The sequence below is a fragment of the Pseudochaenichthys georgianus genome, unplaced genomic scaffold (genome assembly GCF_902827115.2).
Source record: "Pseudochaenichthys georgianus unplaced genomic scaffold, fPseGeo1.2 scaffold_618_arrow_ctg1, whole genome shotgun sequence".
NCBI classification, from domain to species: domain Eukaryota; kingdom Metazoa; phylum Chordata; class Actinopteri; order Perciformes; family Channichthyidae; genus Pseudochaenichthys; species Pseudochaenichthys georgianus.
In genome coordinates this window covers 21,366-88,003 of record NW_027263176.1, presented here as the reverse complement: position 1 = coordinate 88,003, position 66,638 = coordinate 21,366, and the positions used below count along the sequence as shown (strand labels likewise).

Genomic DNA, 66,638 nt, shown 5'->3' with positions numbered 1-66,638 from the left:
ACTCCCCTCTGTTTCAGCCCTGTTTCCAAAGTGCTGATTCTCTGTCTGTTACTTTAGATGAAAATAAGGAGCCCCTCCCCACGCCCCTCTGAGAGATATTTGGTTAAAAAGAACTCATTGGTGCTCTCGAAGGAGATTCAGGTGATAAGGTGGGGGGGGGGGGGTTACCTTGGTTGGTTATTGGCTAATGGCAGGGTTACCAACATTGGGTAGGCCTACCTGGCTGGAGTGTGATTTTGATATCATGAATATTATGGATATTGATATTACACGTATGCGCACTAAAAGACTGCTATTGTGTCAGTAGCGAGACCTTAGCATATATATATAGGATATTTATACAAATACACAATATTGGACATATATAAAGGGCACAAAGTTTCATTCACGAATGAAAGTCAAACACATGCTTGTTTCCATTGTTTTATTGTGTGCATATGTAGCAAGAACACACATAACCAATACATCGTCTGTCGCGATAAGCAATTCATTGACTTATCGTACGATAAATAAAAATGAACTCGATAACTTTTCTGACCTGAATAAATTGCCGTTTGTTTACATAAGGATGTGACTAGCAGTTTGAAAGGATGTACTTGAATTACTAATTCGTGGGAATGCTAATACAACATTCCAACTATCTGTTATGCTACGCACAAAATTCTTTATTATTCCGCTGGGTTATTTTGCGCCTCTTCTTCTCCCACATTGAACATCGCAGAAACTCCCTTCAAACATCAAAATGTTCAGCTCGGTCGGGGATCGATCGCTATTACTTTTATCATTCATAACTTTCATGATTCCAGAGATACATCCCATAATTCATCATATTTTTAACATGGAAGTCAATGGAGAAACTCTTCAGACTTCAACAATCTTCATGCAACTTCAACTGCTAACTGCTCCTTCTTCAACTGCTAACTGCTCCTTCATACCTTCACTCAGAAACCTCATTCCAACTTTAAAATGTTACACATCTTTCTGACATTATGCGTGTAACAAAACTTTTAAATCTGATTATTACTTTTAGAGATATTAAACATTGTTCAGACCTTGGTATATAGGCCTTCTTCAGATTTTAGAGTGTGTGATGTCACAGCTAGGACAGATTTAATTTTGCCTTCATATTTTCTTTTAAACCTGCCATAATTTCCAAACCCTACATTCCTGAGACATCATTTCATTCATTTTCATGACAAATGTAGGAAAACGTCTCGTAGCTTGAAAGATAATAAAAAATAACTAAGCAAAATAATTAAACAAAATGCCTCTTGAGGGCATGAAATGACAAAAACTTTCAACATGTCTCCATTAAACCCCATTGTAAGTTCAACCTCACATTTCCCCACCACAGCAGCCGCACACCTTTAGTTAATCTGCCAAAAAGCCCACATTATGAACCCGAAAATACACAAAAAGTACACTTCAGATACTCAAGTTCCTTGACATGCTTCACGCTTTGAAATTTCACCGATATCTGTTACGGTTCTTCAACAAAACGTTCACATGTAACAGGTTTATCTCTCATTCAGAACAATGAAAATGCTCTCCTCTCACTAATCACCATGGAAACCTTTGATATCTGGACACGTTGTTAGCTCAAATAGAAACACCTGTGTCATGGAACACGATGATGTCATAACTCCAATTGACATAATTAGAGCAGCAGACTAATGACATGGTCACTGGACTTTAACAGACTCAGCCTATTCTTTCCCGTCTGATGGAGACTTCATACTGACTTCAACATGTTCCACATATTTTAGATATTATTGGTGACGTATGCTTTTAGTTCTAAAGTTTTCAGTTAAAATATTCTGCTGCTTTTTCAGGCATTTAGACTTTAATTTTCTTGTTCTTATTTCACATTCAAGTCCCCTCTATTCATGAACCCTTTAAAGTACTCAGCCACACCACTTATATACCAGGTGCGACTGTTGCTATGTGAGTTAATCTTTCAAATACAAGGTTGCTTGTTTGTCAAGCTCTTGTAGTCAATATGTCAAGGTATTTATCCCTAACATTTTATCAGCTAACTAATAACACACACTCAGAGCAGGGTACACTCAATCAATCAATCAATCAATCAATCAATCAATCAATCAATCAATCAATCAATCAATCAATCAATCAATGTTTATTTATATAGCGCAATATCACAAATGATACATTTGTCTCAGTGGTCTTCACAGTTTGTACAGAATATCAGTATGACAATACGACACCCTCTGTCCTAAGACCCTCACATCGTACAAGGAAAAACTTCCGGAGAAAACCCACAGTTTGAAGGGAACATGGGAGAAACCTCAGGGAGAGCAACAGAGGAGGGATCCCTCTCCCAGGACGGACAGACGTGCAATAGATGCCGTGTGTAAATTGAAAAGATAATACATTTGCAACATAGGTAGTCCAAATGTTTGGAAATGCATGTGTGTATATAACAGGAAGATGAATCCACGAGGATATCCATCCAGGACCGATGATCCAGGACCACAGCCACGACTCGCGATCCAGGGCTCGCGATCCAGGACACAGGACCGCAGGATCATCCATGACTCCGGATCCCGGCGTATATAGACACCAAAAAGAAAGACATTTGGGGAAGCTGGGTTAATCGGAACATGAGAGTACACAGGTATAGACAGAGAGAAGGAAGAAGTAAGATGTCCCCCGACAAACTAAGCCTATATCAGCAAAACTAGGGGCTGAATCTAATCAGCCCTAACTATAAGCTTTATCAAAAAGGAAGGTCTTAAGCGCACTCTTAAAAACGGATAGGGTGTCTGCCGCCTGAACACAAACTGGAAGCTGATTCCACAAATGTGGAGCTTGATAAGAAAAGGCTCTGGCTCCCATTGTACTTTTAGAGACTCTAGGAACAACCAACAACCCTGCATTCTTGGAACGCAATGCCCTAGTAGGACAGTAGGGTATAATGAGTTCTTTAAGGTAAGATGGTGCCTTCCCATTAAGGGCTTTGTAGGCGAGAAGAAGAATTTTAAATTCTATCCTGTGTTCTATAGGGAGCCAGTGTAAGGCAGCCAGAACAGGAGTAATGTGGTCCCTTTTCCTAACTCTGGTTAGTACACGAGCCGCAGCATTTTGAATCAGCTGAAGCGACTTGATTGACTTCTTAGTACTCCCTGATAATAAGGAGTTACAATAATCCAGCCTAGAAGTAACAAATGCATGGACTAGTTTCTCTGCATCGTTTTGAGGCAAGATATGCCTGATTTTTGCAATGTTGCGTAGATGGAAGTAGGCGGTCCTTGAAATTGATTTTATGTGGGCGTTAAAGGATAAATCCTGATCAAATATAACACCAAGATTCCTTACAGTCTCACTGGAGGCCAAATTAATGCCATCCATAGTTAGTATATCTTTAGATAATTTGTTTCGTAGATTCTTCGGGCCAAGTACAATAACTTCAGTTTTGGTCGTGTTTAACATCAAAAGGTTTAAGGTCATCCACGTTTTTAAGTCCTTAAGGCAGTCTTGAATTTTATTATTTCATCAGGCTTGATTGATAAATATAGTTGAGTATCATCCGCATAACAATGAAAGTTTACGAATTTATGATTGTGGAACATAGCCTGATAATAAAGACATATTCATAATATTTAATAAAGAAGTGCTAATGGAATTGGGTCTAACATGCACGTTGATGGTTTAGAAGAGAGAATAATTGAATGTAATTGTTCAAGGTTAATGGCTGAAAAGCATTCTAGTTTACTATCTAGTGTAATATTAGAACTTACGTTTCCGGGAGCTGTTGATAACACTATACTGGTCAAAGGCAAGAGGTCATTAATTTTGTTCCTAAGAGTAACAATTTTATCGTTAAAAAAGCACATACAATCATTACTACTGAGTGCTATGGGAATATAAGGCTCAATGGAGCTGTGGCTCTCTGTCAGCCTGGCTACTGTGCTGAAAAGAAATCTTGCATTATTCTTATTCTCATCTATTAATGAAGAGTAGTAGGCTGCTCTCGCTTTACGCAGTGCTTTCTTATATTCATTGAGAGTAATATGCCAAATTAAACGAGATTCTTCAAGTTTAGTGGAACGCCATATCCTTTCAAGTTGTCTAGACTTTTGCTTTATTTTGCGGGTTTCGGCATTATGCCATGGAGCTAATCTATGTTGTTTTATTTTCTTCTTTTTCAAAAGGAGCAACAGAGTCTAATTGTATTCGCAGCGCATCTGTAGCACTATCAACAACATGATCAATTTGGGGTGGTGTACATTTTGTTTCCTCCCCTGCAGACATGCTATCGAGTTAAGTATTGGTGGAATCTCTTCCTTAAATGTGGCTATAGCACTAACAGATAGGTTTCTGCTGCAAGAGCTTTTGACTAATGCTTTGTAGTCTCGTAACAGTACTTCAAAAGTTACTAAGAAATTGTCGGATAAAGCAGGATTATGCGGTTCGACTAATAGTTGCTCAATTTCAATACCATGAGTCAGAACAAGGTCGAGAGTGTGATTATAGCAGTGGGTTGGTTTATTTACACTTTGACGGAAACCAATAGAATCTATTATATAGTTAAATGCAACAGTGAGGCTATTTTTATCATCGTCAACATGAATATTAAAGTCACCTAGACACCTACGATAATTACTTTGTCTGTTTTAAGAACCAAAGTTGATAAAAACTCAGAGAATTCTGATAAGAATTCTGAATAAGGACCTGGTGCACGGTACACTGTAACAAATAAGATTGGCTGCAGAGTTTTCCAGATCGGATGCGTAAGACTAAAAACGAGGCTTTCAAAGGAGGTATAATTTAATTTTGGTTCAGTATTGATAGTAAACTTGAGTCACAGATTGCTGCAACTCCACCTCCTCGGCCCGTGCCTCGGGCAATATGAGTATTGATATGGCTGGGTGGAGTGGCCTCATTTATGCTGACATATTCTTCATGTCTCAACCAATGTATACCCCCCCCCCCCCCCCGAGACTTTTGGGATTCTCGTTAGGTGGTTTTTAAGTCCTGTGGGGGTCACACATTGGATAATATATTGATTTCAAACCATGTCAGTGGGCTGCAGCATCAATTATGTTTGAATCAGTTGATTGTTACTATTAAGGATCACAAAACATTGTCAACATTCACTTTCCATGTCTCTCTCCTTTCCATAACCTGCAGCCTCTCTTCCATCTTCTTTAGTCTCTCTGTGTTCTTCCTGTTCATTACTCTCTCTGTCCTCTTCTCTTTCTCTTTGTTCAATCTCTCCCTCCTTGTTCACTTGTTGCTCCTCCTCACTTGTCGCTCCTGCCAGTGAATTAAAAGCTATTCAGCAATTTAGTTCATTGCACTTGTTTGTTTGCATTCTTTTTATTTATTTAAATCTGTTTTGTTTGATTCTTAAAAGAAAACAAAAATGTAAGAAAAATGTGTTTTATCCAATTGTATGTTATTATGACATCATAACTGCAATATATGTATGTTGTTTTAAAAGTATGCCTATTGTCTATATTGTAAATGAAGACTATTGTTATAGATAAATAGATAGATATATAGATAGATGGATAGAGAGAGAGATGGATGGATAGAGAGATAGATGGATGGATAGATGGGGTTATTAAGCCTACATTCTTTTGTGTGACTGTACCTGCAGTTCCTCCCTGACTTCCATCTCTCTCTCTCTCTCTCTCTCTCTCTCTCTCTCTCTCTCTCGCATTACAACGTTTGTTAAAAGGTAATCCTTCTGCCATTGGATGAATGTAATTAACTGTAGCTCTCTAGCTAGTTTATTCACGGAATGTAAACCAAAGTATAGCCTATAGCTGCAATATAAGTTAGTGTGCATGTTCTTGGGCGTCCACTGACTAACGTAGAGCGTTCACACAGGATCTGCTGGTCCTATGATGTCCTGTGAGGAACAGAAACACAAGCAGCCCGCTGGACTCAGATCTCCAGATTACATCACTCCTCCGCTGCTCCGATACAAATCCGGGCTGCGGTGGTTTGTATGTCGTCGTCTTCTTCTGTTTGCTTTAATCGAGGCTACGTAGTTATGCAGCGCCCCCATCGGCAGTAAATGGAAGTTCTACAAAATACCCCGTTTAGTGCAATTATTACAATTATTAAAATAACTATATTACAAATTACAGAGGTCCAGACCTCGGTGACCTCAATGGTGGATACGGCCCTGAGAGTCTCAGAGGATCTTTATACACGTTTTAAGTATTGCACATCTTTAAACATGACTCTTATAAATCACTTTTAAAACCAGTGATGCACGACTACAGTGTCAGTTTTTCTAAAATAGAAATGTCAATGTTCACATCTTTCTAAATGATTCTACTTTTCAATGACCTACAAATGATCCTAATAATAATAATCCCATTTTCAATCTTCCAACTGTTCATATTTTTTGGTCAATTAACAAACCTGTTACAAATGTGTTGTTCAACAAATTTGAGCCTTTGCCACATTTATTTGATCACCATGGAAACCTTTGATCTCTGCACTCCTCGTTAGCTCAAATATAAACACCTGTGTCATGGAACACGATGATGTCATCACTCCAACTGACATGCTCAGAGCAGCAGACTTCAGATAATGCTTAATGGTCCTGCCCTCAACAGCATACGTCAATGATGGGGTGTCATCATATTCCGTTTCCATGGAAACGCTTAATGGGTCGGGCCGTCTCTGGTGTTTCATGTATAGGCCTGTCACAATAATTAATTTTGTTAGATACATTTTCCCGGAAATTATTGCGATAAATGAAAATATTGTCGGCACCGTTGTATGACCATTTTAGATCACTGACATAATGATAATATATAACTAGAGAATGCAATTCCTGAAGAAATTGCTAGTGGGAATGCTTTATGCTGAAAAGCTGACGCTAAACAGCTATGCTGAAATGTAATGTAGAAGAAAGTGAAGAATTTAGATTGAAATGATACATGAACATTGGGGGCTTGAATGTGTGATGAGAGAAGAAAAGAAAGTAAAAAGGCTTGGAAAAGCAGCAGAATATTTGAACCCGCAAACTTTTGAACTAACTTGATGGTGAATGATCTGTCGCCATGCCAACAGCATTTGATGACATCCCATAATACGCTGAGATGCATTGATGGCTGCATCGTTACCAAACCTGTGAAGTTTTGGGCCATTTGGAGCATTTTCACTGAAGTTATGAGAAAATCGTGTTTCATGGGGAGCATTGTGTTGCCATGGCAACGGCATTTGAAGAAATCTCAAAACTGTCCCGTAGATGTCTTCACGGCTGGATTGTTAGCACACATGTGAAGTTTGAGCACTTTTTGAACATTTTCATAGGAGTTACAGCGACATCGTCTTTTATGGCAACTCAACATTGTAAATAACCAACGAAAAACGATCGCCGGATCATCTTGTTTTTGGCGTGAGAATAGTTTGGGCAGCGTGAGAGCGTGAGATTGAGAGTGAAAGCATGTCTCACACGCCAGATGTGTGAGAGTTGGCAACCCTGCTAATGACAAGCCAAAAAATAAAAATGTTATGACAAAGTGGCCAAAATCTGATCAGCTCATTTTCAGACAGGTTATTATATAAAAGGATTGTTTGGGAATAATTTCCCCTGCATGCCCAGCCGTTATCTCCCATAAGGAGGGGCTTAACCATATTTTCTAAATTACAAAAAAAATCAGTTTCTACTAAAAAATAAGCAAAACAGGATGGACATGTTATGCTTTACCACAACAGTCAAGCTCTTTAAACATTAAAAACACTTTGAATTAAGAACTTCTTGTAAGCGATGTTCTCGCTCAAAGTGAATTATTCTTAAATAGTAGGATAGTAAAGTGGCCTGGCCAGGGGGATTTAAATCAGAGTAGCAGGGTGGACATTCAAACCTGGGACACACACTTTAAATAAAACGAACACTTTTGTTATTAATTCGTTTTTACATTTGATGTTATTTTTGTTTGCTTCTTTGAACTTCTACTCCACTACATGTATTTAATACCTTTAGTTACTTCACAGATGTGGATGAATGATGTGAAATATAATCAAGTGTTAAATCAGACTTTAGTTCCACCTGGAGTAAATCCACCAGCTACCCTGCAGTCTACAAAGTCATTCAAACTAGCTGCACCTTCACCAGCTTTGAGAACACTTTGATGATCAATCATTATAAAACATATCATATATATTATTCTGAAATGGACCAATCTGCACGACGACTACTTTTACTGTCACTACTTTCACTATATTTTGATGAGAATACTTTTCTACTTTTACTTGAGAAACATTTTGAATGCAGGACTTTTACTAACAGAGTATTCCTACACTCTGGTACTTCTACTTTTACTCAAGAACAATATCTGAGTACTTCTCCTACCTCTGGATATAGACAGTATGCAGAATATATTGTTGCACGATGTTTCCTGCCACTGGTTACAGTTACAGACCCTGAGGCGCTGGCCTGGATTCCAGACTGTGGCCCACTTCATGATTAGAACAGAGAAACACAGGGGAACCCCACTGGCATAGACCTTCTTCTTCTTTTTATCGATTTACCACAATTATTTGATTCGGTTTTGTTCAAATGTTTCAGGAATAAACGGCATGAATAAATAAAACTTTATTTTTAGTAAAGAACTACTCACAATATTGCATTCCACTCTGTTTAAAAGTAATATAATAAATCAAACAAACAGATAAAATGTGTATTAACAGAGACTAACAATACTGTCCTGTACATGAGTTGGACATGTAAACATTTTAACAACCATCAAACATTTCAATCACTCCCCCTCATACATACAAATAAGATCATAAGTATCACATTCAGTCTTCTGATAAAAGACCCAACCTATGAGTCGCAGCTCGGTCTCCTGATGCGTGATGCTTCCAGGAGTTTCCAGTGAGCGTCCATAACTTCAGGGACTAAAACTGTCACTTCACTCAGTAACACCTGAGCGTACTCGCTCGCACTGGAGCCTGAAGGTGGCTCAGTCTGAAGGCAGTTGTTCCTCACTGTACTGAGAGAGACATAGAAGTAGATGCGAGATGAACTGATGAACTAAAATACCATGTTGGCAATGTATCACATCTGCAAAGGCAGAAAGGATAGCGAGCTCCGGGCTGCACTGAGGACAAAGTGATAGGACCAGACCCCGCCCAGATCTGGTGATGGAGTGGATTCATACAAATCAGAAACAGTCCATCTGATAATGACTTTATTTCTATTGGCCGTTCACATCAATGTATCTTGTCCATTGTGCTGAGGAAGAATCCTTTTCGTCCACTTCAATATCCAGGATGTGCAGACAGTGGTTGGATTCACAACGTTCCCCCCACAGGGCCTTGTAACGACCCCCCATCTGTTCAGTGCTGTTGTTGGTAACAGTGTGAAGAGTCATTGTGATGACAGTCGGAGGGATCAAGGCTCCATCTTCTCCTGCTTCTTAAAAAGCTTCATGAGCTGGTTGAATCTGTTGGCAATCTGATAACAGGAAAACAGTTATTGTTTGCTCAATCATCACTTCCTGCAGTCGTGTCACAGGACACAAAACAACAGACGAACTCACCTGCGCTGACGGCTTATTGAGCTTCTCAGACAACACGGAGAAAGTGTCTCGTGAAGCTCCTCTCGTCTTCAGCGCGATGAGGATCGCTCGATCTTCGTCTCTGGAAGAAGCAGGACACAGGGGGTGAGTATCTTTCTCAGAGGCACTGCCACTTTGATGAAGTGTGTTATGCCATAACGGAATATGTTCATTGAAAGCAATAATATAAAGTTGAACCTAATATTATTTATTATGACATTATCATGATGTTGACATAATACATTTGACTAAAGTAAACGTTTTTTCAGTGCATAATGTGACAATCAAACTGTGTTGCTGATAGTATTCAAGTAATGCTTGATGAAGTAGTATCAAAATATACTTCAAAAGATCAACAGTAAATGGATTTAATATGGGGATGACGTTTTTTCGTAGCGTGACCTCGCATTTCGCATTGCAAGATTTTGCGTAATAATGTAGAAAATAATCTCTGTCAACAAACGTTTATGATGCTTACACGTTTTGTTCAGCAGGGTACACTCCAACACAGTACATACATACATGTACATCTTTACTTCATATAGCTATTCCTCTGTATTGACGTTTTGTGATAAGCATGATTTTGAAATGTTTCTGAAATATTGCCAGGATTGGTCAAAATGGCAAGGCAGAAATAATGAGGACATGAAATGATATTGAATCTCTAACTCTTGGGAGAGGGGAGTGACCCAATCCAGAAGCAGCTACTGACCTGGTCCATGCCACCACCACCTCGCCCCTCTTCCTGATCACGTTCTTGGCATAGAGGCTGTTGGGGGACAGCGCTGCGGGGGAGGCTCTGGATTCTCCGTCGTCAGTCTTGCCGAGAGACTCCATCTCCTCGGAGCTTCCCTCGTCCTGCTTCCTGAGCCGCTTGGCTATTGATTTCTCCTGGTGCTTCTTCCGTTTGCTACCCCTGTTGAGATCTCTACGGCCTTTCTCTGGAGCTTCCTCTGCAATGGTGACACTTGTCTCCGACTCCTCTGTTGCGTCTGTCGCGGAGTCGGACACATGTGATGCAGACTCTTGGCTTCCTTGGTTTGTTTCAGAGCTTCGAGCAGGGGAGCTGTGATCCGACCGCACGGTTTCAGAGCATCTCGTCTTATTCTGAGACTTGGAAGAAAGAGCTTTCGAGGGACTTTGTTGCGTTGTCATGGATTTTTCTCCGCGGTGGGTTTGATTTGATTCATCATCATCAGCAGTGAGTGAGACCTCCTCTCTGCCGGTTGCCTGGTCGATGTGTCTAAAGAAGTGCTCAGAGCTTTGAGCACCTTTCGGAAAGCTGTCTGAAGGAGTGGCTTCAGTCCGATTCTTCTCTGACAGTTTCCGTGAATCCTCTAATGGATTTTGTGGAGGCAAGTCTTTTTTGTGGTATGAATCTTTTGTTAGTGTTAAGCTCTGCTCTTGAGAGGGATGGATATCTGCTTCGGCGTTGGCCTGACAGATCCCAGATGGACTGTTTTCAGACGAGGCATTTGAAGGAGGATGATTCCAGGATTTGTCTGACAAAATTGCCATTCCTTGACCGTCTTTAGTTTTCACATCCTCTTGCTGCTGGTCTTCTTCTATTAGGGTGTGACTGAAGCTGTCTTCGGTGATTGTGGTATCGGCGCCCGATGTCGCAGGACGGATCTTCACGATGAAATGATCGTTGGATTTCTCCATCACCAGCGCTTGCATGGGTAGGTCTGGCTTGAAGAGGAAAGGGGTGGCGAGCACGTCGCTGCAGCTGGAATCGCAGCTGGAGTTGTCGGTGTCCAGTGCGAGATGAATGTCCTGCTCCGACGCGTCCTCCTCCTCCAGCAGAGCGTCCTCGCTGATGTGAGCGCTTATGACGCTCTCCGGAGTGGACATGAGGCGCATGCTGGATGGCTGCAGGAAGCTGAGGTGGCTGTCGGACTTGAGAGGCGATGGAATGGTGAGGGACACCGCCAGGTCTTCAGCCAGAATGGAATAGGACCTATGTGAAGATCGACTGTCTGACGGCACCTCTAACATGCAACTCTCGTCGAACAGAGCTGGATTCAGGTGGATCCGACCTTTGGAGTGTGGAGAGGACATCTTGCGAGGTGAAAGGCTGGACCACGTTGCGAAAAGTTTCGAGGGAGTTCCAAATTTGTTCGGGGAGTGCAGCTTAGATGGAGAGTCATATTTAGTTGGAGTAGTGATGCTGAGGAGTCTCTCTCCGTCCTTTCTCGGTGTGCTGAGGGACCACACTGTGTTGTCTCCGGTGACGCCGCTGCTTTCCAGTAAGTCGGATCCCTGCAAGAGACACTTGAAGATCTCTCCCATCTGAGAGTCCCTCACTAGGTTGAATGTTAAACTGGAGGCTTGCTGTTCTGTGAGAAGCTCAAAGTCAGTTTTGTCCAGCAAAGAACCGTTGGGAGGGACTAACAAAGAAGAAATGCCACTTTTCTCTGGAGTTGAAGGAATCTTTTTGGGAGGACAGTAGATGGAGACCGTTTGTGTATGTGTCGGATGTGGGTGAACACTGCCGTCTTTTCCCTCCTGTGTGATTCTGATATCTTTGCCTCTGCTTCCAAGGCCCGTTCGGTAAGGCACCACGGGAGAGGGCATGATTCGATTCAAGCTGGTGGGAGACGACTGTGCGTCCAGTTGGTGACGTTGCTTTTTAACAGGGGGCTGTTCGGGTCCTTTCTTATTTCCAGCGGGCTTCTTGTCCTCAGCCTGAGCTCTTTGGTTGCACAGGCTTTTCAGTGTTGTGTGAATGTCCTTGAACAAGAAGTCAACTTGGACATTTACAAAGTCCCACAGCCTCTGCTTCAGATCCACTGCCTGCTGTTCAAAGATGCGTTTCACAATACCATTATTCAACAGTTTGCTAAACACAGATGTAATTAATGTCTTCATGTTGGATTTCAGCTCCACTGGCTGACTGCATATCTGACCCAGATGAGCACCCTCTACGAATTCTAAAAAAGACTCCTGGAAGTTCTCCATCACTCCATAGAAGCTCTTCTTGGGAAAGGTTTTGTGGAGTTTCATGTACTTCTTTCGGATCTCAGCACGGACCACCTTGAACGTCTCCATCACTTCCTCTACAGTGGAAAAAGAAGCTTTGGTCGCTGCGGGACAAACAGTTTTAAAGCGACTCTTCGGACTTCGTGTTGATACATCTACTGTTTCTATGACTTTTTTGGATACAACACAGCTTTCGCCAGCTTTCCTCTTTAACAAAGACTGAGGACTTGCATTGTTTCTGACTGGTCTCATGGACTTTGCCGACTTCTTGTTTGCAGGCGCAGGAGAATCTGTAGCCGCCTCTTCACTCTCGCTTAATATCTCCCCTTCCTCCAGGTCGGTGTCAGAGACACTTGAAGGCGGGTCGGACACCTTGTCCACAGAGCTCTGCGTGTCATGGTTTGCAGGAGAACCCGGATATTTGTTTTCTTTGTTTACGTCCAACTTCTTTGAGGATTCAGCGACAGCTGTGCTGGAGAAGTCTGCACGGAGAGAGAAAGCAAATAGTTAATATTATAGCAACTCAGAAATATTGATTGTGTAACAAGGTAAAGTAAAGGATATTTATCTTGTATTCATGAGGTGCGGTACTATTAACTGAGAAGTAAGCGGTATGAGAAGTCTATTTTATAGCAGTCAACTGCTGTTCAGTCATATCAATCCACAGAAAGAAGTCTGGTCAATTTAACATCAGCTATGGCCAGAAAAACAAAATGTTTTCATCAATCAGTTGCGATATTTGATTGTTACATTTTATATTTGTGGAAAGCACAACACTTTGGATTCATGCCGGTTAAACTGTCTCCAGAAAAGGAAACAAAACAAAGAAGAAACAAGAGTAGGAAAGAGGTTAGACTAGAGATCTAAAGGGAACACGGTATGTGCTCTGGCAGACTGGTAATGACCACTTGGACGAGTAAGAAAACCTCGATCAGTGCTGACGTTATTTTAAGTGCCAGTTCCAGCCTTTGGTACACAGTAGAAAATACTATTTTAACGTAGTGGAAGAAATCAAATAATCCTGTTGAAATGTTGTGTCAAACTACAGATGTATTTAGCAACAGGCTTTTCAAAAGGGGAAATCAACACTTACTCGATAATCATGACACTGACATCTGTGGTAAGATTTAGAATTTGACAACACGAATAGAAATCATGTATACAGATCGAGTAAGACCAGTGTTTCCCCGATATACAAATAGCGGGTTGCTTTCAAATCAGTACAATTAAAAAGTCCATCCTAAAACAAACGTAGATCATGTAATATTCCAGTTGGGGAAAAAACACAGAATTTTGGACTCACATTGCTGTCATTATCAACTTATATCAAGTAAAAATATGCTATTGATGCATTATATTAATGCAAAAAGATAGCTAGTTAATGTTAGCCTTCTTATTAAGCTATCGGCTAACAGCTAACAGAATCATTGACCTACAGTATGAGGTGTTCAAGCTCTGTTCACAAATGAGTAACAATGATTTTAGAGGTAAATTATAACTCTATATGATGTGTTCAAATTTAGTTTTTGGATTATAACTTGAACAAATATTTTTTTTAAACTGATGTTTTGACAGAAATATTAAATATTTTTTGGAGAGGGTATTATGATCTGTTCAACTTCCTAAAAATAGCTCCTAGACGCTGATATTTTTTTAATGCAAATAACAAAACAAATTGAATTTTGATGGTTTACATAAGCCGTTTTCACACCAAGTACTTTGCCGTACTTAGTTCCCAGCACTTAGTTCCCAGCTCTTAGTACCCAGCACTTAGTACCCCCATGGAACTAAGAGCCGATCGCGTTCACACCGGAATAAGTTCCCTGAGAGAAGATTACGCAAATGAACCGCTGACGTCACTTCTTCTGCTTTGGGGTTACTGGCAGGCCGCAAACCACTTCACGGCGTATACTGCCACCAGAAGTCCCCGGCCGGAAGTCCCCGGAGTTGGGGACAGGCTTCACTTGAAGCAGCTGGGACTCCCAGCAGCTTCAAGTGAAGCCTTCCGAGTAAATCGCCAGAACGCCGACACCTCCTCATCACTCCACCGCTCCCATGTTTTTTTTTGTTGCCATAACTTATTCTCTCTCCGCTGGTGCGCTGGGCTAATGCTAATAATGCTAACGCCAGCAAATACAATGGCGGCTTCACAATCATTTCAGAGTTTTACGGGGCGTGGTTTGCAATCCGCCCAACCTGCTCTCTAGCAGGGACTGAAAAGTTCACATGAACCAAGTTCTCTTTTTGGTGTGAACGCAAAATCCCAGGAACTAAACGGGAAAAGTACTCCGGTGTGAAAGCGCCTATAGACTTTAGTATGATTACATCTTTTGGGGTATTTATACTATTCCCAGTGAGACTTGTTGGCATCTTGAGTAAATCATTTAATTTGGCTTAAAGGATCTGTCGAGATATTTATTATATTTCATCCACATACATACAAGATGGACTATCAGGATAACAATCATTAAAAAAAAAAATCAGCACCACATGGCAACAGGCCTAAAGAATTATGAACAAACTGCGACATTCATACAAAAATGTATGTAAGATTTAAAGTGACATCTTTCTTTGTTATTAGGCCAACCTTACCTTTCTGAAGGCTCTTGACATGCCCTGGCTTGCTGAGAAGGTGGATGTGGTTCCTCTTGGTGATCCTGATGGGGCTCCTCAGAGGGCTTATGGCATCAGGGATTGTCTTCAGATTGCTCAGTGTGTGCATCATGGAGTCCTCGTCGTGGAGTAATGGCATCGAACTGGAAGGCTGCACTTTATTGTCCCGACTCTTCGCAGGAGAGAAGATCTTCTTTGGTGTGAACAGGTGGCTGTGCCTCTGTGGCCCCGCAGGCTCCTCTGTGGTGCTGCTGACTCTGGCCACGGCGATGCAGCCAGTGGAGGAGCTGGGCTCAGCGGCGATGCTACTGCTGTCACTGCTGTCTTCGTTTCGCTGTGTTAAAACAAAGATGGCCTCAGGTAGACTAAGCCCTTCTTGTGGAAGCGATTCAAGGGTTATTGTACTGGATACAGCACTTTTAGCAACATCACAACAAGCAGCTTTCTTGGGAAGGGAATCAGGAGGACACAGCCGTCGCTGACTGTCCTGAGGAAGAATTATGGGAGACACTTCAAGGAAGGCTTTGTCAGGAACTTCTACAGCTTCAGGATTTTCCGTTGCTGGAGAAGAAGCTTCATCTTCTCCCACTGAATCCACAGGGAGGCTTTTCTGTAGTGCAGATTTAGGAGATATACACTTCAGTTCTACACTTGAGTCAATGACGTCTACAATAGGAGGTATTCTTTGTGAAGTAGAATGGCCTGTGTGTCCTTTATTCGCAGCCTCCACGGGCCACACAGGGCCACAACTGTGTTTCTGGGTACGTGCCACCAACTTGCTTTTGTTCTCTCGTTTTCCTGAAACATCTGCTGCTCTTAAAGAAGTGCTCTCTGGTGAAGTTGCTGGGAGGTTCCTCTCGGTTTCTGGCCGTTGGCTATGAGCTGAGGAGGTTTGCGATACATTGACTTCAAGTAGCTGATCAGCTGCAGGCCTTTCACTCTGGTGTCGGTACCTTTCCTGGACATCTTTTGGATCATCACAAGTCTTATGTATCTTTTTGGCACGAGGGGTTTTCGGGGAATCGAAAGATGGTTCTGCAAAATCTTCCAACCCCGTTTCTAGTTCACTGCTGTTTACTTCATCGATCACACACATGTCCTCGATGTCAGGCTGTGAACTCTCCTCCTCTGGCGAGTGTTCAACTCCCTTGCCCTGGGTGAAGGGCATGAGCGGCTTCTTGATGGGTGAAAGGGTTAGATTCAATGTTTCCATGAAACACAGTTTCCTGTTAGGACTGTTTTCCTCCCCAGAACCTTTCTCTGGGACACTTGGTTCTCCGGATGGTGTCTTTAAGGCCTCGTGTGTCTTCTCTTGACTTTCCTGACTAATGACCTCCACTTTACCTTGGTCTGATCTCACATTCTCACGTTCTCTGCACGTCTCTGTCGGAATGCTTCTCTTAAGTGTTCTGCTGATTTTATTTCCATGTCGCCTATCCTTCTTCTTCTGACAATCCTTTGACGACCTATCCCCTCCCCGTTCTTTGGAGGACTCGCTGCGCTCTGGAGGTTGGTTTGAAGAGGACTTTTTCCGGTCCCTTGAGTCTGAATTTCTTCTCTCATCAGTAGTCTTATTTATTTTATGATCTCGACTGTGGCCCTCTTTAGAGCTGTGAGCTGCGATACGTTCAGAGTCTGATGTTTTGGCTGTATCCTTTCTCCTTTCACGACCTCTTCCTTTCTTGTCATCACAGGTAATTGCACTCACTAGTGGAGGGCTTTTGACCCTGTCTGATCTGTGGTGCCCACGTCTTCGTCCTGAGTCTTTGAGAGACCTGTTTTTGTCGGGGGCAGAGCTGTCCCTGTTGGGATCTGAACCATTTCGATGTCTCTTTTCTGTTGAGTCAGACAGTTTCAGGCTTGGAAATGTTCCCTCTCTGTGCTTGGACTTGTGTTTGTCTGACCTTCTACCTTGGGAGGATGAGCTGCAGCTGGATTTCTTGCTGGGTCCACTGGGCTGATAAGTAGAGCCTATCACTTTCTTTTCTGTCGGGTGGAGGAGAACCACCTGGAGGCTGATCCTCGCTGGGATGTACCGTTGGTAGAGGTGGAAGAGGGGGATGAGGAATGGATGAGGGAGGAGGCAGTGGTGAAAGACTGGGGGGTGGAGGAGGAGGCGGCTGAAGACTGGAGGGCGGAGGAGGAGGCGGCTGAAGACTGGAGGGTGGAGGAGGAGGCGGCTGAAGACTGGAGGGTGGAGGAGGCAGCTGAAGATTGGAGGGTGGAGGAGGAGGCGGCTGAAGACTGGGGGGCTGAGGAGGAGGCGGCTGAAAACTGGGGGGTGGAGGAGGAGGCGGCTGAAGATTGGAAGGTGGAGGAGGAGGCGGCTGAAGACTGGAGGGTGGAGGAGGAGGCGGCTGAAGATTGGAAGGTGGAGGAGGAGGCGGCTGAAGACTGGGGGGTGGAGGAGGAGGCGGCTGAAGATTGGAAGGTGGAGGAGGAGGCGGCTGAAGACTGGAGGGTGGAGGAGGAGGCGGCTGAAGATTGGAGGGTGGAGGAGGAGGCGGCTGAAGATTGGAGGGTGGAGGAGGAGGCGGCTGAAGACTGGGGGGCTGAGGAGGAGGCGGCTGAAGACTGGGGGGCTGAGGAGGAGGCGGCTGAAGATTGGAAGGTGGAGGAGGAGGCGGCTGAAGACTGGAGGGTGGAGGAGGAGGCGGCTGAAGACTGGAGGGTGGAGGAGGAGGCGGCTGAAGACTGGAGGGTGGAGGAGGAGGCGGCTGAAGACTCGGGGGCTGAGGAGGAGGCTGAAGACTGGAGGATGGAGGACGAGGATGCTGAAGACTGGAGGATGGAGGACGAGGATGCTGAAGACTGGAGGATGGAGGACGAGGCGGCCTACTCTTGGAGCTGCCTGTGGATGTCTGACTGGAGGAAATTTGATCCCGGATATCATTCCTGTGAGATTGTTGATGATGGTGACCTTTGACTGACCTGTGGAAGAAAAGCGTAAATCATTTTTACATTAATCCAATCAGTGGAGAGATGTTTGTCTTCTGAAAACAGAGTTAAAGAGTCCTCTCCTGCTGATGTTCAGGTGTATATCAGTATGTAGGGTCTCTACTTTAAAGAGTCCTCTCCTGCTGATGTTCAGGTGTATATCAGTATGTAGTGTCTCTACTTTAAAGAGTCCTCTCCTGCTGATGTTCAGGTGTATATCAGTATGTAGTGTCTCTACTTTAAAGAGTCCTCTCCTGCTGATGTTCAGGTGTATATCAGTATGTAGTGTCTCTACTTTAAAGAGTCCTCTCCTGCTGATGTTCAGGTGTATATCAGTATGTAGTGTCTCTACTTTAAAGAGTCCTCTCCTGCTGATGTTCAGGTGTATATCAGTATGTAGTGTCTCTACTTTAAAGAGTCCTCTCCTGCTGATGTTCAGGTGTATATCAGTATGTAGTGTCTCTACTTTAAAGAGTCCTCTCCTTCTGATGTTCAGGTGTATATCAGTATGTAGTGTCTCTACTTTAAAGAGTCCTCTCCTGCTGATGTTCAGGTGTATATCAGTATGTAGTGTCTCTACTTTAAAGAGTCCTCTCCTGCTGATGTTCAGGTGTATATCAGTATGTAGTGTCTCTACTTTAAAGAGTCCTCTCCTGCTGATGTTCAGGTGTATATCAGTATGTAGTGTCTCTACTTTAAAGAGTCATCTCCTGCTGATGTTCAGGTGTATATCAGTATGTAGTGTCTCTACTTTAAAGAGTCCTCTCCTGCTGATGTTCAGGTGTGTATCAGTATGTAGTGTCTCTACTTTAAAGAGTCCTCTCCTGCTGATGTTCAGGTGTATATCAGTATGTAGTGTCTCTACTTTAAAGAGTCCTCTCCTGCTGATGTTCAGGTGTATATCAGTATGTAGTGTCTCTACTTTAAAGAGTCCTCTCCTGCTGATGTTCAGGTGTATATCAGTATGTAGTGTCTCTACTTTAAAGAGTCCTCTCCTGCTGATGTTCAGGTGTATATCAGTATGTAGTGTCTCTACTTTAAAGAGTCCTCTCCTGCTGATGTTCAGGTGTATATCAGTATGTAGTGTCTCTACTTTAAAGAGTCCTCTCCTGCTGATGTTCAGGTGTATATCAGTATGTAGTGTCTCTACTTTAAAGAGTCCTCTCCTGCTGATGTTCAGGTGTATATCAGTATGTAGTGTCTCTACTTTAAAGAGTCCTCTCCTGCTGATGTTCAGGTGTATATCAGTATGTAGTGTCTCTACTTTAAAGAGTCCTCTCCTGCTGATGTTCAGGTGTATATCAGTATGTAGTGTCTCTACTTTAAAGAGTCCTCTCCTGCTGATGTTCAGGTGTATATCAGTATGTAGTGTCTCTACTTTAAAGAGTCCTCTCCTGCTGATGTTCAGGTGTATATCAGTATGTAGTGTCTCTACTTTAAAGAGTCCTCTCCTGCTGATGTTCAGGTGTATATCAGTATGTAGTGTCTCTGCATGTCTCCATGCTTTAATGTTCAAAAAGCTCTTTATTGTTCTCATACTGCCTGTGTTGCAGCACCTCTTTTCACCCTCTGTCTGAAACCAGAGACCAGTCTGCTCTGATTGGTTAGTGGCCGGCTCTGTTGTGATTGGTCAACCCCTTAGCCTATCACATACGATGTGTTGCAGCTAATGCTGTCCAAATTATCGCGTTAACGGCGGTAATTAATTTTTTGAATTAACTGCGTTAAAAATATTTAACGCATTTAACGCATGTGCAGAATGGCCCGCCCCATACATCCCACCAGTGGCAGCGCTGGGGTATGGCTGGGGTAGGCTACACCCATACCAATAAATGGCTTAGCCCCAGCATGAAAAATGATGTTAAGGTAAGCAAAATAAAGTCCGCCAACTCGCGGAGTAAATTGCACAGACAGCAGTTAGTAAGATTGATTTCAGTAGCCACTTGTCTGGAAATACTGAAGACCAGAAACGGTTTTGAAAACTTTTGTCACGTAGTGATCGTCTTCTCAATAGAACATCTTTGATAATGTCTTCTGGCCAATCAGAATCAAGATAACGGCGTGGTGTTGTTGCAGGAAGTCCTGACGGAGAATACTTTTGCGGTAGTGCATCATATATAGGCCTACATTAATACAACATTACGTGTTGATAGAAATCAACACGTAATGAATTAAGACCCCACAGTTTGATGATTGATAGGTGTGTGGGCTAGTGTTGTCACGATACCAACATTTTGGTTTCGATACCGATACCAAGTCAAGAATTGCGATTCCGATTCTTTTTCGATACTTTTCTTAAAAAAAGGGAAACAGTCTTAAATGTAATTATTGTGCTTTATTTCACACCAGAACCATAACACAAACTTTTAAACAATGAGAACAATAAACTAAATAAATGACAATAATTCGTATTAAATAAAAGTATTATTATCATCTCAAACAACTTTTTTGTTTTATAAAATATAATTTGTTTTATATTTTATTACAGTACAGTACAGTAATATAAATAATTATTGACAAAATGTATATTGCAGATGTTAGCCACATTGGTAAGTTAGCTAAAAGGATAGCCATATTAGACAGTTATCATTGCCATGTATTGCCTCGTCAAACTACGAAAACGTTCGTTCGTCACAAAATATATAAATTACACTAGTTTGACTTAGATTTGAGGGCATGGGCTTGAGCATGATGTAATTATGTTATCTATCACATTCGCTAACCTGTCTGTCTTTACATTCTTTAAACGGCTCTGGATGCCGGTCGGCGGGTGCTTAGCCAAGTTTGATGTGTTGGCTCCCTTGGTTTGCAGGGATCTACAACATGTCTGACAGCCTCGTGGTGTCCGTAGGCTTGCCCTCACTGTCAGAGATATAGCTTAAATACTTCCACATTTCGCTTCTGGCGTCTTTTTTGTCAACAAGCCGAGGCGCAGCGGCAGCTGCAGTCCAACTTGCAGCCATGCTTCTCGTTTTTCACATGCTCTGGCAGCTAGAGCGTGGCCGAGTGCACGAGAGAGGGGAGGCACTTAGAGCGTGCTTGAGAGGGGAGGGACTTCAGGCACGGCTGCAGTGCAGGGAGTGGAAACAGAGCGCTGAACACACACGGCTCTTATTAAAACTAGGGTTGCCAGAAACTGACCATGATCAAAATCGATTATTCGGCAGCTCTGGCGAATAATAATCGATTATTCGACCGACGCCCCCCCCCCACCCCCCCGCGGAAGAAAAAAAAGAAAGAAAAGGAATTCCGTTGTTTTCTTTACTGGAACATGTTTAACAGTACAAACAAGAAATGTCATCACAACGACGTGGCCTTGAAGTGAAGTTGGTAATGGCCGGCTGTGCTGCGTCTTTCTCTGTAACCTCTTTGGCGTGCTTCGCACTCAAATGCAAACGCATTGATGAGGTTGAGCTGTGATAGACCAACGTCTTTTCGCAGAGCTTGCATTTAACTTCCTTTGGACTTGTAAGTTCGAAGTAGTTCCACGAGGAGGAACTCTTTTTACCTGCCGCTTTGTTCATCTTTAGTCGCACGTGTGAGGGAGAGGGGGGTGGGGGCGGGGTCGGTGTGTAGCGTGCTGCAGCAGCAGTCTGCTCTGCACGCAGGCTTCCTCCAAGTTTACAGTAAAACTAACTGGTGGTGTGACCAATGACCATTTACAATTATTAATACTATTACTATTATTAGCATATATATATTTATATATATTTTGGTTGAAACTAAGCCAGAAAAAAAAAAAAAAAAAACTAAAAAAAAAAATATATAAATAAAATCGATTTTTAAAAATAATATTTGATTATGGAGACTGTAGCGAATATTCGAATAATCGAATAATCGCTGGCATCCCTAATTAAAACGGCGCTTTCTCACCGGACTACTTTTCCTCGTCACTCTTAAAGTAGCGATACTAATGAAACGGAGGAATCGTAACGTTTTTAACGGCAGGGTATCGCGGTACCTTTCAAGTATCGGTACACCGTGCAACACTAGTGTGGGCTGTCTTTCATTTTGACACACAGAACAATGTTATAATAAACATAGATACTGTATGTTAAATGGATATATCCGCCTTCTTTCATTTATCTTTCCATTCCCACAACAATATACATAAATACATGGCATATTTTGGACATAGTTCGAATGGTGATTAATCATGATTAATAAATGTTTAAGCTGTGATTAATCTGATTAAAATGTGTAATCGTTTGACAGCCCTATTTGCAGCGCTTGCCAATGTGTGAGTTTTACATAGTGATGGTATATATGTTACGGAAGTTAACACAGGAGGCCAATGGAGGCGTTTAAGGCGGTGGGGGGGGGGGGTGAGTGAGAGAAAATCATTCTGGAGGGAACACAGGGAGGGGCAGACCATTAACACAAACCTAGATAACACTCTCCACAGGAAAAGGAGACCTAGAGCTTTTGTAATCCAGATAACACATCTATAAAGACCTAACAGTTCATTTAAAACAATGACTCACAATTGGTTCAGCCTCTGGATCTCAGCATCTTTTCGTATCACCTCCAGTCTGGCTGTTTGTAAAAGTGCACAAATGTTCTTTTTCAGACGGCCGTTCTCAGTGTTCACCCCTGTGTTCTGTTTCAAAGAGAGACAGAAGTTACACATCATGTTAGTGCTGATAACACTTTTGTGGAGGTGAAGTTATCAACTGGAATAATATGAATGCAGTAGTGACACCAAGCGGCAAACTCTGGGGAACAGCCGGGAAGCCAATACGGAAGTGCCACACACTGCAGTTCACACATGGGCCGCTAGGGACTGGCTGCAGAAAGGAGCCATTTCCATAGACCCCCATGTTAAAATGCCCAACTTTACAGCAGAAAAAAACATGTTTCTACCCATGGATGCAATACATATTATTATCGATATAGTTAGATTCCACCTTCATGATTATGAATCTGTGAGTGAATTGTTTTCTAACACGACCCTTTTATTTATATTAGGTCTTAACGTGTTTGCATAAATTAGGGCGTGGTCACGTTGACGGACACGTACATGCCTCACTGTCAGCTAACAGCAACTTGTCCACTCTGCTAGGCTACAACGTTAGTTAGTCATAGTACTGTACTTGACCCTTTAGCTTTAGCCGTGTTCGTGGTGATTGTGCCTTTTAGGGAATATTGTTACAAATACCAGACAATTAAAATGTCGTGCTGTGCGCTTGAATGTACTAACAAAACTTCCAAGAAGTCTAAAATGATAATATTATACATGTTAACCCGTTTGCAGGTGTTCGTGTCCTTGGTAGCTTAGCTTGTTACTTATTAGCCAGCTAAGCAGTTGCACTCCCACTTGCAGCCATGCTTCTCGCTTTCTCAGATGCTCTGGCAGCTAGCGCGTGCACGAGAGAGGGGAGGCACTTAGAGCGTGCTTTTTAAACAGAGGGGCGGGACTTCAGGCACGGCTGCAGTGCAGGGAGTGGAAGCAGAGCAACACACACGGCTCTTATTAAAACGGCGCTTTCTCACCGGAGTACTTTGCCCCGTAATTCTTAAAGTACCGATACTAATGAAACGGAGGAATCGTAACGTTTTTAACGGCAGGGTATCGCGGTATACCTTTCAAGTATAGGTACACCATGCAACACTAGTCAGAAGTCAGTGTCTCTCCCCCAAACTCACACAATTCGATATGAACTGAAGAGCCGCATGAAACTAGGCAAAGAGCCGCATGCGGCTCGAGAGCCGCGGGTTGGCCACCCCTGATATAGGGGAAAGACACTGTTAGCAGTAACTTGGTATGCATGTATTTCATGTTAGCTTAGCTTCTTAGCCTCAGCTAGCTCCGTTTACTTCCAGTTCGGAGGCAGCAGGTCCCGCCTCGGCTCCGCCTCTTTGCCCTTATTTGGAGCAGGCGGGATTAGACTCTGACGTCACAGTCGAGCCGTTAGTGGCCGACTCCGCCTACTAAGGGCTTCTCGGCAACTCTGCAGAATCCTATGGGTGACGTCACGGACACTACGTCCATTTATATATACAGTCTATGAGTGACACTATGAAGAAATCGGTTAATAAAGCAGTCCAAGTCCTGTGTATGCATGAATTGCTGTATTCTGGTGAATGGCAGAGCATATTATACATGTTCAATACAACCTAGGAAATAAAGAAGGGAAATTATACTTTGGCAATAATATTGTCCCGGTTTTATTTATGCCAAAATAAATCCTATTATATTGAATTTAATAAAAATATAAGTAAATGCTGAAGATACACAGCAAACAACTAGTAGAATAAGTCTTATTATATAATTATTTGGTTTTCAAATTCAGACTTCTGTGTCAAGCGCAATCATATTCAACCAAACAAAACCACATTTTTCAAATAGCTGAAAAAAAGGATAACAACCGACCTGGATCTCCATCTGCTCCACCCTCCTGCGCAACTCTCTGATCTGGTTCTGAGCTGCCTGGAATCTGGACTTGAGCTGCGAACAAAGGAAAAGATAGAGACAGTTGTCAATCTGACAGCATCACTGTGCATCTCAGAACATGGGGGTATCCTATAGAGTGGTGCAGTGACGCGTCCTAAACCCGGAAGTAAGCTGCGCGTGGGTTCCTTCCGGTTCCCTGGACAAAAAGGCAATGCAATTTCTCCATAGGATCGAAATAAGGTCTGTGGTTGACACACACTTAAGAGACGGATCACGTTTTCTTTAGGGCTGTCAAGTTAACGCGTAAAATACATTTATTTTTAATGCCGCTAATTATTTTAACGTGTGATTAACGCATGTGTATTTGTCCTCGGCCCTTCCCGTAGTTTCTGAGCCCAAAGGCTTGACGTTGTTGTTGTTGTTAGTTGGATGGTGGGAGATTCTAGCGAGAGATATGGATAAAAAAAAAGGTGTTTTAAACAGCAAGCCAAGCACACAGCGGATGCTCAGCCCCGCTCCTGCCGCTCGCTTGCGGCAGACCACGCTTGAAAATTTGCCGGGGAGACGCCTGGACAACAACAGCGATAGCTAAATGGGGGGCTACAGCTTAACACTGTGGAGGACGAGGGGCTGCATGAGATAATTCGGATCGCATCCAACGTGTCGACTGCACATCACAGCGCATTAGTTTGACCCACAGTGGGAACTTCAGTCTCATGCTTTGACTGGTATGAAGACAGAGGAGCGGCATCTCACCGACAACTGTAAACAGGCTTGTCTGTTTGAGCAACTGGCTCAGTGCAGAGAAGTACACAGGGTCGGGAGAGAGAGAGAGAGAGAGAGAGAGAGAGAGAGAGAGAGAGAGAGAGAGAGAGAGAGAGAGAGAGAGAGAGAGAGGCTCCAGGTTGTTGTGTTGAAAATATTCAGGAGAATATTTGTCGTTGTTCCAATGATAATAAACAAACATTTGCATAAAGCATATTTGTCCACTCATATAAGAGTATTCAAAACTTGAAAAATATTCCTCTAAGGTACATTTAGAACAGATACAAAATGTGCGATTAATCGCGATTAACTATGGACATCATCCGATTAATCGCGATTACATATTTTAATCGACTGACAGCCCTCCACACGTCTTCCCTACTTTTATAATTTTCAAATCATAAATCTAATCGATAGATTTATGATCGATAGATTTATGGAGAAATTGCATTGCTTTTTTGTCGAGGGACCCGGAAGGTACCCATGCGCAGCTTACTTCCGGGTTTCAAGACGCGTCACTGCACCACTCTATTGGTATGCTCCTTTAACACACACTTTTGCATGACGCCAAATAATGAAACACTTGCCAATTGGCACCAGACTGTTGGTCAGAGAGGAGTCGAGTGTAGCTGCTTTTCAGCCACACTTCACACATTACTGCTGAACAACACAACGTTTGCACGTGTAAAACGCAGCCCCTCATGGGTGGGCTCGGCAGGGGTCAAGAGGCAGAGGGTTGAAGTGGTAAACACTCTGACCTTGAATTAGCCGTTTCATTTGCCAATTTATTTATTTATCTATTTAACTGGACTTAGAACTCACAATACTTTTCTTCACATTTTACATTCTTGTTTATATTTAATTTAATATGCCATTCGTTGTAATGTAAATAATATCATATTTTGAAATGGCGTTATCTGTAATACGGTCCTTCATATTGTTTATTTCACAGATGGTCTACAGATGTTTTATCTTTCACGGTCGACTTGTATATATCTTACTTTTAGTTCCGTTTTATTTTTTTATATTGTGAGATAATGATATTTTATGTTTATTTTGTACTCTTTATTTTTTAAACTATGTGCAATTTCGTAATTAAAACAAATTCCATTTAGGGATCATTAAAGAATATCTTATAATTATGGTAATGATTCTTTGACATGAACACTGTTTTATCAATGCTTTTTTAAATCTTCAAACTTATGAATCCATTACACAACGTGGAAGTCCTGGATCTTATTCCATTGCATCAGAGGTACCTGGAACAAGCCCTTTTAAACGAAGAGCAGGTCATTGTGTAATGTCAGGGGTTACAAGTGGGAGCTCAGGCATGTAGAGCTTGTGTTAAGATTACTAAGTATGATCTGCTTGACCTTTCGTGCAGCTTTGAGACCACTGGCCCAAATCACGTTGGAACCAGAATGGATTATTTCCATTGGTCACCACGTCTGAAATAAAGAAAGCATGGCTGAGCGGCCCCTCACCTCAGAGTACGATGACTCTCTGCTCTGCTGCTCCTCTGTGACCATCTCTTCATAAAGGTCCAGTGATTCTTTCAGCCGAGAAGCATTTGGAGATGGATTCACTGTAATAAACCAAAGTAAGACAATTCATATCAATTATAAAAGCCTCAGTGTCGGGCAAACAAATCTGCACTGTACTAGATACTAGGGGTGTAACGGTACACGTAACGAAATTATTCGGTACGGGCCCTTCGGTTCGGTACACGTGTGTACCGAAGTGTACCGAACGAATATAACGTTAAACGTAAACAATTGAGAACGTGAACAACTTCTTGGAAGCATTCTCAGGTGCTGCGTCGCAGCATTCAGAGTAATTTCTCGTTGTATATATGTACAATGACAATAAAAGCTTTTGAATTTGAATTTGCTCCCATTGTGATCAACGCGTCATAGAGCGAGCAAGTCATTTCATTGGACGAGCTGGTCAGAGGGATGCGTTCAAATGTAATCAGTAATTTGAGGAACTGTCGAAATGGCGAACGCAGATAAAGTTGAGCTCGAAAATCCTCCAGCATCATTGAAGTCTCCGGTTTGGGAACATTTTGGTTTCGCAGTTACGAACAAGGATGACGGACAAAGACAGGTGGACCGAACCAACGCTGTTTGACGGCATTGTTCAACTAACATTGGTTACGCGGCTGGCAACACATCACACTTGCACACTCATTTGAAAAGGCATCACCCGAACGTGAATATCACCGGTACCAAAAGACTGAAGTGCAAACCCAACTCCCGCTAGCATTTAAGCCTCCACCACTCGCAAAAACTTGAGACCGAGCCAAAGCTATTACAAACGGCAAATATCCTTATGTTGCCATGTTAGCAAAGCGCTACCTGGCTGTATCTGCTACTACCTCTGTCCCTAGCGAGGGTGTTCTCCACAGCAGGAGACATTGCTAGTGCCAGCAGATCTGCCCTTTCAGCAAGCAATGTGGACAAGTTCATCTTTCTTTAAACAACATGAAAATACAATGACAAGCGAGTCCTAATGTCAAACTGGCTGCTTAGGTACAGTACAGTTCAAATACAGATTATTTCAGTTCATCGAAAAGCTGCACCTTAATGTTTATTTTATTATATTTTATATTTATTCGAGTGAATATTCATAGTTTAATAATAATTAAAAACCCAAAACTAATAGTTTATGTTTTGTGAGTACTAGTACAGTAAAGTTCAAATACAGATTATTTCAGTTCATCGAAATGCTGCACCTTAATGTTTATTTTATTATATTTTGCATTTATTTGAGTGAATACATTATTCACAGTTTAATAATAATTAAAAAAATGTTATGTATGTTATGTTTTGTGATAATTTTTTCTGCTGTACCGAAAACGTACCGAACCGAACCGTGACCTAAAAACCGAGGTACGTACCGAACCGAAATGTTTGTGAACCGTTACACCCCTACTAGATACTAGTGTTGCACGGTGCACTGATACTAGAAAGGCATCGCAATACCCTGTCGTTAAAAACGTTGCGATTCCTCCATTTCATTAGTATCGGTACTTTAAGAACGACATTGTTTTAATAAGAGCCGTATTTCCTGTGTGTTCAGCGCTCTGCTTCCACTCCCTGCAGCCTGTCGGCTCCTCTGAAGCCCCTGACACACCAAGCAAACACCAAAGAACACGTCCCGACGGAACACGACTGTTGTGACGCCTCACGTTGCGAACACAACGCACTGGAACACACCGCAAAGACTTCAGCCGAAGGCCAAGTAGCACGTACGAACTGCGCATGCGTGAGTGGCAATAACTCTCCTTACCAGCAGGCGGCGGTAGTGTTTATTCGTCATTCAAAAGAGGCAACCGGAAGACAGACTGCGTGATATATACAAACAACAAATAGCTACATGCTACAGCTCGAGCCAAGCAGCACAGGGATGGACTGTGCCAATATGTTAACAGTGCCTTTTCTGTGGGGCCGCAAGATATAGCAAATATATGTGCCTATCCTGCTATTTGTGTTTATTCTTTTAATCACACAGCGTCAAGAATATATAAAAATGTGCCTACATAACTGCCAGTTGCAGCCGCAGTATTATTGGTTTAACTAGCCTACTAAAAGTATATATTTTAAAACATTTTATCATGACCATCTTGAACAGCTACAAGGGCTGATTCTGTGGCATATGAGCTGCAGCTGACCAGGCGTGGCACGAGCGTGATGTTACCATGCCGTTACCATGGCAACCTCTCCTTCCCCTGATAGGTGGAGAGTTCCCCATATAGGCGGAGCTCCTTGTTTCTGACGTCAGAGATATTTCAAATCTGGATCAGATCCGTTGCAGCCCCGTTTTTAGAGATTTGGGTACGGAGGAAAAGAGAGAGAGAGTTGTGTTTTCTGACACTTGGTGAGTTCCCTGACACACCGGGGACACATGTTCATGTATACAAGACGTACAAAGGTGCATTTTGCATGATAGGTCCCCTTTAAGTGCTGTACTCCCATTCAGGCAAATAGTGTTTCGCTAAGCTGAACAGCCAATCGGAGTGATTTATTTTGCCGACAGCCTCAGCGGCCGATTCAACATGTCGATTTGGCCGCGGAGGGTGTCGGCACGGCCGAAAGGACATGACAGATGATGATGCTGCTATTTTAGTTAATCAAAGTCAAGGTCAACTTTAATGTCAATCTTACTCAGTTTGTGTTTACAGACAGAGAGATCGAAATGACGTTTCCAACAATCCTGAAAATTATACAATATATAGATATGTATAAAAATTAGTGCTGTCAAAATTAGTGCCGTCAAAATTATCGCGTTAACGGCGGTAATTAATTTTTTGAAGTAATTGCGTTAAAATATTTAACGCATTTAACGCATGTGCAGAATGGCCCGCCCCATACGTGCCACCAGTGGCAGCGCCAGGGTATGGCTGGGGTAGGCTACACCCATACCAAGAAATGGCTTAGCCCCACCATGAGACATGATGTTAAAGTAAGCAAAATAAAGTCTGCCAACTCGCGGAGTAAATTGCACAGACAGCAGTTAGTAAGATTGATTTCAGTAGCCACGGTTTTGAAAACTTTTGTCACGTAGTGATCGTCTTCTCAATAGAACATCTTTGATAACGGCGTGGTGTTGTTGCAGGAAGTCCCGACGGAGAATATTTGTGAAGCTTTTCCAGAAGGCGGTTAGATCACCGGACGACAGAGTCGGTGCACACGGATTGCACCGACTCTGTGCACACGGAGTGCACAGACAGGGCTGCTGTTAACGTCGGTCTGTACAACGGAACTGTGCCAAAACTACGCCAACCGGCTGCGGAGGGAGACTCCCCCCCTTCGCTGGAGAACTGCGCTAAAACAGCTGATCACAACGTTCACACTCTGTGGTCACGAAGTACTCATCTAGCCGCCCCCCCCCCTCTCTGTCGACTTTCCTGAAGTACTCCCCCGTTGATAGAAATCAACACGTAATGAATTAAGACCCCACGGTTTGATGATTGATAGGTGTGTGGGCTGTCTTTCATTTTGACACGCAGAAAAATGTTATAATAAACATAGATACTGTATGTTAAATGGATATATCTGCCTTCTTTCATTTATCTTTCCATTCCCACAACAATATACATAAATAAATGGCATATTTTGGACATAGTTCGAATGGTGATTAATCATGATTAATTAATTTTTAAGCTGTGATTAAATCTGATTAAAAATGTTAATCGTTTGACAGCCCTAATAAAAATATGTATATCCTATATACACAATCAACAGACACATTGATTGTGTATATAGGATATACATATTTTTTATACAAACACAAAATACGGATTCTTGTGTTAAGGAAAACAGGGGACGACTCTCTGCGAAAAAGCAATTCTTGACTTGGTACCGAAACAAAAATGTTGGTATTGTTGACAACACTACTAGATAGTAGATACTACAATATTATTGGTGATACTAATATTGGGGCATTGCAGATCTATTTCAAACAGGAGTCTCACCTGCGTTGTTGTTAAAGCTGAGGTCCAGGCCATCATAGATATCCACGGAGTCTTCGTTGTCATCATGTACAAAGACTGGGGATATGAACATGCATTCATGTGTGTCATCAGTTATGTTCATCTGGTGTTAACATCAAGGTGTTAATATATCAAATATTGTTTTAATACCAATTGCAGAGAAACCCCTTTCTGGGGTATATTATTAAAATAAGTATTACTTCTAGGATTACTTATATTACACAAATACAATATGAAATGAATGTTAATGCAACTTTGCGTGAAGTTTTGAACTTACGGCCAGGGGCATCATTGATGTCAAAGTCCTCCATTCTTCCAGGTATCACTTTGTCTCTATTCCTTAAGCAGTTCCTGAAAAAGAGAATTACAAAGTTGTTATCAGTTTATACATACGAGCCAGAACACACTAAACACGGGCTGAAGATGGTCCCCTAGCAAATGGCTAATGCACACTGAAGGCAGAGGCGAGACAACAATTCAAATAGAACTGATTTAAATCCTAATTCACTCTAGAGTAGACACCAATGTTACACTAAGGCTAAAGTCAACATGTCAATTGTTCAGTGGCTCTGATAAAACCAGGATTCTCTCATCTTACACATTGACAGTTGTGGAGGTCGCTAGAGTAGAAACATATGCTATTGGTTCTATAATGGCAAATAGACTTGCCTTTATATTCTTTCAACCAGTCAAAAAACGTTTAAACCACATGCCAACCATTACTCATACCAGATACATTTACTGATGGCGGGGCTGGGGGTGCCAAACTCCCCATCAGGTTCTATTCTGCTGCTCATTCACACACACTCGCACACCAATGGCTGTTAACACCATACACCTTCAGGAGTTACTGCAGCTCCAATGGAAAATACAAATAGTTTTTATTATTTCTGGTTTGGAAATATTATGTAACTGTAGGCAAAGTAAATAAGGACAACTGCTTAATGGTTATATTTGATTTGTCAAAAGTATTAGCATCAAATACCTCGAGTACTGAAAGTAAAAATACTTGTTGTGTGCCATTTCCAATTTCAGAATCATATATATTAAAACACTGGATTATGATTATTAATGCATTTAAGTGTCCATCACAGCTTGTTACTACTTATATTTCTTTACATACTGCTACTGGATATCTTCACCTATAATATAATATTATCATAGTTAATGTATTACTTTATGTATATGTTGTATTAGCTTATAATGTGAATATAAAAAGTAACTAGTAACATTTATGTTGGCTAAAATGTAATGGAGTAGAAGTAAAAAGTAGCATAACATACCCATAATCTGACAGTAAATATACTTCAATACGTTACACCACTGTATATATAGCCCACTCTTACATATAATATTCACTGAAAAATGCACTAAAGTATGAGGTTAACATACTTTAGGCATTATATGTAGTGGACAAAAGGAGGCTGTGAGCCATTGTGCTGCTAGCATGGTTTAGATAAAAGTTAGCTAGAGCTCTTTTGTTCATAACGTTACTGTCCAGACAAAGGACTTATAAAAACAAAACCTTTTACATAAAACAGCTAGGCAGAGAGAAAGTTAGTAGCTAACACTCCTTCCCGTCTGTAGTTTTCTTTATCTGTAACTGTCTGTCCATCGCTTTAATCGGTCGTTGATACTGTGAGCTAAAGCTAGCATTGATGTAAATATCTTTCTGTTTCAAACTCAACAGGAAATGTACACTTGATTTAGGTTATGCAACACATTTTTAAGGTTATTGATGTTTGTGGTAAACTTTGGATAAGTTAAACCACTGTACTAACTTTCCTCCTACCATGCATTTTGTAGGACTAAATGTACCGTTAGTGGAGAAAGTGCTCAGAAGTTAGGGATGCTAATGTAAGCAATATGCACCGGACATTTATTATTAAAAACAAAGTAACACTTAGCAAGCAGTGAATGGGTGTACTTACTCGTTGTGCTATTGTTATGTGTCCTCCTGTTGTTTACAACTGTAATGTCGCGCCAAGTCTTCATTGCACAGGAAGTAACGACAATTTCCCGCGGTCTGTCAGAGCCGGGGGAGTGTTTTTCAGGTACATCGGATTCAGAAATATTCTTCAAATCAAAGTCAAATCCTAAAGGAGGATGATTGTGCAGCGACTCCTCAGAGGCTCAGAGTCCCACACACCCAGCAGACATAAAGCGAGGTATTAGAAAGAGGTAGATTTCACAATTCGCTCGAGAGAAAGTCGCTCCACCCGCGGAGAGGATTGCATTGAGTTGCACTGAACTCGAGTCGCTTTCCGGCGCGTCATCACAGCGCGTCATCACAGCAGGAGGGAATCCATCCGAATCCACCTCTTAAAGGGGCCCTATTCTGCTTTTTGGGGATTCCCTTTCCTGTAGTGTGTTCTATAGGTTTTTGTGAATGTAAATTATCTGCAAAGGCTAAGATCCCTGTGTTCCCTCTGCCTAAAACGCATCCACTAGACTCCTTTGTTTACTTCAGTAACATAGTGACATCACTGTGTAACATTTGCACTTCTATTGACTTCAACACATCGGACCTTTCCCATTTATCTAATTTCCGACTCCTCAGAGGCTTCTCAATTATTAAATTTCCCCTCCTCGACTCCTCGGTCCTCCGGTAGTGACCCGGACATTAATTTCAGCGCACCATGTTGAAGGACAGACGGCGGACAGACGGGTCTCAGTTGGTTTGGTTTCCTCTGCTTACTTTTAATACTTGTAAATACAACTTTTGGCCCGTAATTTCATTTCCCCATTGTAGCGACCAGAGAGAGGGGGGGGGGGGGGGATATATCCAGTCTCTGATTGTGTTACGCAGTGGCGACTGGTCATTAGGGGCAGGTGGCACAGCCCCACCTAGTGTCAGCAGAAAGTATTACAAATAATGATTACAAAAAAATGCAAAAAAAATATAAAATATATTTTAAGATCATGTTTAATCATCTGATTCGTCTGCACATTGCTGTTTTAGTCTGTGTTCTTCTAATTAGTGTCTACAGTGTGTGCCTATTGAGCTGTTTAGAGCCATGTGGGACAAAACCCGATCCTGCCCCTCCCTCTCCCTGTTTAAGTCAATGGTGACTGTAAAAACTACACTGCGCATGCTCAGAGTATTGTCCTATTTAATGTGTGTGGCAAAAAAATAATGACCAGAGGGGCATTGAGCTGCCATCCCCACCATACGTCATCTCACATAATTCAGAGCTGATTGGCTGTAAGTACGTGTGCCGCGAAAAGTGTGGTGTGTGAAGAGAAGACGAGAGAGCTGCAGTGATGCGTCCTAAAACCCGGAAGTAAACTGCGCATGGCTTCCCTCGACCTAAAAGCAATGAGATTTCTCCATAGGATTTTAGAAAATAGCTCAAAATAAGATCTGTGGGAAACGAACCTGTTAGATAAATGCACGTTTTGTTCAGCCGGTTAATATCCACATGTCTACCCTACTTTTATAATTTTCGAATGATAAATCTATTGATTAGATTAGATTTATGATAGACTTTTGAAACTACAAGAAGATAAGGAGGACTTTTACAAAAAAGTAATAGAGATTTTTGTCCAGAGGGATAGGCAAATGGACTTCATCTTCAAGTCAAGGTAAGACCGCCATTTTATTGAAAATGGGATCTTACTAAGAGAGAACAATTCAATATTTAAATGATACAATTACATGTTTTGGGTATCCTTTTGTTGAACTGTCTGTTTAAAATTAATTGAAGCATCAGACAAAAAAAGCTTTTGAAAATAATATTATATTTTGATTTAGGTCAAAGTATAATATTTGTAAACCTGAAGAGTCAGGTGCCTCACCAGCCATGAACCTCACTGCAGAAGCTTATATATAGACATCTAAGTTTTTTGTGCCCCACCACTTTTGTACATATAGAAACGCCACTGGTGTTACGTTATTATGAGAGTGCTCTGATACTTGTTTGATTCTGACATTGTATATATATATATATATATATATATGTCCTATACAGTGGCGAGCCGTCAGAAGATATTCTAAGAAATAATATTTGAAAACATTAAAAAAAAAAATATATATATATTTTTTTTAATATGTTTTTGTTGTTACATTTTTCATTAGTTTTACCAAAATAACTTGATTTAATTGTATTTAAAATAATATTTCCAAATAAATAAATCCTTCGAATCTGCCTGTTCAGTTTCTGTTGGAATGTGAAGGGTTAAATGCCTCTGCGAGTTATGTGAAGACGGGAACGCTTGGTGGTCCCTCTCTACATTCACAGAGGGCCCTTCTCACTTCTCTTATTTTTCATTTCCTCGCTCCTCGGTCTCGGTATCACCGGAAGTTGATTTGTCTGCGCCATCTTGAGTAGCGTCCCACCTTATTTCTGCCAGAGGAACGAGGAACGAGGAGCGATAATGGAGGAGCTATAATCGAGGAACCACCAGACCATCCTTCGATGAAATCCTCAGACACTCGCTCCGCCCCCTTACTGTGTATCGCTCACTGATTGGACGATGCAGCGCATGCACTGATCTGATGCTTCTTGACATGAGAGCAGTTTCCCAGCGGAGTGAAGAAAATACATGAAACTCACGAGTAACTCCTCAGTTTATACCGTGTTTTGTTTCAATTAATGTTTCATTTAGTTACAAATATGTGATATATCTGAACAACAAAGTGGTCAAAAATCATTTTATTCATTTTTTGGAAACATTTTCATGATCGCTTTTTTCGTTTTACATTTTCATTTATTGTCATTTCCATTCAGTTAGTCATTACGTGCTATTAAAATGTTAATTTGCTACATATCCACACAAAGAAACAAAGTGTGCAATCCAATGAATGTTAATCTAACTGGGTTTTGATAGATAATATATCTCTTTTTCTTCTCTCAAATATTTTATTTATTTTGTGCACTCTAATCAATATTAATCTAACTATTGTTCGTTTATACATTTTAAGAATGGCGTTTATCTTTTTTGAGAATGAGTTCTTATTTGATTTAATGTATTTGGGTCTACAACAGATGATACAAATGTTTGTGTCAGTAAATGTGTACTAACAGAGGTGGGGGTGTTTGTGAACACAACGGGGACAGACGATCAGCTGTGTGGCGTCATCACAAACGGACGTCGCTTAACGTGACGCCCCGGAAGAAAGGAGTCCCATTGCTCTTAAAACTAATTTCCCTGCTTCTCGTGGTTTCCTTGCGTCCCTCCATGCTTCCCTGGTGGGAGGGACTAGTCGCAGGGAAACGACGCAAGTGAGGGACGCAAGGAATCCATTTAACCGAAGTGAGAAGGACCCAGAGGGCCCGCTATAGTAACTCAATGAGAGAGTAATGTCAAATGACAGTACAATTGACCAATCATATCTTCCCTCTAAATGGGCGGGCTTTATTTTCACGGACTTTATGACAAGTTCTGCCCGCTGTGAGGTCTATGCAAGTGGTGCAGTGACGCGTCCTAAAACCCGGAAGTAAGCTTCGCTCCGATTCCCTCGACAGAAAGCAATGGGATTTCTCATGGATGTAATAGCTGGAAACAAGGTCTGTGGAAAACGAACCTGTTTGATAAATGCACGTTTTGTTCAGACGGATAATATCCACATGTCTACCCTTCTTTTATTATTTTCGAATCATAAATCTAAACGATAGATTTATGATCGATATATTTATAATTGGCATAAATTCGTTCATGATGGCTCACTTCAGTGATAGTGATGACATCGTTGCGAAATTATTAACCGAGTCATTTTCAAGATTGAGTTCCAATGATAAACTGGAGTGGCAAAGGATCAGCTGCATGACCCGCAAGTGCTTCATCCAAAAGGACAGGAGGATGGACTTTGTGTTTAAGAGATTTATCATCAAAGGTAGGCCTAAGTCATTTTCAATGCGGGCCGCCGTGCCGACTTAATTCATTTGTAATTGTTACTTGGCTGTGGGTGCCCTGTCATGATAGGTATTTATATAAATGGTGTTGGTCTGTGTGGTAGAGGGTCACTGTCATTGATGCGTTTTGCACCCCGGGCCGCTGTTTTGATATTCCGCTGAAGTATACGCTGTGACGTAATATCTCTTCTTTTTTTTCGAGGAAAGGGGGGTCAGAGGGCCTAGGTATAAAAGTCACGGCTCGCCACTGGTCCTATATAAATATATGTGTGTGTGTGTATTATGTCCACATCTGTAGCCTGTTGTTGTCTCATTATACCGCACTGTCAATGAATCAAAGTAAATATATAAGTGGTCATGAACACATCTGTCCATCAGACAGAGGGCTGCTGTGCCTCCTGTCATCATTGATGGACGTCTCTTTAAAATGACCGCTCAGAGGAGAGGAGTTCTCATTTCTCTAACCGCCTGCTGCTTCCCCTCCTCTCTCCTCGGTTCCCCTCCTCAGTCCTCCGCTCGCATCTCCTGTGGGCGGGACTAAGACACGAGGATAGGAGTCGAGGAGGAGGAATTAGATAAATGGGAAAGGTCTATTGTCTGAATATCCTATGGGTGGGACATCTCTGAGCAGTTGACCAACCACAGCAGAGCCGGCCAGCTAACCAATCAGAGGTTAGCTGGGCTCTGGTTTCAGACAGAGGGTGAAAAGAGGTGCTGCAGCACAGGCAGTGTGAGAAAAATAAAGAGCTTTTTGAACATTAAAGCATGGAGACATGTGGCACAAAATACGAACCTGGAAATTACCTCTTTAAGTAGATCACAAGTCTCTCAAAATTGTACTTAAGTATAGTACTTGAGTAATACTTATAGTTAGTTACCTTCAACTCTGTCTAAAACTCATAATGCAATGCTGTATGTCATATTTTAGTGGGAATGCTGACACAGCATTTCAACTATCTGTTATGCGCACGAAATTCTTTATTATTTCGCTGGGTTATTTTGCGCCTCTTCTTCTCCCACATTGAACATCACAGAAACATCAAAACGTTCAGCTCGGTCGGGAATCGGAATCACATTTTCAACCATTGAAGTCAATGGAGAAACTCTTCAGACTTGAACAATCTTCATGCGACTTCAACTGCTAACTGTTCATTTATACTTTCACTTAGAAACCTCATTCCAACTTTAACATGTTACACTTCTTTCTGACATTATTCGTGTAACACAACTTTTAAATCTGATTCTTACTTTTAGAGATATTAAACATTGTTCAGACCTTGGTAAAAAGGCCTTTTTCAGATTTACAGTCTCACAAAAAAATGTGTAATAACTACGTTGGTCCACAACGTAGGACGTAGTATTTCTACAAAAACGCCTCTGAAATTGTAGGATCCCTATGTTTTTTTTCACCATTCATTCCAATGGCTGGCGTATATGTCACGTGATCTTCAAATTTCTCCCTACAGAAAAAAAAACATGGCCGACATTCGTTTTATTCTCGGTGGAAAATGCCTATTTTAAGGTTAGTTTGGCCATTAAAATGCGTTTTGATGTCATTTGATGCGAGAAATATGAGTTGTTATTTCAGATTATGTGTGCAGTGGATGTACATGATCTTTAGTTTGCTAGTTATTACGAAGATTACTTCAGGAAATTGTGTCCATTCAACGTTTTCATTGTTACCAAGGTGGTTGCTAGGGACGCTGATATCGATATTATTTCTGTTATGTTGTGTAACTTTTTAATGGTGTGATCTTTATTGCTACCCCCTTCCCCATCAATTTATAGTGTTGGTCCACAGCGCAAACGTATTAGTTTAACAAAATCTGCATCTAAAATTGTGGCATAGATACGTTATTTTCCCCTGTGCAATTCTCCAACCCAGTCTCACATCTCACACATAAACAAATACCGGAAACAGACCGAAAACATTTAAAAATAAATAAATAATACTTTATTCCGAGTGTGCTTGCTTTTCTCTTTGAAAGACGGCATTGTAATACACGGGTCAGCTGCATTAAATATTAAATATCTGGCGTAGTTCTCTATTTATAGAGCCCTGATGAGAAGACTTCTAGACAAACATGAGGAACTACCGCCAAAACGGAAAACGTGACGTGGATCATAAATATATCAGCAATTAAACGACATCTTACATTTCTTTTTTCTTTTTCTCCTTGCAGTATCAACACTAATTAGGCTGACTTTTATATTTGATCCTATTGGTAGATGGGCTGTATTTACACCATAACGGTGCACAGCTGATATAAAGGGACACCTAGTGGTTAAAGCATGTTATTGAATTTCATTATTTTTATTATTAGATATTAATAGGATCCCTATAAAGTATATTCATTACTCGTTATTCTCTACTAATAGTTAATTAAAGACTGTATATAATGACTATTTTGCACATCCCTTTCAAGATTTCAAGATTTTCTAAGGTTTATTGACATATCATATAGGCCTACACAACTATGGTGTAGTTATGCAATGAATGAAAAACTTGGCTCGCAGGTTCCTCAACAGTGCATTACAAGACCAATATGTGTGTACCTCCAGCAATGTTAACTACGTTGAAGCACTTATTTTAACTGATATTATACATATGTATTATACTCTTATAAGATGTATGTAGATAGTATAAGAAATGTGCAGAATATGACAGTTTAATGGTGGAGGTACACACATAATTGATTACACTAAATGATTTACAAATAAACACCACTGCATATTTACAACGCAAATGTTTGTGAACCAACGCAACTCCGGTTCAAGCTCCGTGCTAGAGCTTTTCAGGTTCAGAACCGGTTCTTCGGTTTAGCTACGGCTCTTTTCACACTGCCCAGAGTCCGACTGGTGCTGCGTCATTGCGTCATCGTTTGCGTCATGACGTAACCGTTTGTGTGCCTGCTTCATAAAGCCAAACCGCGCGAATGCTGCGGAAACCCCTCACAGCTCACACCGACAACAATGGCCGATTGTGCTCCAGCTTCCTCTGTACCTCTTCGGAAGACCAGATTCCCAGTAGGTAGCTGGTCTCTTCAGTGGACCACTGCTGCTTGTTAAGTTTCTCCATCGTTGTGCACAAACTGGATAAAACGCAGCCTTGTTGTTGTTGTTCAGGAGTTGATCCCACCCCTGCCCCCGCCTCGACGTAAGCGGTGCTTTTGCTCTAGCCGGATAATTTTTTGGTGCTTGAAACGAACCGGATTCTGGAGCTAAAGGCTGCTCCGCTGCGGTGTGAACAGGAAAACCTGGTGCTTTTCAAGCTCCAGCTCCGAACCGGCCCTGAAACACCGTTGGTGTGAATGAGGTATGCTGGAGTTACAGTAGGTAACTTCAGCTCCCTTCCTTGTGTGTCTCCCACTCCTGTGACAACACACTCTCACTCCCTAAGCGTCCAATAACGACGTTTGGTCAGTGTCCGTGGCGTCCAATTGAGACGCTCCTAGGCTCCTTCAGCGTCATAAAGGGACGCAAATAGCTTTCAACTGATTGCAATGTATTCCCATCTGCGTCGGGATTTGACGCTCATGAAAGCACGGCATTCGTTTGTGTTGGCTGCCCTTAAAGGCAATGTGAGCGTCCATTCCCATTGGATAACGGAGAATTGTACACCCGGAAGTAAGTATTCCTCTTACTGTCGATTGATTTTACAGTAATATCTGCACTACTGATCGACTAAAAAACACCAGATTATCCTTGTTAATTACACAGCATTGATTGGTTTAAATTGTGTGCAATGCTTTTGTATTTTTCCCCTTCGATTCGGAGAAACAAATATTTGTTCTGAGTAAAGGATGGCAGAAGACACTACATTACCCAGAATCCCCAGCTATTGTTTGGACTACACCATGTGCTCTGTTTGACAAACCCTGTGATAGTCCTCAAGCTCTGTGATTGGAGAGTGTGCTCCGAGGGTTACGCCTATTCTCGAAAAGCACTTGAAATGGGATGGAACCACGGCAGACTGTCCAAAACTGGATTTGAACGGGTCCACCGCGTCCCCCCTCCCCCACCCTGTCCCCAGAACTACACATGCTGGCTATTGTGTTTCGCAACATGTTCTCTATATGGCACGTCTCTACTGGGAGTTGTAGTTTTAAAAGACGTTTTCGTATTTCCCATAATAAGAAGTTGCCAGTATTAAACTGTGTACATCCCTGGAGGTTTAAGGGATAGGAAACACTCAAATGTAAAACATATAATTAATAAATGGGTGAAAATGGCTTGTGCCCATAATGGGCAGCATTAATATATACCCACACATGCCAGCTAAGGTCAGAAGAGCTTTATTCAACAGCTGGTCTTATGTTTGTGACCCCTCCTGTTGTTCATTGATAACATTACATTACATTAATTGATAAGCCTGAAACATGCACTTGTCAAGGTTCAGAGGCACATTTTGCAAATATGGCAGTAGCCATCGATCAGCTTAAAATAAGATATACTTTATTGATCCCAAGTTGGAACATTTGCGTTACATCAGCATGTGTAACAGTTGTATGCATTGGTGTTTATTTGTAAATCATTTAGTATAATCACACAAATTCTGTGTTTTATATTTAACAATTCTGTGTTCTTTATTTATTGATTGTTCAATACCTGAGAAGGCCGGAGATGAAATATCTACATACATCTTATAAGAGTATAATACATTATGTATAATATCAGTTAAAATAAGTGCTTCAACATAGTTAACATTGCTGGAGGTATGCACAAATATTGATAGATGTCTTGTAATGCACTATTGAGGAACCTGCGACCCAAGTTTTTCATTCATTGCATAACTACACCATAGTTGTGTAGGCCGATATGATATGTCAATAAACCTTAGAACATCTTGAAATATTGAAAGGGATGTGCAAAATAGTCATTATATACAGTCTTTAATTAACTATTAGTAGAGAATAACGAGTAATGAATATACTTTATAGGGATCCTATTAATATCTAATAATAAAAATAATGAAATTCAATAACATGCACCACTAGGTGTCCCTTTATATCAGCTGTGCACCGTTATGGTGTAAATACAGCCTATCTACCAATTGGATCAAATATAAAAGTCAGCCGAATTAGTGTTGATACTGCAAGGAGACGTATTGTGTGAAAAGAAATGTAAGATGTTGTTTAATGGCTGATATATTTATGATCCACGTCACGTTTTCAGTTCCTCATGTTTGTCATGATGTCTTCTCATCAGGGCTCTATAAATACAGAACTACGGCAGATATGTCATATTTAATGCAGCTGAACCGTGTATTACAATGCCGTTATGTGATGACTTTCAAAGAGAAAAGCAAGCACACTCGGAATAAAGTATTATTTTATTTTTTTAAATGTTTTCGGTCTGTTTCCGGTATTTGTTAATGACGATGTGCTGTGAGATGTGAGACTGGAATTGCACAGGGGAAAATAACGTAGGCTATCTTTAGATGCGGATTTTGTTAAACTAATATGTTTGCGCTGTGGACCAACACTATACATTGACGGGGAAGGGGGGTAGCAATAAAGATAACACCATTAAACAGTTACACAACATAACAGAAATAATATCGATAGCAGCGTCCCTAGCAACCACCTTGGTAACAATGAAAACGTCGCGATTTCCTGAAGTAATCTTCGTAATAACTAGCAAACTAAAGATCATGTACATCCACTGCACACATAATCTGAAATAACAACTCATATTTCTCGCATCAAATGACATCAAAACGCATTTTAATGGCCAAACTAACGCATTTTCCACCGAGAATAAAACGAAGTTCGGCCATGTTTTGTTTTTCTGCAGGGAGAAATTTGAAGATCATGTGACATAGACGCCAGCCATTGGAATGAATGGTGAAAAAAAACGGGGTTTGTCAAACAGAGCACATGGTGTAGTCCAAACGATAGCTGGGGATTCTGGGTAGTGTAGTGTCTTCTGCCATCCTTTACTCAGAAAAAATATTTGTTTCTCCGAATCGAAGGGGAAAAATACAAAAGCATTGCACACAATTTAAACCAATCAATGTTGTGTAATTAACAAGGATAATCTGGTGTTTTTTAGTCGATGAGTAGTGCAGATATCACTGTGAAATCAATCGACAGTAAGAGGAATACTTACTTCCGGGTGTACAATTCTCCATTATCCAATGGGAATGGACGCTCACATTGCTTTTAAGGGCAGCCAAAACAAACGAATGCCGTGCTTCCATGAGCGTCAAATCCCGACGCAGATGGGAATACATTGCAATCAGTTGAAAGCTATTTGCGTCCCTTTATGACGCTGAAGGAGCCTAGGAGCGTCACAACTGGACGCCACGGACACTGACCAAACGTCGCTCCTGGACGCTTAGGGAGTGAGAGTGTGTTGACACCCCTGATTGTTTCCACCTGTTCCCCATTACCTGGTGTATTTATTGTCCTCGTCTCCCTTTGTCCTGTGCCAGTTCGTTCCGTTTCTTGTGACAGTCTACCAGCGTATCATGCCAGAAAGAATCCCAAGCAAAGCTTTGAGCCACGTCTTGTCTGAGTATTTGGTTATTCATGCTCCTAGTGTTTTTCCTCATTAAGAGTGACTTTGTTTTGTTACAGTTTTTCCTCGTTAAGAGTAATTTAGTTTTGTATACCACTGTAGTTGAGCTTTGGTTTGAATAAACCTTTTTTCATTAAAACCCGTGAGTCGTGCATTTGAATTCAAACCCGTTTATTCAGTCGTAACAGTGACCCTCATCTTATCAGAGATGGCACAAGTACACACATCCTTTACTCAAGTAGAAGTACAGATACTCATGTTTAAAAATACTCTTGTAGAAGTACTGAGTAAACTTCTTTACTCAAGTAAAAGTAAAGAACTTTGAAATGTACTTAAGTAAAAAGTACCCATAACTACCAACTGTTTTAAAGAGTTTATATTAATACTAATATAAATAATAGTTTATATTAATACTATATTAATATATTAACTCCCTTTATATTAATAGAACAATAATGTCATTGTTAGCTAATGAAGCAAACACAGATTAAAACTAAAGTAACCAGCCTGTTTTGAAAATGTAAGAAGTAGAAAGTACAGGTATTTGTCTTCAAAATGTAAGAAGTAAAAGTAAAAAGTCGTCAGAAAAATAAGTATTGGAGTAAAGTACTGATACCATAAAGATGTGCTTAAGTACAGTAACGAAGTATTTGTACTCCACACAGCTCTACATCTTATAAAGGGTGAAAATGTAAATGTACCAGTTTGAGTGTGGTCTGAAGAGGTCCTCATGTATGGAATAAGTATGGATAACACAATATTCATGTCTTTATTTGTGTAGTTCTTTAAAAAGTACTGAAATGTCAGAGCTTCGATACACTAAATGACTGGGGACTTTTAAACTAGTTTCTGTTCTCTGAAATACATTTGATCTGTACCATTATCCTTCACCATATCATACATCTGTGTTTATGACTCAGATATAATATGTCTTGATAGAGCTGCTTATGTGCATGTTAATAAATGAACAAACACAAACTATTGACATGGTTAAAAGCATATTGTGCACGATGTATGAGCAGGAGAATTGAACACATTGTACGTGTCGCTGGATTGACTTTTCAGCTGGTGCTATTTTCAGTGTGCTGTCCTGGTCAAAGTATCAGGGTGAAATCACCTCAGGGCATGATGGGGGCTGCACTGGATCAATGGCTTCAAACGGAGTCCTAGTTCGCAACAGCATGGAAACAGTGTCAGCTCCAGCACTCAGTGAGGTCTCATCGTTTCCAAGGGACAACCAATGAGCCCTGATGTCTCCACGAAGGAGTCTGCTGTTATATAATAGCTTGATGCTGAAGCACGTGAGACAAGGACCCTAGAAAACATGTAAGTAAAACGTCTTTTTTGACTTCACCTTTCCTGGCTCCTAAATGGTTGAATGAGCCCATTGATATCAAGAGAGCGGAAACTCCTCCAGTCGCAAAGGGTTAATTTAGGCCTTGTAACTAATTCACCAGAACTTAATATGGTAAGATCTTGCTTGAAGTGAATATATCTGCACTTTCCTTGTTGTTTTGATTCTTTATGTTTTTTCACTTATTGTAAGTTGCTTTGGATAAAAGCGTCAGCCAAAGGGAATGTAGGCCTAATGTAGAAAGTGAATGCAATGAAAAGCCTTACAATGTCTCTTTCTTCATCAACAGATAATAATAATAATATGACAGAAGATGGGGGATTGGAACTTATTAGGGAGTATTTTAGAAGAAGTCCACATTCATTCCACCATCGTGGGGAAGATCTGGCTCACCATCCTCTTCATTTTCCGCATGCTTGTGCTCGGCGTGGCGGCGGAGGACGTGTGGGACGACGAGCAGAGTGAGTTTGTCTGCAACACGGAGCAACCCGGCTGCAAGAACGTCTGCTACGACCAGGCCTTCCCCATCTCCCTCATCCGCTACTGGGTGCTGCAGATCATCTTCGTGTCCTCGCCCTCTCTGGTCTACATGGGGCATGCTTTGTACCGTCTGAGGACCCTGGAGAAGGAGAGGCACAGGAAGAAAGCCTGTCTGAAGGCTGCGCTGGAGAGCACGGACCCCTTGCGGCAGGAGGACCATAAGAGGATTGAGCGAGAGCTCAGGAAGCTGGATGAGCAGAAGAAAGTGAGGAAGGCTCCTCTGAGAGGCTCGTTGCTCCGCACATATGTTTTCCACATCTTAACCAGATCTGCGGTGGAGGTGGGTTTCATTATCGGTCAGTGTGCTCTGTACGGCATCGGTCTATCCCCTTTGTACAAATGTGAGCGGCTGCCCTGCCCCAACAGTGTGGATTGTTTTGTGTCCCGGCCAACAGAGAAGAACATCTTCATGATCTTCATGCTGGTTATTGCTGGAGTGTCCTTGATCCTCAACCTCCTGGAGATTTTCCACCTGGGGGTGAAGGAGATCAAACAGAGCCTGTATGGATACAAATATGGAGACGATGAGAGCATGTGCCGGTCTAAGAAGAACTCCATGGTGCAGCAGGTGTGTGTGCTCACTAACTCCTCTCCGCAGAGGCTGATGCAGCTCACTCAGATGACCTGCTCTGCTGGCTCTGATGCCCAAAGGGGGAGTGTGGCCCTTGCGACCCCTCACAATAAGGAGGGCTCCAACAGCCAGCAGCCTGCACACACATACCTGCAGCAGCCCAAGGGCCACTCAGCGGACAACAGGAAGCCGTCCTGCAGCAGTGACGAGTCCAATGAAGCGCACGGCTCAGGCCGGCCCCAGTACGCCGGCCCCCGACCCACGCTGATGGCCGGACACATGGAGATCCCCGCCGCCCTGAGGAATGCCCAGAGGAAGCAGAGCAGAGTGAGTAAGGACTACAGCGACATGAGCGACTCTCCGGAGAGCGACCACTACCCCACAGCCAGGAAGTGCAGCTTCATGTCCCGGGACCTGTCGGACGGCATGCTGGCCTCCACGTCGGACAGCACCGGCTCCCAGAGCGGGGCAGACTTGGAGGCCCAGCACCTGAACCAGGGGGAGAGCCCAGCAGTGACCCCCCCACCCCCAGCCAGCGGGAGGAGGATGTCTATGGTGAGCAGAGACATGGTTTATGTATCTGCACTGTTAAGGTTACTTTAATTATTTGTAAAGTATTAGGTTGGTTAAAAGACATATATATTATTGCTTTCAACCAACCTAATACAGTTATGTGAAATATGTGGATATAATACATTTAATTAAAGTCAAAGTGTTTTTCAGTGTGGAGTCCTTATATGAATAAAAAGTATGACTATAAATCAAATCAAATCAAAGCTGTTGGCTTTACAGATGAACCGACATAGGTGACAGTGTAAAATATCATTACATTTACCAGAGAATTATAAAATATACGATAGAATGTGAAATAGATCAAGAGAATGAGGTACAATAAAAAGACAGTATAAATGACAACAAAAACAATCAAATAAAATACCATAAAATGTAGGACTCAGGACCCTGCTCTACAGGCTTTATTACAAAGAAAGGTTTTTAACACTTAACATTTTGGACACTGTCTGCCTTCCCTAGAAATACATTTTAATAAAGAAGTACAATCAGTAGAAAAATTCAACTAAAAATGTATGTTTCACTCATGGAAGTTTCAAGATGCCTAAAAACAGAACATCAAAAAAAGGAACTATAATACATCGTCTGTGATTCCATTTTATTTATGACTGCCTTCAGCAGAGACAGAATCAATATTCAGATTCTTTACTGAAGTAAACGTAGAAATAAGATGATTTAAAAATACTCCATTACAAGTGAATCTGATTAATACAATTTTTTACGTAAGTAGAATTCCAGCAGTATTATAAGCAAAAGGTATCAAAAGTAAAAGTTCTCCTTATACATAATGTCTTTTTTCATAATAGATCAGTATTATGGTTCTTTTGATCAGTAACAAATACATTTCATATCAAATTAAATTTGAGTCAATTTAAATTATTTTAAAGTACTGGGTATTGGTAGTAGTACAGTAGCCTACTGCATCAGAGGCATCATCATGTATTTTATATGTACAAAGTAACTATTAATGTTAAATAAATTAAGTGGAGTAAATAATACAATATGTTCCTCATTTTAAATATTTTAAAAGTATATGTAGCGTTGTCAGCACTTGTCAGTGACACTGAGTTGGGGGGTCAGCAGGAGTAGGTCGCCCCCTGCTGGACAGCACTGGAACATACTGCAGCTCTCCACTGCTCTGTCAGAATCAGAACTCCTTCATTAGTCCAGCGGGGAAATGTTTTACAGCAAAAGTGGCATAGCACTAGCAGGTCAAAACAGGCTTGCAATAATAAAGAGCAAGCTAACTTATTAAATATAGAGAAGAAAAGCACACAGTAATAAAATACACAGCCATACGTACACAGCCAAATGGCTCAAAAATAAGTAGCAGCATTTCAAAAAAAGTGACATATTACTTATGTCACTTTAATACTTATAAAAATGTTGGACATTATGAAAAGGTATGTTTTTTTCACATAATATAATTGAAATATTGCTAAATTGTGATTGGAAGAAAGTTACATTCATTCTAATTCAGCTTCGCCCACTTCAAACAGTTGAGAGAGGAGCTCTCAAATATATGAAATCAGTATGTTAAATCACCAAAACTGAGTCCACGCAGAACCTATGAAAGAGGCAAGTTGGAAAAACTCAATTCTGGTGCTTATATTCAAGTCTGATCTAAATCTTTCTGTATGTATGACTAACACATACAAAAAGTGGTTTTACAGTATTTCTTAGTACCTTTTTCTCTTCTGTGAAAACAGCTGGGTAAAAAGAGTTTGGGCAGGTACATTAAAAGATACTATTTAGAGCAGGGCAGTGGTGCCGTTCAGTGTTATGTGCATGCCCAAATGAGTTTTAAAAACAATGGACACTTGAGGATCCTGGCCGAAATGTTCTTTTGCCAAACTGTATCCACCTGTTTCAAAGTTACTAACTGGAGGTCAGAAAAACAAGCGTCTGTGATTTGGATAATAACCATGTTTTTCCCAACCATCTCTTTTTCTTTTAGAGCATGATTCTGGAGCTGTCTTCAATCATGAAAAAGTAGATTGAAAATCACCGTTTTGTGGCCCAGCTGGAGACATACAGAAGTTCAAAAGCGACCGAGGAATCCTGATCCCAAAGAACACTTCAACATTTTCTTAATGTTCAATACTAAGGATATCTTCAGCACCTGATACTTTTATATTGGTCATTTGCAAGCCACTTGCTTAATCAAATATGAATCAAATGTATATTTGGCTTAAAGCATAATATCTCATATAATGAGACCAAAAGCCTGTTGAACAGATTGGCTATGTGACTGAAGATTGTCATTTAAGATTGTGGCATTGGCAACCACAAATGAAGAAGAGGGAACTCTCTTCTCAACTGTTTATCAAACCCCATGACCCACAGGAAAAAAGGGCTCTTCAAATTCAACATTTTGCCTCAAATTGTTTATGAATACATCTGACAATGTTTCTGATGTCCTGTTGTTTTTCTTCTAATAAACAAAATAGTTTAGTCTTTTTTTATTTTGTATTACGAGATTATAATGACAATCCCATGACTTAATTTTCATCATATTATTTTCTTTTACAGTTAGAAAGGTATGGTGGCCAACATGTGCAAACGCGCTCCGACAGCCAAAAACACTTCCATTAGGAGAAGGAACAATAATGAGTAGTAATATTCATACTGTTTCAATCACATTAGGATGCATGAAAAGTGACTGGTGGGCCCGCCCCCAATTATGCTAATGAGCTAAGTCACGCCTCCCTTTGTTCGAGATCCTTTGATGTGAGGGGTATAATTATGCTAATGAGCTAAGTCCCGCATCCCTTTGTTCGAGATCCTTTGATGTGAGGGGTGAGGTGTTATCACACGTAGGTGTTAAATGCCCCCCTGTGTAGCGCCTTTGTTGTCTGATCCTTTGATGTGAGGGTTGAGGTGTTATAACAGGTAGGTGTGAAATGTCCCCCTGTGTAGCGCCTTTGTTGTCTAATCCTTTGATGTGAGGGTTGAGGTGTTATAACAGGTAGGTGTGATTTCACACCGGTGTGTTATAAGCCTCTGATGTTAATCTAGGTGTTGATTAAGGCAGTCTCTTTGAAGTTATGCGTGAGACTGTCTGGCCCCTGTCCCCTCACAGCCCTTTGTTGTCTAATCTAATTAGCCTTTGATGTCTGTCCTTTGATATGAGGGTTGACGTGTTATAACAGGTAGGTGTTATGCGTCAGACTGTCTAGCCCCCGCCCCCTCACAGCCCCGGCCTCTCCCCCTTTCTCCCCCCCTTCCTGTCACACGATATGAGGCCATAAGATAGTGGGGGTGGAATTAGGTGAAAAAAGAAATCCATGCAGACTAAATAAAAAGCCAGTCATTTCCACTCATCAAGTCACCTTTCAAAAAAAGAAAAATGGCCAAGAGACGCATCGATATGGGTTTAATCAGCGAGACGCCTGTGACAACTTCCCGCCATCCGTCTGGAGGGCCAATCAAGAAACGGATGCAGTATCTGTGCCGGGTTCAAACGCCTCCAGCCGAAGAACTTCATGAAGAATGGACTCTGAAAAATGGCGATGTTTGGGGTTATGTATTCAACTATATGGCGAATGAACTGCATTTCTACAATCTGAAGAATGGAGAAACGTATGGACCCCGCAGTGTTAAAGCGACGCTGACCTCAACAGATTGGGCTGTGTTAACTCTGGTGTCTTCCAGAGATCTCCACGCAACGACTGTATCGGAAGAAGTAATGCATCGAGAAACCATAGTGGAACCAGCGCTGTACAAGATATTTGCAGTAAAAAGCAAAGGAACGCAGAAAAGCGAGATCAAAGAAGAGTTTTCACCGCTACCCCTCAATGTGGAGGAAGAAGAAGAAGGAGATAGTCCCCCGCCGCCAGAAGTGAGAAGAGTCCTGACAAGCACCGTCTAGGAAACTAAAAGCGGACCATCGGGGCGATGGTATTACCGCGCAAGCCGTTTGGTGACGCTGGGGAAGGACCCCTCTGATGATTTTGTTTTGGAGTATTTCAACTCTACATGTGGGGTTTTTCAAACTTCCTTGCGGGTGCCTCTGACTGCCTGGCTGAAAATTATTGATGAAAAATCTACAAAGCTTAAAGAACTTTTTAAACAGAGTCAGACATCTATGGACATTATACTGGTGAAAAAGACTCTCACTTTTGCAGATGACTCCTCCCCCCACTCAACATAACAAGTCCCACCCCCACACCAGATCATTTAAAAGTAAGGACCCCTCAAAGACATTCGTTGAACACTAACCATGGATCTGAGAAAAAACAACGTCGACAATCTACACACTTTTTGTGTAAATCGCAGTTACTGGCAAGATACTTTTAGACACATTTTGAGGTATGCAAAACCTTAAAACTAGAAAGTGAAGTACATTGTCTGATTAGATTTTTTCTTAAAAACTGTTTCTCTAAAAGGCAAGTTTGTGATTTTAACACTTTTTACGGACACTGCAGATTTGTGTGTAATTCTCTCACAAAGGAACTGTAAGATACACTTTTTATGTATGCAAAACCTTAAACATTTCTTAAAATAAAATACTTTATCTGAATACATTTTCTTTTAAAGGCACTTTTGAAATTATTTATTTATTATTTCAGTTGAACAATCCAGTTTTTGTTAACATCAATGCTTTTTTCTCTTTTCTCGTGTTACTAAGATACTTTTAGACACACTTTCATGTATGCAACACTTAACAAACAACTGCTAGAATATGAAGTACTTTGTAAGGAATTCGGTTTCTTTTAAATGGCCTAGGCAGATTTTGGCTTTTTTCTCTTGCCAAGATACTTTTAGACACACTTTGAGGTATGCAACACTTAACAACTGCTAGAATATGTGACCCGCTCTATCGAAATCAGTCGGAAGTCGCAACGGCTCATTTCAAAATAAACGTGGATTTGCGGGGTTTGGGTGTTTTGTTTGATTTTAAACAAACAAAGTCTTGGCTTTCAGAATATGACATTTTTATTTCCAAAATCACACGATAAATACATTCTTTAAGCTTGTAAAGGGAAGATGACAGGCAATCTGCTCTTCCGCAGCCCCGCCCCCCTTCCTCCGGCTGACATTATGAATGTAAGCGTAGAGTAATCATAAATAACACGGCAGGGTCCGTTACAGTTTGTTTTCATCTGATTTCAATTAAACAAAGTCTTGGCTTTCAGAATATTAAACCTTTTTCGGCAAATTCAGATGATAAATACAACTTTGAAGCTTGTAACGGCATAATTACAAGCGGAGAACGGAGTAACTTAACGTCACAGCAGGCATAACAACAGCCGGTGTTTCTCGTGAGGGTTTTCCCCGGGAAACAAACGCAATACACACAAACGCAAAAATACACAAACACACACGTATACACACACACACACTCGCAAGCTTCCCCCAGACCAGTAATCCAAACGAAAATATCTTCCCTCCGTAGTATTTTGATAATTTGCTCCGCTAATAATCAATCAGATCGATGGATTCCAGAGAAGAGGAAACTTTGAAGGCCTTTTTCTCAAAATGATGACTCGGTGACAGTCATTATATAATGTGACATATTTCGCTTAATATTTGGAGTACAAAAACAATCCTGATATCATTAGAAAGCTAGGAATATCCTCTTTCCAGCAGTGTATACAACTCAAAATGTGTCTTCGGGTCAATGCGACTGATTTCGATAGAGCAGGTCACATATGAAGTACTTTGTAAGGAATTTGGTTTATTTTAAATGGCCTAGGCAGATTTTGGCTTTTTTCTCTTGCCAAGATACTTTTGGACACACTTTGAGGTATGGAAAACCTTAAAACTAGAAAATGAAGTACATTGTCTGATTAGATTTTTTCTTAAAGACTATGACTCTTAACACACCATCCCCCCGAGAGCCAGACATACTCATCCCCTTTTCAACGCACCCCTGCAGCAGCTCAGGTGTGAAACCCCCATACAGAATGTCAGTCACTGTGTAAAACTTTTATTTTCTTAAAGACTGTGACTCTAAAAGGCAAGTTTGTGATTTTAACACTTAAAATTAACACTTAAAATACGAAAAAAAAATGTAAAAAAAATCTGTTTCTCGGTGCACCAACGGCTGAAGCTGCTACAACAACATCTCCTCGGCAGTAGGGGTGCAACAACTAATCGACTTAATCGATCAAAATTGATTACCAAATTAGTTGCCAACTTATTCAGTCGTCGATTCATTGGTGATGTCATCACGTGTGTTTTACGCGCCGTTAAGCTCCAACGTATTGGTCTTTTATCGGTACCGGAGACATCTATAATAGGCTATATGTCATGTATATTGCTAAAAAAAAAACGACCTATCCTTCCACGCTAGCATTTTAGTTTAAGCATTAAGCACTCCAAATACGGAGGCACTTGCTCCGTCATCGCAGCTCGCAACGATTCCCCGTTCTGCCCTTATAAATGCATGATCAAATTCTGCATCTTAGACCTTTCATTAATCCTCTCTCACCACTATTTCTTATTTCAGGGGATATTCCCTTAACTCAACGCCAGTTCAATCATTACTTAAAGCAAGTTCTCATTAGATCCGGCTTATCACCCCAATTATTCTCGGGGCATTCGTTCAGGATAGGCGCAGCTACCTCCGCTGCTAATCAAGGCGTCTCATCCTTTTTTAAATAAAAAAGGGAAACTATTATGTAAAACGCTCTGTATATATTGATCAGAATGTAGTCAATACCCTTTTAATAAGTGTGGTGATGAGGACGATTGAAAACAGAATGAGTAGTGACCCCCGTGTAAACAGAATGGCTGAAGTTTGTAAATTGGAAGACATTTTGGATATCGTTAGTTCTGGCAGTACTATTCCGGGTCATTGGGAAACGATTAGGGATGTAATGATATACCGAATATCGCGGTAAATAAACGTCCCAATACCGTCGTGAGACTGACAAAATCTACCGCGATTTAAAAAAATATATATATATATTTTTTAAACTTTTTTTTGTTTTAAACCTTTATTTAACCAGGTGGTCCCATTGAGATCATCGATCTCTTTTTCAAGAGAGACCTGTCCAACATGGCAGCAAGTAGGTTACAACATGAACATAAAACAACAGAACACAAAAGGACATGGTATTTACAGTGCTACATGTACACACCTAGAGACATTGACAAGTACCAACCGTATATTTATATCTCTGTCAATAAGCCTCACCTTCTTGGCAAAAACTGTATTGTTTTTGAAGTGGTGGAGAGACAATGCACAGTTTGACCCACTGCTGTCACCCATGGCCAAAGCATATCTCTCTCCGTCCCACTGAGGTGGCGTTAGACTTTTTCGCTGGCCGTCATTTTGACAGACAGGATCGTAAAATGTCCGTCATAATCCCTTATTACCTGTCGAGTCTGAACTGTTCACAAGAGAGCACGCTCGTGAACTGTCAACGGGGGGGGGGGGCGGTGTTATGCCGTGTGTGCATGCACCTTGCGGGAGCGCGCACAGCGTAAAGCAAAACCTCTCAGACTTGTATTGATCTGTATGGCAAAGTACGGTTTGGAAACTATATCATTTCCTTTTGGAGGGCATGCATAACACGGCATAACACCAGAGCCTCTCTGCGGGGAAACGTTGGCGCTGTTCCCAGTTTGTTCTAATCTGTCAAAATGACAGACTGCTTTTAGATTTATCCGTCATTGTTAAATAAAATATTCGGTTAACGCGACCACTGCTGTCCCAGCAACATCAGTACCAAGCGAGAGAGTTTTTTCCAGTGCAGGGGATATTTTAAATGCACAAACATCCCAGCTTATAAATACCTGGAAATGTGGACATTCTCATATTCCTAAAAACCTGTCTGATGATGCTGAGTGAGTGACTAGTGAGTTTGAGTTGAGTTACTTGAAAAACTAAAGTGACACTTGATTTATTTTATTGCACGGTCTGATTATTAAATATCCTTGTTTACCCCCGTGTAAACAGAATGGCTGAAGTTTGTAAACTAGAAGACATTTTGGATATCGTTCGTTCTGGCAGTACTATTCCGGGTCATTGGGAAACGATTGTAAACGAAACATTTAAAGTGGTCCTGGAATCTTCATTTTCTGAAACATTCTGTAACATTATCGAAGAAATTAAACAAACATCAAAAGTGTATCAGGTGCTCTCATTGGATGCTCTGTTTGTAGATGTAATGCATCTTGGTGTCAAAAACAGCATACACATGAATATTTTGACTGAAGTGAAAAGACTCCATCATGATATTTCCAGTAATCTGCGGAATTCTAAGCTGGAGACGGTCCTGGGGATGTTACAATCAGTATAACTATTGATTTTGGGTGTGAAAAAAAAAAGAAAATGTAAATAGGAAATAAATAAATAAAATAAAAAAAAGTGTTTTCTACATTTAAAAACTGTTGTCTTCATTATAGCAAGGGGAGCGTGTCTGATATGTATTACAGTCCTTCACATGCACTGTTGTCTTCCTTATAACAGAGGTGTATAATGAAGAGGGTAAACAAATTACATGCAGTTAAAGATTTAAGACACAGTAATTTATCCACAGTAATTTATCCTTTTTACAGTTGAACTCCTACCCCCCTTATAAACCAAAATAACAATAGCCCTTAAAGAACTTTTTAAAAAGAGTCAAACAGCGAAGGACATTATACTGGTGAAACTTTTTAAAAAGAGTCACACAGCGAGGGACATTATACTGATGAAAGAAACTCTCAATTCTACAGATGACTCCCCCCACTCAACGCAATAAGTCCCACCCCACTCAGCAAATCATCCCAAACTAAGGACCCCACTAAGACGACCGTTGAAAACTAGCCATGGATCTGAGAAAAACCAAGTCTGATGTAGCCTACCCTTATTATCACCAGGATAACGGATATGGGCTTAATGACTGGATGTTACAAAGTAGGGGAGAGGATGTTCCCGAAGAAGAGCTCTCCTCTATATCATACCCATGTAAGGTCTTTAGGACAAAAGAGGACTATGATAACATGACATATGAAGAATATCTTTCTTTAAAAGATGGTATTATAGATAACCTTTATAGAAACAATATATCTCATACCACTCGCCAAGATCGCAAACGACAATTAGCAGAAAAGAAAAGGTAAAGAAAAACGAAGAAAAAGCTAAAGGAGAAGAAAAATGAAAAGCAAACGCAGAATGCGAAGGAAAAGAAAAGGGGCAAAAGGACGGAAAACGAAAAAGACAAAAAGAAGGAAGGTGAAAAGAAAAAGGAACAAAGTGAAGAAATTTCAACTAAATGAAGCTCAGCGCAAGTTCAGGCAGGAAGACCTATCACTCCGTATTGCTCGTCATGGCAATACTCGCCCCCTCAACTGGATGACAGGGAGTGCCACTCCTTAGCCAACATATCACTTCCCTCCATTCACAAGCCTAATTATCGCACCTGTTAATCCCTCTATATATGCTCTCCCCTTTTCTATCAGCTGTCTTCCAGGTGTCAACGCGCAACCCTCCTCCACCCCTTCGCCTCCTGCTTCCAACTCAGGGCCAAGCTCAACCTTCTCCCTTCCAACCGGACCTAACCACTTATCACCACCACCAGGTCTAGACCCAGGGGGGTTCATCGGAAACGGTTCTTTCCCTTCCCGAATGATGTCCTACAAAACCTGGGCCTAATCGCCAAAACACATTTCATCCACTTGTTATAAACTGTCATCATTATGTTTCATTTATATAATGTGACCGATAATAAACATGTATTCCATACATCACGTCTCTCCTGATTGAACTATAGAGGATGCTGATGGTGTTGGAGACAATTATATGGTACCTGTCCTTACAGCTAAACAAATCCTATGCCAGGTATTCAACAGACCACAAGAAGCACAAGAAGCCCCAGAAAGGATTACATTCAGAGCTAATAATGGTGAAACCGAAGAAGAAGCAAAGCAGATTATAATCGTGGCGGGTGAAAGGATAGAGAATTTGCATGTGATGTTAATGCATTTATCTGATATAAAAAATGCAGACCCCTAAACATCTACTGGGGCAGTGTGAATTTAACGATAAACCGATCACTGCCAATGAAACGCGGAGAGAAGCAGCAGTGCAAATCGTTAAGTCTATTACCTTGTATGCACTACGACATTAACTTGGTAAAATGTAATATGTTTTTCTGAAAATGTGTTGAATGTTGTCTTTTCAATTAAACAACCATAACAAATGAAAATGTGTTTTATCTTTGCTTTCATATATAGTAATAGTATTAACTCCTTTGACTAGAGTGTACTAAAATAACACATTTGAAATATTATTACTATTAAATGAAATGTGTTATTTTACCAAGTTAATGTCGTAGTGCATACAAGGTAATAGACTTAACGATTTGCACTGCTGCTTCTCTCCACGTTTAATTTACAGTGATCGGTTTATCGTTCAATTCACACTGCCCAAGTATATGTTTAGGGGTCTCTTGGAAGTAAACAAATGCATTTTTTATATCAGATAAATGCATTAACATCACATGCAAATTCTCTATCCTTTCACCCGCCACGATTATAATCTGCTTTGCTTCTTCTTCGGTTTCACCATTATTAGCTCTGAATGTAATCCTTTCTGGGGCTTCTTGTGCTTCTTGTGGTCTGTTGAATACCTGGCATAGGATTTGTTTAGCTGAAAGGACAGGTACCATATAATTGTCTTCAAAAGCTTTGTCTATGTCGTCACACGTTTTGGCGTATCCTTCGATGTAATGACAACCGATACTAGAATAGAGATCCTCCAACAGTCTTTTAAAACATGTTCTGGCACTGTCGCCAATTTGGGCAATTCCATAGTATCGCCCTTTTTCTCTCATTATATTGAAGCAAAGCTCTGCCATTGCTTTTGGTATTTGCTCAACACATTCGCAGCAGTCGGTTAGCGGTAGATGATCTATAAGATTATTATGATCCGGTAATGGCTCCACAACACCATCCTCTATAGTTAGTTGAAATTTCTTCACTTTGTTCCTTTTTCTTTTCACCTTCCTTCTTTTTGTCTTTTTCGTTTTCCGTCCTTTGTCCCTTTTCTTTTCATTCACATTCTGCATTTGCTTTTCATTTTTCTTCTCCTTTTCATTTTTCTTTTTCTTTTTCTTCATTTTTCTTTACTTTTTCTTTTCTTTTCTGCTAATTGTCGTTTGCGATCTTGGCGAGTGGTATGAGATATATTGTTTCTATAAAGGTTATCTATAATACCATCTTTTAAAGAAAGATATTCTTCATATGTCATGTTATCATAGTCCTCTTTTGTCCTAAAGACCTTACATGGATATGATATAGAGGAGAGCTCTTCTTCGGGGACATCCTCTCCCCTACTTTGTAACATCCAGTCATTAAGCCCATATCCGTTATCCTGGTGATAATAAGGGTAGGCTACATCAGACTTGGTTTTTCTCAGATCCATGGCTAGTTTTCAACGGTCGTCTTAGTGGGGTCCTTAGTTTGGGATGATTTGCTGAGTGGGGTGGGACTTATTGCGTTGAGTGGGGGGAGTCATCTGTAGAATTGAGAGTTTCCTTCATCAGTATAATGTCCCTCGCTGTGTGACTCTTTTTAAAAAGTTTCACCAGTATAATGTCCCTCGCTGTTTGACTCTTTTTAAAAAGTTCTTTAAGGGCTATTGTTATTTTGGTTTATAAGGAGGGTAGGAGTTCAACTGTAAAAATGCATAGGATAAATTACTGTGGATAAATTACTGTGTCTTAAATCTTTAACTGCGTGCATACACAGTAATTTGTTTACCCTCTTCATTATACACCTCTGTTATAAGGAAGACAACAGTGCATGTGAAGGACTGTAATACATATCAGACACGCTCCCCTTACTATAATGAAGACAACAGTTTTTAAATGTAAAAAACATTTTTTTAAATAATTTTTTTAAATTTCCTATTTAAATTATTTTATTTTTTTCACACCCAAAATCAATAGTTATACTGATTGTAACATCCCCAGGACCGTCTCCAGCTTAGAATTCCCCAGCTTACTGGAAATATCATGATGGAGTTTTTTCACTTCAGTCAAAATATTCATGTGTATGCTGTTTTTGACACAAAGATACATTACATCTACAAACAGAGCATACAATGAGAGCACCTGATACACTTTTGATGTTTGTTTAATTTCTTAGAAAATGTTTCAGAATGTTTCGGAAAATGAAGATTCCAGGACCACTTTAAATGTTTCGTTTACAATAGTTTCTAGCGATGTAACGATACCAAAAACTCACGGTACGATACTATCACGATAACAAGTCCACGGTACGGTATTTATCGCGATATTGAATAATAAAGGAAAAAAACAAAAACATTTTAATTTAGTTTTCAATTAAAAAAAAATGTACTCGGAAAATGTTTCTTTATTAAATAATAAATCTGATTTGTACAGCATTTTAGTAGGATAGCAGTATTTTAAAGTGTCAAAAACAAAGTGACAGTAACAGACTGGAACAAGAAAACCAGTGTGTTTGTACCTACTAGTACTACCAAACAAAGTAGGCATTTTCTTTGTGCCACTGCATCTCACAAATAAACAAGGACATTTAATAATCAGACCCTGCAATAAAATAAATCAAGTGTCACTTTAGTTTTTCAAGTAACTCAACTCAAACTCACTAGTCACTCACTCGGCATCATCAGACAGGTTTTTAGGAATATGAGAATGTCCACATTTCCAGGTATTTATAAGCTGGGTGCATTTACAATATCCCCTGCACTGGAAAAGACTCTCTCGCTTGGTACTGATGTTGCTGGGACAGCAGTGGTCGCGTTAACCGAATATTTTATTTAACAATGATGGAAAAATCTGAAAGCAGTCTGTCATTTTGACAGATTAGAACAAACTCGGAACAGCGCCAACGTTTCCCCGCAGCGAGGCTCTGGTGTTATGCCGTGTTATGCATGCCCTCCAAAAGGAAATGATATAGTTTCCAAACCGTACTTTGCCGTACAGATCAATACAAGTCTGAGAGGTTTTGCTTTACGCTGTGCGCGCTCCCGCAAGGTGCATGCACACACGGCATAAACCCCCCCCCCCCGTTGACAGTTCACGAGCGTGCTCTCTTGTGAACAGTTCAGACTTGACGGGTAATAAGGGATTATGACGGACATTTTACGATCCTGTCTGTCAAAATGACGGCCAGCGAAAAAGTCCAACGCCACCTCAGTGGGACGGAGAGATATGCTTTGGCCATGGGTGACAGCAGTGGGTCAAACTGTGCATTGTCTCTCCACCACTTCAAAAACAATACAGTTTTTGCCAAGAAGGTGAGGCTTATTGACAGGGCGAGATATAAATATACTGTTGGTACTTGTCAATGTCTCTAGGTGTGTACATGTAGCACTGTAAATACGATGTCCTTTTGTGTTCTGTTGTTTTATGTTCATGTTGTAACCTACTTGCTGCCATGTTGGACAGGTCTCTCTTGAAAACGAGATCGATGATCTCAATGGGACCACCTGGTTAAATAAAGGTTTAAAACAAAAAAAAGTTTAAAAAAAAATAATATTTTTTAAAATCGCGGTAGATTTTGTCAGTCTCACGACGGTATTGGAACGTTTATTTACCGCGATATTCGGTATATCATTACATCCCTAATCGTTTCCCAATGACCCGGAATAGTACTGTCAGAACGAACGATATCCAAAATGTCTTCCAATTTACAAACTTCAGCCATTCTGTTTACACGGGGGTCACTACTCATTCTGTTTTCAATCGTCCTCATCACCACACTTATTAAAAGGGTATTGACTACATTCTGATCAATATATACAGAGCGTTTTACATAATAGTTTCCCTTTTTTATTTTACTTTTACTAAAAGTCAAAGTATCGGGAAGAAAAATCCCCCGGCTGGTTATTAGTCTTCTTCTTCTCCATACAACTCGGTAAGGATATTTTCAAGTCTCTCCTTGAGGCGTCTGCAGTTTTTGAGCTTGTGCAGAAAAGCCTCCGAAGCGTGTCGGATCCTCCGTTCATCCTCGCAGATGCCTTTATCAATAAGACTCTGGTCAATCACAGTAATGAAGTCGGCGAGCCAAAGTCTTTTCATTAACGCGTTGTAATTGTTTCTGAAGAAAAAATCGGGCATATCATTCAGACAATCGTGTTGCCTCTGGCCGGGGTGACTGACTCGGCATCCATTACATATTTCTTCTCTGTACCGATACAACACCCTCTCCAGAATATGAACCTTCTCCGATTTCACTGTGTCCATAAACAGAGACGTCTTGGCCCCAGGAGTAACATCAGCAGCAGTAGTACTGCATGATTCGGGTGTCCAAAATGGTAGTGATGATGGTAGTCCAGGAGTCTGCTCCTGGCTGCAACTCGCGGGGGGGGGGGAGACTTGGTTTTTCTCAGATCCATGGCTAGTTTTCAACGGTCGTCTTAGTGGGGTCCTTAGTTTTAGATGATTTGCTGAGTGGAGGGTGGGACTTATTGCGTTGAATGGGGGGAGTCATCTGTAGAATTGAGAGTTTTAAAAAAAGTTCTTTAAGCGTTGTAGCTTTTTCATCTATCATTTCCAAACAAGCAGCAATAGGTCAAATGTAAGAATAAGTAATAGTTTGTAAAGATTTTACGGAAAAAGTCAAAAGTATAGTTTATCAGAAATATGGAAAAGTCATTGTGTACAAATCAGAGATGTTCACAAGTCTTTTTTTGCAAGTCCAAGTCAAGTCTCAAGTCTTTGGTCACGAGTCCAAGTCAAGTCTCAAGTCTTTGTGGGGTGAGACTTGATCAAGTCTCAAGTCTTTGGTCACGAGTCCAAGTCAAGTCTCAAGTCTCTAAAAAATAAATAAAAGTCTCATGACTCTTCTGGTTGTAATAAGCCTTCTATTGTCTGCTGCTATCCAGTCTGTTAAGAATACTGCACAGCTATATCTAAGAAATTCAAAGCATTTACTGTGTTATTATCACTCCTATATCTATTAGCATACAGTATCAGTACTGATTAGTTGTTTGTTATATGATCACTTTAAACAGGCTATTGCAATGCAATATGAGGAAAACATCACACTTTAGCTAAATGCAAACAACTTATAAGCAAAATACTTCAGAATCAGAAATCAGTATCACAAATACAAAGCTAGTAGCAAGCTAAGTTAACATTACATAGCTGATGCTGAGCTAAACATGTTTGCTAACCGTCCATATGCGTTAATGTGACTGACCTCTCCGGGTGAGTTTTCAAGTGCCTGATGAAATTCGGCGTTGTTGCGCCAGGATCCTTGATTTTGATATTGCAGACTTTGCAGTGTGCGCTCCTTTTGTTGGTGCCGCCGGCGTTTTGTTCGAAGTTTTTGTAGTTGAACCTAATTACAAGCGGTACAGCCGCAGGTGTGCCGCCGGTCGCCATTGTGTTACTACGAGGTAGTAACAGAGGCGCGCACGTCTGCGTAATGAGCCCGGCTAAAATAACTGGATGGCCTACCTGCCTGTCAGCCTTCCATCTGGGCACAAATTTATCTCGTGCCCTCATTGGTCATGTGCGCGTTCGTGTGTGTTGGAGGAGGCGGGCTCTATAAGGAAGTAGCAGCCTCTAGCAGATTATCTCCGGTTGTGTATTTTCAAATTCTAGCGATCTCGAGCCGGTTTCTCTCAAATGTACCTACCCCACCTTTAATATGCCAAAAATAGAAAACACAATGATTGTTCACGAGTCCCAACACATGAGTTCAAGTCGAGTCTGAAGTATTTTGGTCACGAGTCCAAGTCAAGTCTGAAGTCTCTGTGTGTGCGACTTAAGTGCGACTCGAGTCCGAGTCGCAGACTCGAGTCCCCATCTCTGGTACAAATAGTATGTTGAAAATCAAAAGAAAGAAACTCAATTAATTACAAATTAATGAATATTTTACCCAGTTCTAAAGTTTTTCACTCCTTAAAGAAAACCCAATTCCTTACAAAGTACTTCATATTATACCCTTTGTTAAGTGTTGCGTACATCAAAGTGTATCTTAAAGTATCTTGGTAGCAGAAAATAACTAGAAATATGTAAGGTTATCAGAAAAAAAACAACCCTTGTTTAACTGACAACAACAACAAGTGTTTAAAAAAGAAAACGGCCATTAAAAGAAACCGAATTCCTTACAAAGTACTTCATATTCTACCAGTTGTTAAGTGTTGCATACACCAAAGATTGTCTAAAAGTATCTTAGTAACACAAGAAAAGAGAAAAAAGCATTGATGTTAACAAAAACTGGATTGTTCCACTGAAATAATAAATAAATAATTTCAAAAGTGCGTTTAAAAGAAAATGTATTCAGATAAAGTATTTTATTTTCAGAAATGTTTAAGGTTTTGCATACATAAAAACTGTATCTTACAGTTCCTTTGTGATAGAATTACACACAAATCAGAGTGTCCGTAAAAAGTGTTAAAATAACAAACTTGCCTTTTAGAGAAACAGTCTTTAAGAAAAATTCGAATCAGACAATGTACTTCATTTTCTAGTTTTAAGGTTTTGCATACCTCAAAGTGTATCTAAAAGTATCTTGGCAAGAGAAAAAAAAGCCAAAATCTGCCTAATGTCAGTAAAATAAGTGTTAAAATCACAAACTTGCCTTTTAGAGTCACAGTCTTTATGAAAATGAAAGTTTTACACAGTGACTGACATTCTGTATGGGGGTTTCACACCTGAACTGCTGCAGGGGTGCGTTGAAAAGGGGATGAGTATGTCTGGCTCTCGGGGGGATGGTGTGTTAAGAGTCACAGTCTTTAAGAAAAAATCTAATCAGACAATGTACTTCATTTTCTAGTTTTAAGGTTTTGCATACCTCAAAGTGTGTCCAAAAGTATCTTGGCAAGAGAAAAAAGCCAAAATCTGCCTAGGCCATTTAAAAGAAACCAAATTCCTTACAAAGTACTTCATATTCTAGCAGTTGTTAAGTGTTGCATACATGAAAGTGTGTCTAAAAGTATCTTAGTAACACGAGAAAAGAGAAAAAAGCATTGATGTTAACAAAAACGGGATTGTTCCACTGAAATAATAAATAAATAATTTCAAAAGTGCCTTTAAAAGAAAATGTATTCAGATAAAGTATTTTATTTTAAGAAATGTTTAAGGTTTTGCATACATAAAAAGTGTATCTTACAGTTCCTTTGTGAGAGAATTACACACAAATCTGCAGTGTCCGTAAAAAGTGTTAAAATCACAAACTTGCCTTGTAGAGAAACAGTCTTTAAGAAAAAATCTAATCAGACAATGTACTTCATTTTCTAGTTTTAAGGTTTTGCATACCTCAACGTGTGTCTAAAAGTATCTTGCCAGTAACTGCGATTTACACAAAAAGTGTGTAGATTGTCGACGTTGTTTTTTCTCAGATCCATGGTTAGTGTTCAACGAATGTCTTTGAGGGGTCCTTACTTTTAAATGATCTGGTGTGGGGGTGGGACTTGTTATGTTTAGTGGGGGGAGTCATCTGCAAAAGTGAGAGTCTTTTTCACCAGTATAATATCCATAGATGTCTGACTCTGTTTAAAATGTTATTTAAGCTTTGTAGATTTTTCATCAATAATTTTCAGCCAGGCAGTCAGAGGCACCCGCAAGGAAGTTTGAAAAACCCCACATGTAGAGTTGAAATACTCCAAAACAAAATAATCAGAGGGGTCCTTCCCCAGCGTCACCAAACGGCTTGCGCGGTAATACCATCGCCCGATGGTCCGCTTTTACTTTCCCAGGCGGTGCTTGTCAGGACTCTTCTCACTTCGTGCTCCGGACGGATGGCGGTAAGTTGTCACAGGCGTCTCGCTGATTAAACCCATATTGATGCGTCTCTTGCCCATTTTTCTTTTTTTGAAAGGTGACTTGATGAGTGGAAATGACTGGCTTTTTATTTAGTCTGCATGGATTTCTTTTTTCACCTAATTCCACCCCCCACTATCTTCTGGCCTCATATCGTGTGACAGGAAGGGGTGGAGAAAGGGGGAGAGGCCGGGGCTGTGAGGGGGCGGGGGCTAGACAGTCTCACGCATAACTTCAAAGAGACACCTAGATTAACATCAGAGGCTTATATCACACCGGTGTGAAATCACACCTGCCTGTTATAACACGTCAACCCTCACATCAAAGGACATACATCAAAGGCTAATTAGATTAGACAACAAAGGGCTATGAGGGGACAGGGGCCAGACAGTCTCACGCATAACTTCAAAGAGACTGCCTTAATCAACACCTAGATTAACATCAGAGGCTTATAACACACCGGTGTGAAATCACACCTACCTGTTATAACACCTCAACCCTCACATCAAAGGATTAGACAACAAAGGCGCTACACAGGGGGGCATTTCACACCTACCTGTTATAACACCTCAACCCTCACATCAAAGGATCGCGAACAAAGGGAGGCGGGACTTAACTCAATAGCATAATTGTACCCCTCACACCAAAGGATCTCGAACAACGGCAGGCGGGACTTAACTCAATAGCATAATTGTACCCCTCACATCAAAGGATCTCGAACAACGGCAGGCGGGACTTAGCTCATTAGCATAATTGGGGGCGGGCCCATCTGTCACTTTTCATGCATACTAATGTGATTGAAACAGTATGAGTAATACTACTATAATGTGCCGAAACATGCAAATAAAGAGACATCTTCACCAACCTAGACATTTCAACTGCACTGACAAACTCTGACAGTTCTGAAACAGACCAGCTCTGCCAGTTGGCCAACTCCGGTCCCAGCTGTGTGCGTCACTTTTTAGTGTCCCCTGGTTTCTGTTGTGCCTCTTGAAGCATTTTGTTTATGCAGCGCTTTAAGTAAACAATGTTTCGTGAAGTCGGTGAATGTTTTCTAAATGCAGCATGTGTTGTCACCTTGGGGAAGATGTTTCATCATTTGTATGTGTTTTGGAACATTTGTGTTTTGATATTTACAGTGTTTTTGAAACCGCAGCATGTTTCTTCTAGTGGAATTGTTTTGGGCCGATGTAACGCACTTGCTCCTGTCAACCACCGTAGAATGGGCTTCCATAGGAAGAAGAACTAACATTACGTGTGCAGAAACACAACTCCAGATGAATGCTAATTGTACACCGTGTGTCAGATCAATTCATGCATGTTTAATACTGACCAACGTTTGGTCTCATTTTTCCAAAACCACCCACAAAACACAAATCATGATATGCATGTTTCTTTATTTCATAAAGAGAAATGGTGTCTAGACAAAAGAGTCATTTATATAACACAAGCAATTGAAATGAATGAAAATGGGGTTTGCACAATACCATATTTACAATGGTTTTTAAGTCATTTTAATTAATTAGGGTCATGTAGCATTTCAAAATGATAAAGGTAAGAACTCTTAGTAGAGTGAGAAATAACAGCTATTTCAAATTGACAATTATTAACACAAAACAGTCATCTAGAAAAATGAAAACAAAAAAACAACTTGAACTACAAGCTTAAGAGCTATTACATAAAAAATGATGCACCAAAATCTACTAATACAAGAATCCATATAATCTGTGTAAAAAGCATGTAGAAAAACACCTGATGCGGTTTGCTGATACAGTCATTGACCAGTTATGAGAGGTATGAAGGATTTCACAGGTAGATAAGTGTGAGGAAGTCTGCACTGGTGACTCAGGGATGGGGGCCGGGCCCCTGCATACACTCACTTCACTTGAATGTGAACTATGGCCTCTGCAAGTTCTAAGGCAAATATCGGAGGTGCACTTGTATCCATGTAATGCTGAGCCATCCCACAAGTTGGAATAAAGACAAGTGAGGAAACTTTGTCTCTTTCCACGACACCAAGGACCAGTCCAATTAAACCGAGCCATTTTTGCATGGCAATTGTAAACATTTTGCATTTGTATATTTTACTCAATGATCTCAGCCTGCGCATTCAACCAGGATACCAGATTTGTTTTGTTGTTTTTTCAAGAAAAGTTGAGCAATCTGTGAGAAAGGCATGTTTTTGTTCATATTATTTGATCGAACAACCTTTGGAGTAGAAAAGCCAGTGTTTGTTTCAGAGAAGCAGCAACACAAAAGTTCAATTAAACAAGACAAATACACAGCAACAAGGTAGGAGCAGTTGGAGCCACTTAGCTGTAATATACATAAACAACAATTGAACCTGGAGGATTCCATAAGTATCAAATTCTGAGATTTATTTGAGTTGTTCAAGCTTATTATTATTATATCATTTTAAAGCTGCACCAATATTTTTTATATGAAAAATTGATCAAAAGAACATTGTGTATGAGGTTGCTAAACATTTAGCAAAGATATGATCACCAACTCTACTTTCCCTTCATCTCCACTGAATATTTCAGCCTCTTTTCACTTATTATTCTTGGTTTTCCACACAGCCCATTCTGCTGGCTCGGATACAAAGTCAGTTAGCTGGTGAACTCTCGTGAACTGGTGGAGATCAGGAACAATGAGCTAAAAGAGGGTACATCATATCAACTCCATTCATTTGGTGACATGCACACAACTCCAAATGAATCATAATGTTGCTTTCTTTGCTCGTTGTGAAGGTTAGAAATGAGTTGATGCAGCTTTAAGTCATTTTAACAAATCA

At 40.9% G+C, this 66,638-nt stretch overlaps 3 protein-coding genes across 3 annotated transcripts in view; 1 reads left to right on the top strand and 2 right to left on the bottom strand.

The window, feature by feature from the left end:
• Nucleotides 1–8,566: 8,566 nt before the first annotated feature.
• Nucleotides 8,567–33,004, bottom strand: casp8ap2 (caspase 8 associated protein 2). The gene is given in 11 exon segments (XM_071202604.1): nucleotides 8,567–9,448; nucleotides 9,534–9,633; nucleotides 10,264–13,015; nucleotides 15,126–17,118; nucleotides 17,120–18,077; nucleotides 22,568–22,683; nucleotides 24,457–24,531; nucleotides 26,727–26,827; nucleotides 30,719–30,793; nucleotides 31,014–31,087; nucleotides 32,668–33,004. Coding segments are annotated over 10 exon segments (6,267 nt in total). The 5' UTR covers nucleotides 31,048–31,087; nucleotides 32,668–33,004; the 3' UTR covers nucleotides 8,567–9,385.
• An 11,776-nt stretch (nucleotides 33,005–44,780) lies between these two features.
• gja10b (gap junction protein alpha 10 b) lies at nucleotides 44,781–48,144 on the top strand. The gene is made up of 2 exons (XM_034079446.1): nucleotides 44,781–46,133; nucleotides 48,106–48,144. The coding sequence occupies exons 1-2, from the start codon at nucleotides 44,781–44,783 to the stop codon at nucleotides 48,142–48,144; spliced, it is 1,392 nt and encodes a 463-aa protein (XP_033935337.1).
• Nucleotides 48,145–65,224: 17,080 nt separating this feature from the next.
• Nucleotides 65,225–66,638, bottom strand: part of LOC117443519 (transcription regulator protein BACH2-like) — a 6,125-nt gene continuing 4,711 nt past the window's right edge. Inside the window, exon 2 of the mRNA XM_034079445.1 lies at nucleotides 65,225–66,638. This exon is cut by the window's right edge and continues 3,921 nt beyond it. The gene's annotated coding sequence lies outside the window, so the exon portion shown is untranslated.

Coding starts and splice junctions, on each gene's coding strand:
- gja10b (XM_034079446.1), top strand. CDS start 44,781: ATGGGGGATTGGAACTTATTAGGGAGTATTTTAGAAGAAGTCCACATT. Junction 46,134..48,105: donor GCGGGAGGAGGATGTCTATG/GTGAGCAGAGAC, acceptor TTTTTCTTTTAG/AGCATGATTCTGGAGCTGTC.